At 44.0% G+C, this 72,089-nt stretch overlaps 1 protein-coding gene across 1 annotated transcript; it reads right to left on the minus strand.

Annotated features, from left to right (window-relative positions):
* Positions 1 to 29,229: 29,229 nt before the first annotated feature.
* LOC141020692 (uncharacterized) lies at positions 29,230 to 30,096 on the minus strand. Its single transcript, XM_073495621.1, has one exon. It carries the CDS (start codon positions 30,094 to 30,096, stop codon positions 29,230 to 29,232), a length of 867 nt encoding a protein of 288 aa, XP_073351722.1.
* Positions 30,097 to 72,089: the final 41,993 nt, after the last annotated feature.

Genomic DNA, 72,089 nt, shown 5'->3' on the forward strand with positions numbered 1-72,089 from the left:
GCTCCTTCTGGCATAGGCATGGAGTCTTCAGAGCAGAACCCAGCCGAGTCTCCCCTTCACCGGTAGGGTGGTCAAGCCGGAGGTCCTCAAATCCCTCCGTTATTTCATCCACCATCACCCTAGCATATCCTTCTGGAATCGGCCGGCAGTGTTAGGTTACGCCGGGTTCAGGAGGTAAAACAGAGCCAACAGCCGCCTTGACTTTGAAGTTCTGCCATTGCGTCATAAGGTGGCAATGTTGAGACTCCGTGATAGCATCCACGGGGTAGCTAGCTGGAGCCGTCAAGACATGCTCCGGCTGAAGCAGCTCGGTGGAAGCCACGCTGCTTCTCCGCTGAGATGGCGGGGTAGCTTCGGGGGTAGTTTCGGCATGTCGATTGTCGTCTCGTTCCTCTAGCGCTTGAACCCTTTCGTGCAGCTTCTGAATTTGGGTCTGCTCCACTTTTTCCTCCTCTCCTGGCTTTTGTAACCGTCTGCGTCCGGAAAACCAGCCTTCCACGGAACGGAGCCTGGCGTGCCTCATGTCCGTCCAGGGTGCTCAGGATTCCCGAGGGCCATTGTGAGCTCGTCGTTCTCACTGTCTGGAACGAACGTCCCTTGCTGCGCTGAATCAATATAGTGCTGAAGCCTCTTGACTGGTATTCTCAAAAGCTCGTCCGTCCAAACGCACTTCCCTGATACAGGGTCCAATTTTCCGCCAGCCCCGAAGAACCAAGTCCGGCAATGGTCCGGCCAGTTCATTGTCTGTGGTTCGATCCCTTTATCAAGCAGCTCATTCTCAGCCTTGGCCCACTTAGGCCAGGCTTTGAGGTAGCCACCTAACCCCGTGCGATGGTGAAGCTTCTTCTTCGCAGCATTCTTCTTGTTTGTCGCTGACATCTTCTTACTCTTTTCTGATGTCTTGTGGGCCACAAATGCGGGCCAGTGATCTCTGGTCTTCTCATACCAGCCGATGAATTCTGGTGTCTCTTCTTTGTCGACAAACGTTTTCAGCTCATTCTTCCACCTCCTGAATAGGTCTGCCATCTTCTTAAGAGCATGAGACTTGATTAATTGCTCTTTAACTGGCTTCTTCGGATCCTCCTCTGGCGGTAGGGTGAAATTTTCCTTCAGCTCAGTCCAAAGATCATCTTTCTGCATATCATTGACATAAGACACCTCAGGGTCTTCCTTCTTAGGCTTATACCATTGGTGGATGCTGATCGGGATCTTGTCCCTAACAAGAACCCCGCACTGAGCAGCAAATGCTTCCTTTGTCCGGATGGGTTCAATCAGTTGGCCGTCGCGCGTGATTTCTGTGATCTCAAACCTTTAATCCGAGCGCAACTTTCTCTTCGGGCCTCGCCTCTTTACCGAAGTTGTGCTCGATCCGGAGGGCTGGAAAAAAGAAGAAAGACGAGAGTTAATTAATATGTGTACATACCAAAACAATGAATGCATCAATTGGCTAGTCAGCACAGGCTTAACTAATATTTTTACCTGGCCGGACTCTGTTCGGTCACCGGAGCCGTCACCACGGGCTCCTTCTTGCACCAGCATTGGGTCACCGGAGCCCTCATAATCATGTCTTTCCTCCTCCACTTTTCGATCACCGTAGCCTACTTCTTCACCCTGTTCTTCCAGACCATCATTGTCATTAAGATACGACAAGACATCACCTCCAGCTAAGATTATGTCCCCCAACACCTCTTCTGCTTCCTCGTCTCGTCCGTGCTCCATTGTTTCGCCAAATATTACAACATGGAAATTATTACACAAACATGACAGCAGGTGGATATATTAGTGCAAACGTAGACCTAGCTTATTCCGGGTTTGGGGTGGCCTCGACAACGCTTCATGGGTAGGGGCGCGACGGGAGGGGGTAGGAGACCGACATCGTTTTTTTCTACGGTTTGGGTGTCCTCGAGAGTTTTGGTCGAGCGAGAGGGCCGGGGGGTGCTCCCGTGGTATAAGTTATCACGGTCGAGAGGGGGTATATATATCGACCACACATCATGTCGAAGTTATTTTGGAATGGAGTTCCCGATAAAATGTTGTCGGGGAGGAGGTATCGACCTGCCCTCATGTTGAAATTATCGGGGAGGGGGTATATCGACCCCCACCCCCCTCATCATGCATATATAGCTACCACATACATATATACAATGAAAAAATTACATATATACAACAAAAACATTAATACACATATGAACAAAAAAATACATATATGAACAAAAACATGTTGTGAACAAAAAAATTAATGTAATAAATCTAATAAGAAATTAATCTAATAAAAGACATGCTCTGAACTTACATATAGCCACATACATACAAATATACATTATATATATATGAACAAAAAATTAATCTAATACAAAATAAAAACAGAGCCGGACCGGCGCGTCGGCTCACAACGGGGGCGTCTGGCGATGGCGACGGCGGGGGAGGCGAGGGCGCCGGCACGCGGGGCAGGCCGAGGGAAGGGGCTCGGGCGCGGGGCAGGGGCCGGCGCGGCGACGGCGTGGTCGGGGAAAGGGGCGGCACGGCGATGGCGTCGTAGGCAGGGCGGTGCGGCGACGGCGTCGGAGGCAGGGGCAGCGCGGCGACGGCGTCGGAGGCAGGGCGATGACGGCGACGACGACAAGGAGCAGCACCGGGGCGTCGGGCACGAACTGACGGTGAAGTTGTGAAATTTCACAAGTCCAGCTTATATACAAAGAGCATTGGTACCGGTCGGTGGCACCAACCGGGACCAATGCTACCTTTAGTCGCGGTTGGTACCACCAACCGGGACCAAAGGCCTCTTTTCAGTAGCCCAAAGGGCGGGAAGTGGCGGCCTTTGGTCCCGGTTGGTGGCACCAACCGGGACTAAAGGGGGGGCATTGGTCCCGATTGGTGCCACCAACCGGGACGGAAAGCCTTGCACAGCGGCGTGGTGGTGGGAGTTTAGTCCCACCTCGCTAGCTGAGAGAGAGCCGCACCTGTTTATAAGGTGCGGTGCGCCTGAGCTGTCGAGCTCCTCTCTAAAGCAGGCTTACGGGCCTAACCTCCCTATACATGCCTGTGGGCCTACTGGGCCTTCTGCGGGCCTGAATCCTGGCCCATGGATGGGTTTCTAGTCGTATTCAGGCCGTGGTGGCCCAGTAGGTGGCATAATTTTGATTTTTTGCCTTTTTTTGTTTTTGTTTTTTCTTTATTTATTTTGTTTTGTTTCTAGTTTCAACAAAAAACTTATTTATTTTATTTTATTCTGTTTCTAATTACTTATTCATTTTACTTGTGATAATTCTTTTTGCTATTAAAGTTTCTAACAAAAAACGTTCTTTATGAAAATTCTTTTTGCTTTCAATGATTTTGAACAGAAAATACTTCGATAATTTTAGTTATCAATTTTATATAATTTTAGTTTCAATAATACTAGAGGTTGCTTATAATGTTTTGAACAGAAAATACTTTGATAATTCTAGTTTCATAAATTTTATTTATGTTATTAATGTTTATTTTATTTTGTTTCTACTTATATATTTTATTAAATTTTATATTATTTTGTTTGTAATTACTTATTTATTTTATTTGTTATTTTTCATGCACCATTTTTCATGCATTTACTGATTATTTTGAGGTATAAGACCCTAAAATTGAAAAGCATTTCAAATGAACTCTGAAAAGGTTGAAAGTTGGCATGGTATCATCATTTCAACCACATAGCATGTGCAAGAAAGTTCAGAGGGTTACGACAAACACTGGATGCACTTCGTGTACAAAACGGACAATGGTATCATACTCGTCTGTTACAAAGTTGGCATGGTATCATCATAATAGTTGCGGGAGAAAGTCTTCACTTTTTCTTCGCTTGTGTCATTTGCTTATTGCCCCGTAACCATGGATAATCTTCATCATTTATCAGGATGCTTGGGTCAGCCTTGACTTTGAATGGAGGAATTTCATGAAACTTTTCATAATCTTCAGACATGTCTGTCTTGCACTCCACTCCCACAATGTCCCTTTTTCCTGAAAGAACTATGTGGCGCTTTGGCTCATCGTATGATGTATTCGCTTCCTTATCATTTCTTTTTATCGGTCTGGTAGACATGTCCTTCACATAGATAACCTGTGCCACATCATTGGCTAGGACGAATGGTTCGTCAGTGTACCCAAGATTGTTCACATCCACTGTTGTCATTCCGTACTGTGGGTCTACCTGTACCCCGCCTCCTTACAGATTGACCCATTTGCACTTAAACAAAGGGACCTTAAAATCATGTCCGTAGTCAAGTTCCCATATGTCCATTATGTAACCATAATATGTGTCCTTTCCCCTCTCGGTTGCTGCTCAAAGCGGACACCGCTGTTTTGGTTGATGCTCTTTTGATCTTGGGCGATCGTGTAAAATGTATTCCCATTTATCTCGTATCCTTTGTAAGTAATTACAGTCGAAGATGGTCCCGTGGACAACGAGTACAACTCATCACAAATAGTGGTGTCACCTCTGAGACGTGTTTCAAACCAACTGCTGAAAGTCCTGATGTGTTCACATGTAATCCAGTCGTCACACTGCTCCGGGTGTTTGGAGCGCAGACTGTTCTTGTGTTCATCGACATACGGGGTCACCAAGGTAGAGTTCTGTAGAACTGTGTAGTGTGCTTGAGACCAAGAATGCCCGTCCCTGCATATTATTGAGTCCGCTCCTAGCGTGCCTTTTCCAGTCAGTCTCCCCTCATACCACGATTTAGGGAGACCTATCTTCTTAAGGCCAGGAATGAAGTCAACACAAAACCCAGTGACATCCTCTGTTTGATGGCCCATGGAGATGCTTCCTTCTGGCCTAGCACGGTTACGGACATATTTCTTTAGGACTCCCATGAACCTCTCAAAGGGGAACATATTGTGTAGAAATACGGGCCCAGAATGACAATCTCGTCGACTAGATGAACTAGGACGTGCGTCATGATATTGAAGAAGGATGGTGGGAACACTAGCTCGAAACTGACAAGACATTGCGCCACATCACTCCTTAGCCTTGGTATGATTTGTGGATCGATCACCTTCTGAGAGATTGCATTGAGGAATACACATAGCTTCACAATGGCTAATCGGACGTTTTCCAGTAGAAGCCCCCTCAATGCAACCGGAAGCAGTTGCGTCATAATCACGTGGCAGTCATGAGACTTTAGGTTCTGGAACTTTTTCCCTGGCATATTTATTATTCCCTTTAAATTCGACGAGAAGCCAGTTGGGACCTTCATACTGAGCAGGCATTCAAAGAAGATTTCTTTCTCTTCTTTCGTAAGAGCGTAGCTGGCAGGACCTTCATACTGCTTCGGAGGCATGCCGTCTTTTTCGTGCAAACGTTGCAGGTCCTCCCGTGCCTCAGGTGTATCTTTTGTCTTCCCATAGACGCCCAAGAAGCCTAGCAGGTTCACGCAAAGGTTCTTCGTCACGTGCATCACGTTGATTGAAGAGCGGACCTCTAGGTCTTTCCAGTAGGGTAGGTCCCAAAATATAGATTTCTTCTTCCACATGGGTGCGTGTCCCTCAGCGTCATTCGGAACAGCTAGTCCGCCGGGACCCTTTCCAAAGATTACGTGTAAATCATTGACCATAGCAAGTACGTGATCACCGGTACGCATGTCGGGCTTCTTCCGGTGATCTGCCTCGCCTTTGAAATGCTTGCCTTTCTTTCGACATTGATGGTTGGTCGGAAGAAATCGACGATGGCCCAGCTACACATTCTTCCTGCATTTGTCCAGGTATATACTCTCAGTGTCATCTAAACAGTGCGTGCATGCGTGGTATCCCTTGTTTGTCTGTCCTGAAAGGTTACTGAGAGCGGGCCAATCGTTGATGGTTACAAACAGCAATGCGTGCAGGTTAAATTCCTCCTGTTTGTGCTCATCCCACGTACGTACACCGTTTCCATTCCACAGCTGTAAAAGTTCTTCAACTAATGGCCCTAGGTACACATCAATGTCGTTGCCAGGTTGCTTAGGGCCTTGGATGAGAACTGGCATCATAATGAACTTCCGCTTCATGCACATCCAAGGAGGAAGGTTATACATACATAGAGTCACGGGCCAGGTGCTGTGATTGCTGCTCTGCTCCCCGAAAGGATCAATGCCATCCGCGCTTAAACCAAACCATACATTCCTTGGGTCACCTGCAAACTCAGCCCAGTACCTTCTCTCGATTTTTCTCCACTGCGACCCGTCAGCGGGTGCTCTCAACTTCCCGTCTTTCTTACGGTCCTCACTGTGCCATCGCATCAACTTGGCATGCTCTTCGTTTCTGAACAGACGTTTCGACCGTGGTATTATAGGAGCATACCACATCACCTTCGCAGGAACCCTCTTCCTGGGGGCTCGCCGTCAACATCACCAGGGTCATCTCGTCTGATCTTATATCGCAATGCACCACATACCGGGCATGCGTTAAGATCCTTGTACGCACCGCGGTAGAGGATGCAGTCATTAGGGCATGCACGTATCTTCTGCACCTCCAATCCTAGAGGGCATACGACCTTCTTTGCTGCGTATGTACTGTCGGGCAATTCGTTATCCTTTGGAAGCTTCTTCTTCAATATTTTCAATAGCTTCTCAAATCCTTTGTCAGGCACAGCATTCTCTGCCTTCCACTGCAACAATTCCAGTACGGTACCGAGCTTTGTGTTGCCATCTTCGCAATTGGGGTACAACCCTTTTTTGTGATCCTCTAACATGCGATCGAACTTCAGCTTCTCCTTTTGACTTTCGCATTGCGTCCTTGCATCGACAATGACCCGGCGGAGATCATCATGATCGGGCACTGGTTCCTCTTGATCTTCAGCAGCTTCCCCCGTTGCAGCATCATTGGGCACATCGTCTGGTTCCTCTTGATCTTCAACAGCTTCCCCCGTTGCAGCATCACCGTATTCAGGGGGCACATAGTTGTCATCGTCCTCTTCTTCTTCGCCGTCTTCCATCATAACCCCTATTTCTCTGTGCCTCGTCCAAACATTATAGTGTGGCATGAAACCCTTGTAAAGCAGGTGGGTGTGAAGGATTTTCCGGTCAGAGTAAGACTTCGTATTCCCACATGTAGGGCATGGACAACACATAAAACCATTCTGCTTGTTTGCCTCAGCCACTTCGAGAAAATCATGCACGCCCTTAATGTACTCGGAGGTGTGTCTGTCACCGTACATCCATTGCCGGTTCATCTGCGTGCATTATATATAATTAAGTGTGTCAAAAACCATTACAGAACATCATGAATAGATAATTAAGTGACCAAATTAATAGAAGTTCATCATCACATTAAAACCAAAGTACATACATAGTTCTCATCTAACAACATATAGCTCTCTAGAGCATCTAATTAATTAAACCATACATTGAAACTATGTAAAACATTTCAATGCGAAAACAAATGCGATCATAATCGCAACCAAGGTAACAATTGATCCAACGGCATAATGATACCAAGCCTGGGTATGAATGGCATATTTTGTAATCTTTCTAATCTTCAAGCGCATTGCATCCATCTTGATCTTGTGATCATCAACGACATCCGCAACATGCAACTCCAATATCATCTTCTCCTCCTCAATTTTTTTATTTTTTTCCTTCAAGAAATAGTTTTCTTCTTCAACTAAATTTAACCTCTCGACAATAGGGTCGGTTGGAATTTCCGGTTCACATACCTCCTAGATAAATAAAATCTATGTCACGTTGATCGGCATAATTTTCATAAACAATAAATGAACCAATAATAATAAAGATAATATATACCACATCCGAATCATAGACAGGACGAGGGCCGACGGGGGCGGATACCAAAACCATCGCACTATATAATAACAAGCAATACAATAGTAAGAAAATTAGACAAGTATCTATCTAAAGTAAGAATTTTTTTCTTTCAGAAAGAAGATAACAAGAGGCTCAGCACGGTGGTGCCGGCGACGAGATCGGCGCGGGCGATCGACGGCGGTGAAGACGGGAATGGGACGTGACGGGCCGCTAAACCTAGACAAATCTCGAGGAAAATGGAGCTTTGAGGTCGAGCTTCGAGAGGAGAAAGCTTAACTACTGTGGCTCGGGCATTTCATCGAACACCTCATGTGCATAGGAGGTGAGATAGAGCACCACAAAGCTCTCCCCTCGCAGGCCAGAGAAAAACAGAGCACGGGAGTGCTCTGCTCGCGGGCAAGGGGTATATATAGGCACCTCATTGGTCCCGGTTCGTGGCATGAACCGGGACTAAAGGGCAGCCTGTGGTCCCGGTTCAAGCCACCAACCGGGACCAATGGTTGTGGGCCAGGAGCGAGGCCCATTGGTCCCGGTTCGTCCCACCAACCGGGACCAAAGGGGCTAAACGAACCGGGACCAATGCCCCCACGAGGCCAGCAGGCCCCTGGCCTCACGAACTGGGACCAGTGCCACCATTGGTCCCGGTTCTGGACTGAACCGGGACTAATGGGCTGACCCGACCTGAACCAAAGCCCTCTTTTCTACTAGTGTACCCATGGTTTTTTAGAAGGTAAATATCAGCAGCATCACAAGTGGGCTTGCTCACTTAATCCAAAAGATCCGTCAAGTTACAAAGATAACAACAGTGAACCTGACATATCTGAAAGTAGATGACCCGATATACAACTTCAGTTTAGGTGTTATTTATCTTGCTCCGTGTTGACATATTTTCTTCTTCGAGATGCAAAGCATGCAGAATGTGACCCGTCACACACTAGAGATCATCGAGAGCTTCCGTCATTGGATAATGGCATCAAATATGCGGTTCCAGTCCTTTCACAGTGCAAGTGAACTGGAGAATTCTATCAAATGTAAGTCCCCTTTCAAGATTGCCATTGTCCTTTCTTCAGTGTACGTATGATATTACATGATTAAACATGCCAATTGTTTAACTTGATTTAGTTGTCGAGAGAACTTATTTTTTACATGTAAGTAACATGTCCTGTTTTTCCCCATTATTTAAGTGTGTGCCATGTTATCTTTGTTCATGATTCTGACTTTCAATTTTCAATATTCTCGGGATATACCTTATTATGATGATGTTCAGTGTTGCTCCTCTGGTGCCAACACCTCTTTGGATTGCTAGACGTTTATAGCTAATGGGACTACTTTTTTTGGTTCTTGGCTCGAGCTATCACTATAATCGAAATCTATTCACTCAACTAAATTTGTATGGTCACCAAAAAACAACGACAGGTCTACACTTTTCAGCAGTTTGCAATTTGTATTAGAGTCTGTATGCCTAAGACAATGGTTAGACAATGTTGTTTTAGTTAGGAAATGTAGAAATCGTGGTCATGACTTATGTAGATTGGACAGTCCCTTCGAACTGCACTCTTCGATCATTAGTGGACAATTTGACTATATGTTCCCTTATAGAAAATTGACTATATGTTTCATGAAAATGGTTATTTTGGCCCTATCAGATTAAACTAGGCCTTGTTTTGAAAGTACAGTTCATGCAGATGTTGCTGGTTTATTTATCGTACCAACTATCCTCTTTAGGCAGAGATGTGGCCTTCCTCATTCCTCAAGATATTTTTCCTTTGGTACCAAGATTTTTCTTCCCAGGTTGTGGAAAAATGGATCTAGCAATCCTTTACAAGTACATAGTCGACCCGAGCAATCCTGGTTCTTTCAACGATTCTAAACAATGCAATCTCTTCTTAGGCTGTGCAAATATGAGCCGGATGGAAGGAGAGCGACGATGACGTCCTTACTTCTTGAGCGATTAGGGACGTGATTTTCCGCTCCTGTTGCAACGCACGGGCATGTGTCCTAGTGTATACAAAATAGGAACATATATATTACATCATTTGACCCATGCATAACGGTTAAGTGTGTACACAAAATAGGAACATATATATTACATCATTTGACCAATAACAGTTTCTCAGCATCGACGTTTTTGTTTTTGAGTGAGATTCTTTCCCTTCTTGTTTGTTGAAGAATAATTGAGCCCTCATTGTGACTTTTCCTTTTCCATGGAGTACGATCTTTCTTAGGTAATACAGTATTGATTCTTATTTTGATGTATACTTCATCGTCATCGTCATATTCCCTCATTGGGTTGCCGTACTGGTCGTAGTCTTCCTCATTGGCGACTCCATCCATTTCAATGATGTTCCTTTTGCTTCTCCTCATGACAACACGACTGGGATTGCACGGGTTCGTTATGAAGAAGCATTGTGTCATGTGCTTAGCGGGTATCCATGGCTCGTTTTTTGCGATAGTGTTCACGGTAGCGCTCTTGGCATCGGGTATAGTCATGGCAGTGAAATACCAGTTTTCTCTTTCGAAATTCTTAGCCCATCTGACACGGAACATCGTCGCGTTGTGCAGTTCAGAGTAGTCAAGCTCCCAGATCTCCTCGACCCTTCCATAAAATCTCACAATTGCGTTGTTCTCGTTGCCGGTCATGCATTCCATCGTCACCCTTGAGTTTTGATCATCACTGTCCATATCTTTGGCCTCAGTGTAGAACGTGTATCCATTGATATCGTATGTCTATAGGTGACGAGGTTGGGCAAGGGGCCATGTGCTAAGGCGTATATGAGCAATCCGTCCTTAGAGCCCTCTTTGAACCAATGCAGGAAAGTGGAGTTGTGCTCTCTAGTAACTTCGACGTCCGTCCTGCATACCCCCCGGGTCACGATACTTATTTGCGATAGTTTCTTTGTGCATCGCCACGAACGGATCTACCTGGTCTAGGTGTTGTAGAACTACCAAGTTTTCTCTATCAAATTCGTCGCGTCGACCTGAGTAGGCCACATGCAGTTCCCTGCGACCGTTGGAGTGACCTTCTCCTTCGAGCCTCCCATCGTGCTTGTTAACAGGCAAACCAACACCAGGCGGCCGGTCTGCGCCATATAGAAAATTATCATAGAAAGAGATGCACTCTCGTGTCAGATAGCCCTGGACGATGCTTCCATCCGGATGGGACATGTTACAAATGAATCCTTTGATGATCCCATTCATCCTCTCAAACGACATCATGTTGTGCAGGAATGACGGCCCCAGGTCTATTACGTCATCCACAATATGGGCACACAGATGCACCATGACGTCAAAGAACGCGGGCGGGAAGTACATCTCAAGCTCATTTAGTAACACAACGATCTCTTCATGTAGCCTTCGGAGCTGCTTCAGACTGATTGACTTTCAAGAGATGACGTCGAAAAAGTTGCACAGACCAATAAGCGTGTCACGGACATGCTTGTCCATTATCCCTCTAAGGGCAACAGGTAGTATCTACGTCATCATCACATGAAAGTCATGGGACTTCATCCCGCTGAACCTTTTCTTCTTCGTGTCTAGATATCTGCTTATCTTGCCACAGTAATCAGAACTAACTTTGATTCCGTCAAGGCACTTGAAGAATTGATCGATCTCAGCCGGACTTAAGGTGAAGCAAGAAGGGGGGCAATAATCCTCTTCTTTAATTTTTTGCCCTTCTTCTCCCACGCCTCTGTCTCCGTCTCTGTCTCCTCTGACTTTTTACGGGGCGGCATGTGCAGATATTCCCTGATTTTCAAATCTTGCAAGTCTTTTCTTGCCTTCGGCCCATCCTTGGTCTTATCCGGCATGTTCATCAGTGTCGCAAGCAAGCTCTCAAGGACATTCTTACAGATATGCATTTGATCAAGGCAATGAGGCGTGTCGAGTTTGTGCCAGTACTCCAAGTCCCAGAAAACAAACCTCGTCTTCCATACCTTCAGCAGCAGCTCCGGCGCCTTTTTCATCGTCTTTCCCGGCGCGGGGCACTATCCCCAATTTTTCAACAGCTCATCGATTTCGGCGCCGCTCCGCTTACGTGGAGGTCCACAGGTCGTCCTTCTCGAGCCATCTTCGATGCCCCATGTAAACGATTTCCCAGATCCGGCATCTTTCCTTGACGTTAGCTGCTGAGATGTCGTATCATCCATGAACCGCGTGCATCCGCAATATCCATCGCACACCTGGCCTGCGACATATCCGTAACCGAGATAGTCATGCACCGTCGTGATCAACGAGGCTCTCATATAGAAATACTCGCCTTTGCTGGCTCCCATGTCTTGGCCGGTGTTTTCCATAACGTGTCTAACTCCTCTTGAGGTAGCCCCAGATACAGATTAATATTATTTCCCGGTTGTTTCGGCCCTTGAATCAGCATGCTCATGTGTATGTACTTCGACTTCATGCACAGCCAGGGGGGAGGTTGTACATCCATACAAACACGGGCCATGTGGTATGGTTGGTGTTCTGATTGCCAAACAGATTCATGCCATCGATACACGCGCCGAGCACGATGTTCCTTGCATCACATGCGAATACCGATATTCGCTGTTGAACGCTCTCCACTGGCTTCCATCCTTGATGTGTCTCAGCTTCGGATCATCTCCATCGCCGGGCTTCTTCCTCTCCGCGTGCCAGCTCATGAGCTTTGCTTCCTTGGGATCTTCGAAATACCGCTAGAGACGGGGAGTGATCGGTAAGTACCATACAACTTTCTGGGGAGATTTCTTCCCGGACTTCTTGTTTTTTCCGCGTGCTCCTTCCCATAAATTATGCAATCGTTGATTCGTACATGGTATCTAACATGCGGAAGATAAAGAGGGCACACGACTTCTTGGCCTAATCCACAAAGTAGGACATAGATTCCCCGCGGGAAGAACATCCTTTAGGTACTTGAGAAGCTCATCGAGGCTAGTGTCAGTCCATTTGTTTTTAGCCTTCGTTTTCAGGAGTTCTAGCCTGAAAGTCAAGCGGGTAACCTCGGGATTGCAACCATGATACAATGGAGTGTTCGAGTCTACCACCAGTTGCTACAGTTTGGCCTCCTCTCTAGAAGCAACTCTCTCAGTACTCGTCTCCTTGCGAAGCAGTGGTTGAACATGAGGGTCCCGCACAATTGAACTTAGTACCGACGAATTCTGCGGCGTCGAGTCCATGTTTTCTCCGCCGCCATGTCCAGCCCCTTCTCCGCCGCCATGTCCGGCCTCTTCCCCGCCGCCATGTCCGGCCCCTTCTCCGCCACCATTATCGATCATCTCTTCATCTTGCCCCGTGTCGTCATTGCCTGCCCCATGGGCGTCCTCAACATCATCATCCTCATCTTCAATTATGCAACGAGTATAGCCATCCATGAAACCAGTAATGAGCAGGTGCGCCATCAAAGTACCATTGTCATAGGGGTCGAGCCAAACTCGTCCTTTGCATCTTCGACACGGACATAAAACCTCTGTCAGGTTATTTTCTTTCATGTCCTGCACCGCCGACCGCAACAACCTGTCGACCACCGTTCCACTGATCATCATGAACGCATGCGCGGTAATAATAAACAAATTGATTATAAAAATGCATGCATGCATCAAAGTCATACAAAAATTCGGCATGACCTTCCCATAAAATAGGACCTATAGAGTTTGCCCGGAATTCGCCGAAACGGAAATAAATCGACATTTCGGCAAAACATAGGCAACTCACAAGCACAATTCGACGGCAACTCATGCCACACACACAATTTCCTTCATATCGCCCGATTATGTCATATCGCACACACATACTCATATTTCCATTCTTGCAAAAGCATACATTTTTAATCACCTATCTCAAGATCGAGCACGGTGATCATGATGTCGATAGGTGTGTGTCGCCACACACACCTACGGAATGATCAAAAGTGGACAAAGCTCTTCTTGACAAGGCTACATCTAGTTAGGGAGGTACATAGGTCACTTCACTAAATGCTAGATCTACCTAGCTAGCTAGTTTGGGAGGAGACAAGTTCAACTAGTGAGGGGGAAGGAAAAAGAGAAAGGAGCTAGAGATGCATTAATGGAGGGGGTGTAGTTAGCTAGGAGTAATAAAGAGAGAGAAAGATAGGTAGAAGAAGGAGAGTAATGGGGGGTGAGAAGTAGTGAGGAAGAAGCAAAGTGAGGGAGAGAGGAGGTGGGAGCTAGGGGAAAGTGAAGGAAGAGAGGAGGGGAGGGGAGGGGGGAGGGAAAAGGTGGTATGCCTACGGATTAGCAGTAGCGCTGGGTGTAAAACGCGCTGCTCCTAATAATATAGTAGTAGCGCGCTTCTGGCAGACGCGCTACTGCTAAGCGTGCCCCGCCATGTGGCCAGGTTCAAAATTAGCAGTAGCGACATGCAAAAAAAGCGCGCTACTACTATTACATTAGTAGTAGCACGGTTAGCGCGGGCATGCTACTGCTAAACCTAGCGTGGCGGGAACTGTTGGTCAATTTTAGTAGCATCGTAATTCTATCGAGCCGCGTTACTGCTGAGTTGATAGCAGTAACGCCCGTTTATTGCCCGCGCGCTACTGCTAATTAGCAGTAGCGCCCCTTCCTGTCCCGCACTGCTGCTACGATTCTGTACATAAAGTTTTCCCTAGTAGTGGTGAGTCAGAAGAAGTCCATAATATTACTGGTTAATTAGTGGTCTCAAAGAAGACACAATTTGGTTCGTATTCATTTGTGGTTTAAAAGCGGTCACAAATTAATGAATGTTTAATTATGGTTCCAAAGAAGACAATTTATAGTAGGATGGTCATGTGATTAAAAAGTGTTCTATGATTTTTTAGATATTGTTGTAATTAATAAATTTCATACATCACAAAATCATGTGAGCAAAAAGTGTGCGACACATTCTTAAAAAGATCATATAATTTCAGATTTACTTGATCATAAAATAATTAAAAGTTAAATTAATACCAGGAATGCAAACAAAAAAACAACGATTTGACAAATAGTGCAGCATGTTAGGGATAAAAAAATGTTTACATTTGAAGTTTATTCTTTCAACTGTAGTGGTTTAGGCATCCCAAATATTTATTACCTCAATATATGTATCCTTGGTGTTGGAATCCCGCCCACAGGATCAATCACATCAAATCACGATGAACACGCGCACGCAAAAGCTTTTGCCAAAGGCACGTGTCGTGCCTTGCTTTTTTCTTTTCTTCTCTTTTCACACGGTTACATTGTAAGTGCGCGTTTTCATCGTGATTTGATGTCATTGATCCTGTGGGTGGAATTCCAACAATTGGTATCTGAGCTAGGTCGATTTGAAGCGTACTTGCCCCGGGGTCACGACCTGACTAGCGCCTTGGGGCGGGCAATGAAGTCGCTGGGAGATGCAGCGACGAGGAGGATCAGGTGATTGTCGTTCGGCGGAGCGACAAGGAGGGAGACGACATTGATGTCGTCAGCAAGGAGGCGGATGGAGATCAATGATGGGAGAGGTGGTGCCGAGGTGCGGTGCCGAAAAGTCATCAAGATCATCGTCCGGAGAGTTCGAGTCAAGAGCCGTGCGTGTTTGCATGGCCAGTCGTCGTCACATCTGTGAGTCATCGTCATGTCCAAGGGCTCGTCCTGTGAGGAAGCATTGAAGATGAAGCCCAGGTCATATATGCGTCTCGACGAGAGGATCAAGTTCAACTATGCGGGGGCGGTAAACCAGTGAAGGTGAGTCTCTTCAATGAGGCCATGTCTCTACATGAGACTGGAGTGGGCGGTGTGGTCCACAGGGTGGTGTGTTCCACAAGGAGCCATCATGTATCTCGCTAGGGTGGATGTTGAAGTCTACCGGGTAGTGTATTCCACAGGTTGCTAGTGAGGCTGGGTAGTCCAAGGCATATTTGAGGTGGTCCGTAAATTCGCCAAGTTAAAATTGAGAAGAGATTGTTGCGATCAATGAAGCCTATCAATTTAACTTGTCGTGGTGCGAGGTGGAGGAGTCGACAAGGGGTGAATCGTCAACGAGTCAAGATCAGAGAAGCACGAAGACAAAGAATCAAGATTAGGGAGAGAATGTTAGAGTTATCTTGATTAGTCATCTGGTTTATGTAAAAGTTTGGGTCCTAAGCTAGCTAGTCGCGTGAGGAGAGCTAGTACTAGTTCTGGCTAGTTAGATTAGGTTTCCTGGTGTGCTAATAGTGCGTCAAGTAGTAGGAGTCCGGTTAGGACATGTATATGTGTCCAGCGTGTTTAGGTAGTATTTCCAATACGTGTAGGATTCGGTTTGTGTTTGAGTCGGTTATTAGCCTGGTCCGGTGTCTGGGTTGCTGCATATATATATGCACACCCTAGACGTACAATGTAACACATGTGAAAAAAGAAGAAAAGAAAAAAGCAAGGCACGACACATGCCTTTGGCAAAAGTTTTTGCGTGCGTGTGTTCATCGTGATTTGATGTGATTGATCATGTGGGCGGAATTTCAACACTTGGCTCATGGGTAAAGAGATGTATGCCAGGAGAAGGCAAGATTTGAAACACTAGAACTGATGCAAAATATCATGCTTCATCTCCAAACATTTTCCGTAGCAACACATTATGCTCGAAGGGCGCCTGGTCATCGTCGAACGAGACGTGGATGATCAACATAGCTCGTGAGTGGGAAGGGGTCCCTAGCCGGCGCCTCCTGTGCAACACAACCACGTAGTCGCAGATGCACAGGGAGGTCGGGAGATCGCTCGGCTTGAGGAGGGGGGCGATACGGAGGAAAACTCTGCCATAGCCGGCTTGCGTATCTATGACCTCCGCCACGGCCACGGTAGCAACACCATGGTCCTGGCACCTGCTCTCTCTCTCTCTCCAACGAAATGAAATGAGCTCTGCGGCTATCTCACATACACCATGGTGGTCTATCAGACAACATTTATTAGTATACCCGAAGGAGGGAAGGCACGCATGACGGCTGTACAGTGAAGGGATGTTGTTGAGGGCCTCCTACTAGAAACGGGATGTGGGCCAACTGTCTGTGACCGCTGAAAGAGTTGTGCAAAAACTAAAAGTGGCAAAAGTGAAATGTCAAAATCAGCATAAGAAAAATTGGCAAAATATAGAGTGCAAACAAAATTTTCCCTTCTAAATCTCACCTTCTCCTCCTCCTTCCTCCATTATCACTTACCTCCTCTCTCTCTCCTCTGCCGTCTCCTCTCTCTCTCTCTCTAAAGAAAGACCGGAGAGAAACACAAGAAGAGAGCGAGTAGAAAGGCAGACAGACAAACACCCGACCGAGAATTTTTTTACTTGATTGATGGGCAGTGGAATTTTTCACTTGTGGATCTGAAAGATACTAGATTTGTTCGTTCATTAGAGTAGTTGAATCTCTCCTCTCTCTTTATTTGCTCGAAAAGAAGAAGAATTTTCTCCTTGTTGCTTTGCTTCCGCGTTGCTTTTCCGCTGTGTGTTTTGTTGGTGGTTGTGGACAAGAGCCATGTACTCCCTAATTAATGAGTTCGAATACTTTTATATTTGCTCCCTAATTAATGTCGGTAAAGACGGCAAACAGCTCAAAGATAACTGTACTTTGATTTTTTTTACTGCATGAGGGCTTCATGTACTGACGTTCCCATGCTATCGTTGCGAGATGATGAGGTACTTCAGCTTATAAGATCAGAGCAAGATTTAGTAATATGAATATTAGCTAGATTACTAAGATGATAAGTTCATAGACCTCATTGCTGAAGAGGAGCAATTCATATATTAGAAAATATTCATGTAAATACAAAAGTGTTTCTCACATTTTTTCAAAGAAATTCATGTAATTTTAAAAGTGTTCGGTCAATTTTCATAATGTTTTTGTCATTAGAAAAAAACATTACTAGAAATTGATGTAATAAAGAAACAGTATGATACATGTATGGAAATTTTGATGTAAATGAAAAAAGTGTTGAATGCATTTTAAAACATGTTTGAGTTTTTAGAAAGTGAAATCAAGTAATAGATAGTCAATATGTTTTAGTAAGATGGTCATGTGATTAAAACGTGTTCAATTGTTTTTAAAATACTCTTGTAATTAAAAAAAATCAGGCATTACCAAATCATGTAATTAAAAAAAGTGTGTGACACATTCTTAGAAAAATCATATAATGTCAGATTTACTTGTTATGAAAAAAAAGTTAAAGGAGCACTAAAAAGGCAAAAATAAAATAAAATAACAATGTTAAGACGAATAGAGCAGCAAGTTAGGGATTCAAAATGTTCACATTTGAAGTTTATTCTTTCAACTATGGTTGTTTTGGAATCCCAAATATTTATTACCTCAATATATGTATCCTTGCAGGGCGTTATGGCGCCGCCCCGCCTGGGTTCTCCGTGCCTGAGTTCTCCTCCGCTGGCCTGCCTGGGTTCTCCGCGCCTGAGTTCTCCTCCACCGGCCCGCCTGGGTTCTCCTCCACGCCCCACCAGGGCAGCCGCGGCCAGGACCTGGTCGGCGGCCGCGGAAACTACAAGGGCAACGACGACCAAGGTGAGCACCAATTACTAAATCTCCATTCTCCTGCCAGTTAATGGCTATACCCATGACGCGTTTGGTTGAGACACTGGTAACGTATTCACGGTGGAGGGAGTTCGCCGACGTCATTGCCCACGTTGGAGAAGGGAGAAGACCGGCTGCCGGAGTTCTTGCCGACGGAGTCGACGGAAGAGATCTCTGGCGCTGCTGAATGCTGCTCATGGTGAAAAAATTATCTGACGAGCAGAGAATAGAGAGAGGGAATCGATAGCGGGCGAGATGTGTTATTCCATCTCAGGCCAATCGCCGCTCGGATGCGCCCTATTTGTATTACATGATTGCTTCTTGGTAACGGACATGTTTTCCTAAGGATTCACTAGCCACTCAGATTTCATGGTGTTATTATAAGGGCATATTGCATGCCCGTGGGTATTTAGCAACGAAAAAAATAGCACGCTATTTCACGGTTATAGCGCGGTTATAGCATATTCGGAAGGGAGGCGTTACGTTTTGGCAAAATCGGCCGCTACGGCGCTAATTGCGTAATTAGCGCGCTACACACGCTATAACGTTGTAGCGTTACACGTTTTAACGTGCAGACCATGCAAAATTTAAACAACCACAGCCCAGCAGGCCCAACAGGCCAAAACCAACCCACGACCACTACCTTTCTCACTCTTTTTATCTTGAAACTGTTTGAGACTTACAATTTTTATGTCCTAGATTTGGCCCTTATGCATATATTGCTTGCTCCTAGCAAAAATTTAGTTGCTTAAATACTTTATTTCTAGATATATTTGAATTTTTTTGAAAACGCTATTTCGAAATATAGCACGCTATTAGCACGCTATAACTTGTGTAGCATTTGGAGAAGGGCCTCGCTATATTTTGTAGCGCGCTATTTTTTTCGTTGGTATTTAGAGAGCTTGATCAGATCTTTAAGATTTGCTATAGTATCCCACTCTGATTCTGGGCCTCCACTCTCACCATGAGCTCCTGGTCCATCCCCACATCTGCTGCAGTTCTGTCTGGACCTCCCATGCTTTGATCTGATATGAACCTGTCTGCTAGTAATATTGCGGCAATTTCCCAGGGTGATGTTGCAATAGGACCTGATTTGGCTTCTGTCCACTTGTCTGCTGGAGATCTCCCAACGCCCAGCCTAGCCTAGCTGTGTTGTTGCAGCCCTAGATTAGCTCTCTCTAATTCACTGACGGACGGAGCACTAGTAGAAAAAGGGTCATCTGTCCAGGTTGGTAAGGGCCTTTTGTCCCGGTTGTTGAACCGGGACTAAAGGGTCGTTACTAATGCCCTAGCCCTTTAGTCCCGTTTCTTACACGAACCGAGACAGATGGGTCTCCACATGGCCGGTGCGGCGAGCCCAGGCAGGAGGGCCTTTGATCCCGGTTGGTGGCACTAACGTGACCAATAGGCATCCACGCATCAGCATTTCAGGGGGCTGGGGTTTTTGTTTTTTTGAAGGGGGGGGGGGGTGTGTGGGGGTTTTGGGGGGTTAATTTAGGTGTTTCATATATTGTGTTAGCTAGCTAATTAATAGAGAGAAGTGTCCTCTCTTATGTCCGTGCTTGGTCGACGCTACGCACTATATACGTATAGAGAGGACTAGACACGCTAGCTAGTAAGCAAATGAAGGAAACAGAAGATCGTCATGAACATATATATGCATACAGAGAGAAGTGATATCGACCACCTCTCCTTCTCCGAGAGATTGGTCGAACAACAAGTTCTCGTATATCTATCCGACACTACCGGCTACATGTATACAATGAATATCTCTTACAATATAATCTCCTAATTATATATGAACACAGGGTCCACACAGTATTCTCCGTTTTCAGCGATCACGTGGTCAAGGAAGAATGCCGCCAATTCCTCTTGAATAGCTCGCATACGATCTGGTGGTAGAAGTTCATCCCGCATCCGAAAGATCTAATTTGAAGAAGGGGTCAATACATATATATATGAATAAATGAAACTCAACACAAATGATGGTAATAAAATAAAATTGTGAATATTATTTCTTACGCACTTCATATTGTTCGTCAGAGTAGCCCCGCTCACAGGGCGTGTAGCGGATGGACTCGCAAATGTAGTATCCACATAAATCATTCCCTTGTTCCTGCCACAACCACTTAACAAGAAATAGGGGTCAATCAAACTGATAAGCAAGCATGCTAAATGGTATTGATGAAACTAGCGCTTGAATCACTAGGAGATGCGCGGAACATGCTACTATAGTACTTACTTTCGGGTGTCTAAATTGCAGCTTCTTCGGCAGTCCCGGAGCTTTTTTGGTGAATTTTCTCCAAACCCTGCCAGGCAAAGAAAACAATTACTTGATATCCGGAAATGAACAAAGTTGCTGATATGGTGGATAATGATCGATTTAACTTACTTCTCGAGCATTTGAGTCATGTCTGCATAGTCCTGGTGATCTTTTCGTCTCGAGTCTAAGACGGTTACTAGTCCCTGAAGCAGCTCAGTGAAAGCCACACTGCTTCTCCGCTGAGATGGCGGGGTAGCTTCAGGGGTAGTTTCGGCAGGTCGCTTGCTGCGACCTACGTCTCGTTCCTCTAGCGCTTGAACCCTTTCGTGCAGCTTCTGAATTTGGGTCTGCTCCACTTTTTTCCTCCTCTCCTGGCATTTGTAACCGCCTGCGTCCGGAAAGTCAGCCTTCCACGGAACAGAGCCCGGCGTGACAGAGTCCGTCCAGGGTGCTCAGGATTCCCGAGGGCCATTGTGAGCTCGTCGTTCTCTCTGTCTGGAACGAACGTCCCTTGCTGCGCTGCATCGATATAGTGCTAAAGCCTCTTTACTGGTATTCTCATTTGCTCGTCCGTCCAAACGCACTTCCCTGATACAGGGTCCAAGGTTCCGCCAGCCCCGAAGAACCAAGTCCGGCAACGGTCTGGCCAGTTCATTGTCTCTGGTTCAATCCCTTTATCAAGCAGATCATTCTCAGTCTTGGCCCACTTAGGCCGAGCTTTGAGGTAGCCACCTGACCCTGTGCCATGGTGAAGCTTCTTCTTCGCAGCATTTTTCTTGTTTGTCGCTGACAACTTCTTACTCTTTTCCGATGTCTTGTGGGCCACAAATGCGGGCTAGTGATCTCTGATCTTCTCATATTTGCCGATGAATTCTGGTGTCTCTTCTTTGTCGACAAACGTTTTCAGCTCATTCTTCCACCTCCTGAATAGGTCTGCCATCTTCTTAAGAGCATGAGACTTGATTAATTGCTCTTTAACTGGCTTCTCCGGATCCTCCTCTGGCGGCAGGGTGAAATTTTCCTTCAGCTCAGTCCAAAGATCATCTTTCTGCATATCATTGACATAAGACACCTCAGGGTCTTTCTTCTTAGGCTTATACCATTGGTGGTTGCTGATCGGGATCTTGTCCCTAACAAGAACCCTGCACTGAGCAGCAAATGCTTCCTTTGTCCGGATGGGTTCTATCGGTTGGCCGTCGCGCGCGATTGCTGTGATCTCAAATCTTTCATCCGAGCGCAACTTTCTCTTCGGGCCTCGTCTCTTTACCGAAGTTGTGCTCGATCCGGAGGGCTAGAAAAAAGAAGAAAGATGAGAGTTAATTAATATGTGTACATACCAAAACAACGAATGCATCAATTAGCTAGTCAGCACAGGCTTAACTAATATATTTACCTGGCCGGACTCTGTTCGGTCACCGGAGCCGTCACCATGGGCTCCTTCTTGCACCAGCATTGGGTCACCGGAGCCATCATAATCATGACTTTCCTCCTCCACTCTTCGATCACCGTAGCCTGCTTCTTCACCCTGTTCTTCCAGACCATCATTGTCGTTAAGATACGACAAGACATCACCTTCGGCTAAGATTATGTCCCCCAACACCTCTTCTGCTTCCTCGTCTCGTCTGTGCTCCATTATTTCTGCAAATATTACAACATGGCAATTATTACACAAACATGACAGCAGGTGGATATATTAGTGCAAACGTAGACCTAGCTTATTCCGGGTTTGGGGTGGCCTCGGCAACGCTTCAAGGGTTGGGGCGCGGCGGGAGGGGGTAGGAGACCGACATCGTTTTTTTCTAGGGTTTGGGTGTCCTCAAGAGTTTTGGTCGAGCGAGAGGGCGGGGGGGTGCTCCCATGGTATAAGTTATCATGGTCGAAGTTATCCGGGAGGGGGTTATATCGACAACGATGACATACATACATGCGAAAATAATGTTATCGGGGAGGGGGTAGGTCGAACCCCCCCCCCTCGTGTTGAAGTTATCGGGACACGGGGTATATCGACAACGACATATCCGATAAAAAATAAGAAGACGAAGAAGAAATAAAAAGAGGAGAAGAAGATATTAATAGAGGAGAAGATTGAAGAAAAAAAAGAAGCAAAAAAAGAGGAGAAGAAGAAAGGAATAGAGGAGAAGAAGAGAAAATAGAATATTCTATTTTATCTTCTTCTCCTCTTCTTTTTCTTCTTTTTTCTTCTTCTTATTTTCCTTTTTCCTCTCCTTCTTTTTCTTCTTCTTCATTATCTTCCTAGCTAGATATATAATACTTTTCTAAAAATGTAACTTTTGCATATATAAAACTTTTTCTTCTTCTTCCTTCTTCCTTCTCTTCCTTCTTTTCCTAAATATGTAAAACTTTTCTAAAAATGAAACTAACCTAAAATGTACCAAAATGTACTAAAAATCTAACTTTTATATGCACAGAGAACATACATACATATATACATTTTTATAAAAATGCAAAAACCAAATCATCATATATATGAACAAAAAAGCTAAAAAAGGACATATAATCAGATATACACACATACATTACTCACACACATACATATAATCTGGAAAAAACATCATAAATATGTGAAAAAACAGAGGAGAGGACAGGGGGGTTGCCGGCCTGACCAAGGAGAGGTGCGGCGTGGTCGGGGCAGGGGCAGAGGCACGGTGCCGACGTCGGTGTAGAGGGCGGCGACGGCTGCGTGGTCGGGGCAGGGGCGATGGCGTCGACGGGGCAGAGGGCGGCGACGGCGTCGACGGGGCGGGTCGGGGGCGCGGCAGAGGCACGGTGAGGGCGCGCGGCGTGGTCGGGGGGCAGGGGCGACGGCGGCGGGGTCGTGGTTGGGGCGATGGCGTCGACGGGGCAGAGGGCGGCGACGGCGTTAACGGGGCGGGTCGGGGGCGCGGCAAAGGCACGGCGAGGGCGCGCGGGGTGGTCGGGCGTCAGGGGCGACAGCGGCGTGGTCGGGGGTGCAGCAGAGGCACGGCGAGCTCGGGCAGCCTGGCGGCGTCGTCGGAGTGATCGAAGAATTGACGAAATTTTCACAAGTGTTGGCTTATATAGCAAACCCATTGGTACCAGTTGGTGGCACAAACCGGTACCAATGTCACCCTTTAGTCCCGGTTGGTGCCACCAACCGGGACCAAAGCCTCTTTTCAGCAGGCCTTTGGTCCCGGTTGGTGGCACCAACCGGGACTAAAGGGGTAGTCCCGGTTGGTGCCACCAACCGGGACCAAAGGGTGGCATTGGTCCCGGTTCGTGCCACCAACCGGGACCAATGGCCTTGCACAGCGGCGTGGTGGTGGGAGTTTAGTCCCACCTCGCTAGTTGAGAGCGTCCACTACCTATTTATAAGCACTGCTGCCTCCTCTCTCTCGACCTCCTCTGAACTGCAGGCCTATGAGCCTAATTTGACACTGCTTTGCCTGTGGGCCTGCTGGGCCTTCTGCGGGCCTGAATCCTGGCCCAACTAGCTGGGTTTCTAGTCGTATTCAGGCCGTGGTGGCCGAGGATGTGGCATTTTTTTTTCTAGTTTTTTTTGTTTTCATTGTTGCTTTATTTTTTTATTTTGTCTACTTATAACAAAATACTTACTATTGCTATTTTATTTATTTTATTAAGGTTTATTTATTTTATTAAGGTTTATTTATTTTGTTTTATTATAGTTTATTATATTATATTTTATTTTGTTTCTACTTATTTATTTTATTTATTCTATTTTGTTTCTACTTATTTATTTTATTTTGTTTCTACTTATTTATAAAAGTTTATTTTGTTTATACTTATTTATTTTATTTTCTTTTTTGCTTTTTGTATTTATTTTATGAAAATTCTTTTTGCTTTTAATGTTTTGAACAGAAAATACTTTGATAATTTTAGTTGCATAAATTCTATATAATTTTAGTTTCAATAATACTAGAGGTTTATACAAGCTTTTTAGTTGATTCCTTTAGTACTTGTTCTTTCTGCCCATTCTGACTTCATTTGTTAATTTTCATGCATTTATTGATTATTTTGAGTTATAAGACCCTGAAATTGAAAAGCATTTCAAATGAACTCTGAAAAGGTTGAAAGTTGGCATGGTATCATCATTTCATCCACATAGCATGTGCAAGAAAGTTGAGAGGGTTACGGCAAAAACTGGATGCACTTCGTGTACAAAACGGATAATGGTATCATAATCGTCTGTTACAAAGTTGGCATGGTATCATCATAATAGTTGCGGGAGAAAGTCTTCACTTTTTCTTCGCTTGTGTCATTTGCTTATTGCGCCGTAACCATGGATAATCTTCATCGTTTATCAGGATGCTTGGGTCAGCCTTGACTTTGAATGGAGGAATTTCATGAAACTTTTCATAATCTTCAGACATGTCTGTCTTGCCCTCCACTCCCACGATGTCCCTTTTTCCTGAAAGAACTATGTGGCGCTTTGGCTCATCATATGATGTATTCGCTTCCTTATCTTTTCTTTTTCTTGGTTTGGTAGACATGTCCTTCACATAGATAACCTGTGCCACATCATTGGCTAGGACGAACGGTTCGTCAGTGTACCCAAGATTTTTCAGATCCATTGTTGTCATTCCGTACTGTGGGTCTACCTGTACCCCGCCTCCTTACAGATTGACCCATTTGCACTTAAACAAAGGGACCTTAAAATCATGTCCGTAGTCAAGTTGCCATATGTCCACTATGAAACAATAATATGTGTCCTTTCCCCTCTCGGCTGCTGCATCAAAGCGGACACCGCTGTTCTGGTTGGTGCTCTTTTGATCTTGGGCGATCATGTAAAATGTATTCCCATTTATCTCGTATCCTTTGTAAGTCAATACAGTCAAAGATGGTCCCCTGGACAACGAGTACAGCTCATCACAAACAGTGTTGTCACCTCTGAGACGTGTTTCCAACCAACTGCTGAAAGTCCTGATGTGTTCAACTGTAATCCAGTCGTCGCACTGCTCCGGGTGTTTGGAGCACAAACTGTTCTTGTGTTCATCGACATACGGGGTCACCATGATAGAGTTCTGTAGAACTGTGTAGTGTGCTTGAGACCAAGAATGCTCGTCCCTGCATATTATTGAGTCCGATCCCAGCGTGCCTTTTCCAGTCAGTCTCCCTTCATACCGCGATTTAGGGAGACCTATTTTCTTAAGGCCAGGAATGAAGTCAACAAAAAACCCAATGACATCCTCTGTTTGATGGCCCATGGAGATGCTTCCTTCTGGCCTAGCGCGGTTATGGACATATTTCTTTAGGACTCCCACGAACCTCTTCAAGGGGAACATATTGTGTAGAAATACGGGCCCCAAAATGACAATCTCGTCGACTAGATGAACTAGGACGTGCGTCATGATATTGAAGAAGGATGGTGGGAACACCAGCTCGAAACTGACAAGACATTGCGCCACTTCACTCCTTAGCCATGGTATGATTTCTGGATCGATCACCTTCTGAGAGATTGCATTGAGGAATGCACATAGCTTCACAATGGCTAATCGGACATTTTCCGGTAGAAGCCCCATCAATGCAACCAGAAGCAGTTGCGTCATAATCACGTGGCAGTCATGAGACTTTAGGTTCTGGAACTTTTTCTCTGGCATATTCATTATTCCCTTTATATTCGATGAGAAGCCAGTCGGGACCTTCATACTGAGCAGGCATTCAAAGAAGATTTCTTTCTCTTCTTTCGTAAGAGCGTAGCAGGTAGGACCTTCATACTGCTTCGGAGGCATGCCGTCTTTTTCGTGCAAACGTTGCAGGTCCTCCCGTGCCTCAGGTGTATATTTTGTCTTCCCATACACGCCCAAGAAGCCTAGCAGGTTCATGCAAAGGTTCTTCATCACGTGCATCACGTCGATTGAAGAGCGGACCTCTAGGTCTTTCCAATAGGGTAGGTCCCAAAATATAGATTTCTTCTTCCACATGGGTGTGTGTCCCTCAGCGTCATTCGGAACAGCTAGTCCGCCGGGACCCTTTCCAAAGATTACTTGTAAATCATTGACCATAGCAAGTACGTGATCACCGGTACGCATGGCGGGCTTCTTCCGGTGATCTGCCTCGCCTTTGAAATGCTTGCCTTTCTTTCGACATTGATGGTTGGTCGGAAGAAATCAACGATGGCCCAGGTACACATTCTTCCTGCATTTGTCCAGGTATATACTTTCAGTGTCATCTAAACAGTGCGTGCATGCGTGGTATCCGTTGTTTGTCTGTCCTGAAAGGTTACTGAGAGCGGGCCAATCGTTGATGGTTACAAACAGTAACACGTGCAGGTTAAATTCCTCCTGTTTGTGCTCATCCCACGTACGTACACCGTGTCCATTCTATAGCTTTAAAAGTTCTTCAACTAATGGCCTTAGGTACACATCAATGTTGTTGCCGGGTTGCTTGGGGCCTTGGATGAGAACTGGCATCATAATGAACTTCCGATTCATGCACATCCAAGGAGGAAGGTTATACATACATAGAGTCACGGTCCAGGTGCTGTGATTGCTGCTCTACTCCCCGAAAGGATTAATGCCATCCGCGCTTAAACCAAACCATACGTTCCTTGGGTCACCTGCAAACTCAGCCCAGTACTTTCTCTCGATTTTTCTCCACTGCGACCCGTCAGCGGGTGCTCTCAACTTCCCGTCTTTGTTACGGTCCTGACTGTGCCATCGCATCAACTTGGCATGCTCTTCGTTTCTGAACAGACGTTCCAACCGTGGTATTATAGGACCATACCACATCACCTTCCCAGGAACCCTCTTCCAGGGGGGCTCGCCGTCAACATCACCAGGGTCATCTCGTCTGATCTTATACCGCAATGCACCGCATACCGGGCATGCGTTCAGATCCTTGTAAGCACCGCGGTAGAGGATGCAGTCATTAGGGCATGCATGTATCTTCTACACCTCCAATCCTAGAGGGCATACGACCTTCTTTGCTGCGTATGTACTGTCGGGCAATTCGTTATCCTTTGGAAGCTTCTTCTTCAATATTTTCAGTAGCTTCTCAAATCCTTTGTCAGGCACGGCATTCTCTGCCTTCCACTGCAGTAATTCCAGTATGGTACCGAGCTTTGTGTTGCCATCTTCGCAATTGGGGTACAACCCTTTTTTGTGATCCTCTAACATGCGATCGAACTTCAGCTTCTCCTTTTGACTTTCGCATTACATCCTTGCATCGACAATGACCCGGTGGAGATCATCATCATCGGGCACTGGTTCCTCTTGATCTTCAGCAGCTTCCCCCGTTGCAGCATCATTGGGCACATCGTCTGGTTCCTCTTGATCTTCAACAGCTTCCCCCGTTGCAGCATCACCGTATTCAGGGGGCACATAGTTGTCATCGTCCTCTTCTTCTTCGCCGTCTTCCATCATAACCTCTATTTCTCCGTGCCTCCTCCAAACATTATAGTCTGGCATGAAACCCTTGTAAAGCAGGTGGGTGTGAAGGATTTTCCGGTGAGAGTAAGACTTCGTATTCCCACATTTAGGGCATGGACAACACATAAAACCATTCTGCTTGTTTGCCTCAGCCACTTTGAGAAAATCATGCATGCCCTTAATGTACTCGGAGGTGTGTCTGTCACCGTACATCCATTGCCGGTTCATCTGTGTGCATTATATATAATTAAGTGTGTCCAAAACCATTACAGAACATCATGAATAGATAATCAAGTGACCAAATTAATAGAAGTTCATCATCACATTAAAACCAAAGTACATACATAGTTCTCATCTAACAACATATTACTCTCCAGAGCATCTAATTAATTAAACCATACATCTAAAGTAAGAATTTTTTTCTTTCAGAAAGAAGATAAGAACAAGAGGCTCACCACGGTGGTGCCGGCGACGAGATCGGCGCGGGCGATCGACGGCGGTGGGACGTGACGTGCCGCTAAACCTAGACAAATCTCGAGGAAAATGGAGCTTTGAGGTCGAGCTTCGAGAGGAGAAAGCTTAACTAGTGTGGCTCGGGCATTTCATCGAACACCTCATGTGCATAGGAGGTGAGCTAGCGCACCACAAAGCCCTCCCCTCGCCGGCCAGAGAAAAATAGAGCACTGGAGTGCTCTGCTCGCGGGCGAGGGGTATATATAGGCACCTCATTGGTCCCGGTTCGTGGCATGAACCGGGACTAAAGGGCAGCCTGTGTCCCGGTTCAAGCCACCAACCGGGACCAATGGTGGTGGGCCAGGAGCGAGGCCCATTGGTCCCGGTTCGTCCCACCAACCGGGACCTAAGGGGCCAGACGAACCGGGACCAATGGCCCCACGAGGCCCCGCAGGCCCCTGGCCTCACGAATCGGGACCATTGCCCCATGGGTCCCGGTTCTGGACTGAACCGGGACTAATGGGCTGACCCGGCCTGAACCAAAGCCCTCTTTTCTACTAGTGGAGGTAGACGAAGGCTAGCTGGACAGTTTTCTCGCGACCAACGCCCCGGCGCTCAAACGCCCTTTTTCTTTCAGCTCACAACAAACTCAAACAGAATACATCCGGCTTTGTAGCCCTGGAGAAGCAGCGCCCATGCTTTCTGCCTAGCTGCATGCGAGCGATCCGCTGGCCTCACGCACGACGCGGCCGGCCGCTGCTAATAGCCCAACACTACCACTACGCGCACACACACACTATTGCCACAAGCACACACACGCTACACACATATGCCACGCTGCCCGACGAACCCGACGAACCCGACGAGCCTGACGCCGTGGCTTATTCTAACACACACACCCTAAGCCACAGACTAGCAGAGGAGTCCGTCGTCGTCGACGTTGGCGTCAGCCAAGAGAGCCTGCTCCGCCGCCGGTCCTTTCCGGAGCTGCGGGCACTCGCGCCGGATGTGCGCGTGCTCCCCGCATTTGTAGCAGTGTCCACGACGCTTCCCTCTGTAGCCTGACGATGTGCTCGCCGTACCGTCGTTGTCGTGGTCGCCGAAGCCGCGTCCGCCTTGCCGTCGCTCCCGAGCCGCCCACTGTGCCGCTGTCATCATCAGCTGACCGTCCGCGCGCTCGCCGCCGGCCCGCACGCGTCGCCGCGTCCGCTCCTCGAACGCCTTGAGCCGCCCGAGCACCTCCTCGAACACCATCTCCTCCACGTTGCAGAATTGCTCGATTCCGGCCACCGCGGCGTACAGGCCGTCCGGCACAGTGTCGAGCAACTTCTTCACCATGGCGCTGTCGTCGATCGTCGACCCGAGCATCGCGTACCTCGCCATGCCACTGACCTTCCCGGCGTAGTCGTCCAGCTCCTCACCGTTGTCCATCCACAGGCGATCCAACTCACCGCGCAGCGTCCCGAGCCTCGCCGCCCGCACCCGATCGGCGCCGACGAAGCGCACTTCGAGGGAGTCCCATACCTCCTTCGCCGTGGTCTTCGTCGCCACCTGCATCAGCAAGTTCTTCGGCAGCGCGCCCAGCATCGCCACCCGCGACGTCTTGCTCTTCCCGGCGTCGACCTCCTTGCCCTCCGCCGGAGCCACCGCACTCCACCGCCCTTGGGCATCAAGGATAGCCTCCGCCTTGGTGGCCCAGGCGATGTAGTTCGTCGTCGTCAGCGGCGACAGCTGCAACGCCATCGCCCCGCCACCACCGCCGTGAGGAACGAGCGCCATGGCCGCCGGCAGGATCGCACCGAAGCTCTGATACCAAATGTTGTTGCAGCCCTAGACTAGCTCTCTCTGATTCACTCACGGACGGAGGTAGACGAAGGCTAGCTGGACAGTTTTCTGGCAACCAACGCCCCGGCGACCAACACCCCGGCGCTCAAACGCCCTTTTTTCTTTCAGCTCGCAAAAAACTCAAACATAATACATACGGCTTTGTAGCCCTGGAGGCGCAGCGCCCATGCTTCCTGCCTATCTGCATGCGAGTGATCCGCTGGCCTCACGCACGACGCGGCCGGCCGCTGCTAACAGCCCAACAACTACCACTACGCGCACGCACACACTACTGCCACAAGCACACACACGATACACACATATGCCACGCTGCTGCGTCCCGCCCGTCCCGCGCGCCACCGACGCGCCCGACGAACCCGACGAGCCCGACGCCGTGGATTATTCCAACAAGCTATAACATAAAGAATGTGGTGCCAGTTGTCTCCAAGTATGTATTGTAGCTGAATGTTGCTTCGATCATTCGGACATTATAACCATCTTATATCCTCTTCCGATGTAGGGTTGCTACTTCTACAGCCAAGCTAGCAAGCAGACTGCAAGTAAAGCCAAAGGACAACCTGACGTTGCTGTTGTCAGTTCGAAAGGTATTCTATTTCTTGTAAAATCATCAGAGTAGAAAAGACAGAGCAAGGACTGATGACCTGTTGCCACTGAAGAAGTGATTACTGTGGATGATGCTGAAGAGTGTGTTCAAATGGACGTTGATGCTCCTACTCCAAGGAGAAATCCAGTGGATATGGACACTGGTCATGACATGGTACCAAAATTTCTGAAAATTCAGTCGGATGCAAGTGTCCGAGCGCTGACCGATATTGTACAAGCCAGTCCAAGTGCATTGGCGGTTACGACGCCCCGACCTGCAACGCCTTCCACTATTCCTTATGTATTGTATCCGTTGGCCAGCACTATAGAGGATGGGGTTAGTACCAGCAAAGAGGCCATGATTCAAGCCGAGCTAAAGAACCCAAGGCTGAAGGATTCACTCAATTCAAGTGAGGCTCTGAGAGCTCATCCCCAAGAAAGTACCACCGTAAGTGCCGACCATTTTCATTCGGACGTTCAACTTTTTGACTTGTCATCCGAGTAGCGCCTGATATGTTTTCTTCGAGTGGGGCACGTTCAGTGCACATACTAGGTGTTGCCTCCGAGACTCTCATTGATTGCTGACAATCAATTACAGTCTATACGATTAGTTTATTTCCTTCTTCATAAATCTAGAACCAATATCTTAAATTCATGACTCCGGCTGATTGTTGACAATCAGTTAGAGTCTACATTACTAGATTATTCTTTGTCTTTGAAATTTTGGTCAATCCCTTTGAATCCATAGTTTCTCTCGATCACTATATTACTAACTGCTATCTCATGTCTTTTGAGTAGAAATACTGTGAACTGGAATCCAAGCATCTGGCATTGCAGGAAGAAGTAGAAATTCTCCGTGCGGAACTGGAGAAAGAGAAAAAGAAGAACGAGAAGTAGGAGAAGGAGAAAGCTATCACGGGAAGTAAACTTTTCATACCAGGCACCCCCATGCCGGGACACAACGACCAAGATGAGCACACGATCTTCTCATCACGATGGTGACTAGTGAGTGTCACTCCTCGTGATCTTCTCTATGCACTAGTAGAAAACAGGGTTTTGGTCCAGGCTTGGCCAGCCCATTAGTCGCAGTTCAGTCACGAACCAGGACCCATGGGGGCATAGGTCCCAATTCGTGAGGCCAGGTGGCCGGCCGGGCCTCGTGGGGCATTAGTCTCGGTTCGTCTGGCCCCTTTGGTCCCGGTTCCAGACACGAACCGGGACCAATGGGCCTTGCTCCTGGCCCACAAGCATTGGTCCCGGTTCCTGGCTGCACCGGGACCAAGGGGGGGGGGGGCTTTAGTCCCGTTTCCAGCCACGAACCGGGACCAATGAGATGCCTATATATACGCCCTCACCAGCGAGTAGAGCACTCCACTGCTCTGTTTTTCTGGCCGGCGAGGGGAGTGCTTTGTGGTGCTCTAGCTCACCTCCTATGCACATGAGGTGTTCGATGAAATGCCCGAGCCGTACTTAAGCTTTCTCCTCTCGAAGCTCCTTGTCCAAGGTCCATTTTCCTCGAGATTTGTCTAGGTATGGTGGTCTGTCCTGTCCCGTCCCCGTCCTCATTGCCGTCGATCGCCCGCGCCGATCTCGTCGCCGGCACCACCGTGGTGAGCCTCTTGATCTTATATTCTTTCTAAAAGAAAATAGTTCTTATGTGTATGATTTAGATAGATACTTGTGTAATTTCTTACTTTTAGTATTGTTTGTTATTATATAGTGCGATGGTTTTGGTATCCGCCTCCGTCGGCCCTTGTCCTGTCTATGAGTCGGATGTGGTATATATTATCTTTTATATAACTATTCGGTTCACTTATTGTTTATGACAATTATGCCGACCAACGTGACATAGTTTTTTTATCTGGGAGGTATGTGAACCGGAAATTCCAACCGACCCTATTGTCGAGAGGTTAAATTTAGTTAAAAAAGAAAACAATTACTTGAAGGAAAAATTAAAAAAAATTGAGGAGGAGAAGATGATATTGAAATTGCATGTTGCGGATGTCGTCGATGATCATAAGATCAAGATGGATGCAATGCGCTTGAAGATTAGAAAGATTAGAAAATATGCCATTCATACCGAGGCTTGGTATCATTATGCCGTTGGATCAATTGTTACCTTGGTTGCGATTTTGATCGCATTTGTTGTTGCATTGAAATGTTTTACATAGTTTCAAAGTATGGTTTAATTAGATGCTCTAGAGAGCTATATGTTGTTCAATGAGAACTATGTATGTACTTTGGTTTTAAATTGATGATGAACTTCTATTAATTTGGTCACTTATCTATTCATGATGTTCTGTAATGGTTTTTGACACACTTAATTATATATAATGCACGCAGATGAACCAGCAATGGATGTACGGTAACAGACACACCTCCGAGTACATTGAGGCTCTGCATAATTTTCTCGCAGTGGCTAAGGCAAACAAGCAGAACGATTTTATGTGTTGTCCATGCCCTAGCTATCGGAATACGAGGTCTTACTCTAACTCGAAAACCCTTCACACCTACCTGCTTTATAAGGGTTTCATGCCACACTATAACGTTTGGACCAAGCACGGAGAAATAGGGGTTATCATGGAAGACAACGAAGAAAAAGAGGATGATGACAACTATGTGCCCCCTGAATACGGTGATGCTGCAACAGGGGAAGCTGAAGATCAAGAGGAACCTGACGATGTGCCCGATGATGATCTCTGACGGGTCATTGTTGATGCAAAGAGACATTGCGAATGTGAAAAGGAGAAGCTGAAGTTCGATAGCATGTTAGAGGATCACAAAAAATGGTTGTACCCCAATTGCGAAGATGGCAACACAATGCTCAGTACCATACTGGAATTGCTGCAGTGAAAGACAGAGAATGGTGTGCCTGACAAAGGATTTGAGAAGTTACTAAAAATATTGAAGAAGAACTTCCAAAGGATAACGAATTGCCTGACAGTACGTACGCAGCAAAGAAGGTTGTATGCCCTCTAGGATTGGAGGTGCAGAAGATACATGCATGCCCTAATGACTGCATCCTCTACCGCGGTGCGTACAAGGATTTGAACGCATGCCCGGTATGCAGTGCATTGTTGTATAAGACCAGACAAGATGACCCTGGTGATGTTGACGGCGAGCGCACTAGGAAGTGGGTTCCTGCCAAGTTGATGTGGTATGCTCCTATAATACCACGGTTGAAATGTCTGTTCAGAAACAAAGAGCATGCCAAGTTGATGCGATGGCATAGAGAGGACTGTAAGAAAGATGAGAAGTTGAGAGCACCCGCTGACGGGTCGTAGTGGAAAAAAATCGAGAGAAAGTACTGGGAGGAGTTTGTAGGTGACGCAAGGAACGTATGGTTTGGTTTAAGCGCGGATGGCATTAATCCTTTTGGGGAGCAGAGCAGCAATTACAGCACGTTGCCCGTGACTCTATGTATCTATAACCTTCCTCCTTGGCTGTGCAGGAAGCGGAAGTTCATTATGATGCCAGTTCTCATCCAAGGCCCTAAGCAACCCGACATCGACATTGATGTGTACCTAAGGCCATTAGTTGAAGAACTTTTTCAGCTATGGAATGGAAACGGTGTACGTGTGTGGGATGAGCACAAACAGGAGGAATTTGACATGCATGCGTTGCTGTTTGTAACCGTAAATGATTGGCCTGCTCTTAGTAACCTTTCAGGATAGACAAACAAGGGATACCACGCATGCACGCACTGTTTAGATGACACCGAAAGTATATACCTGGACAAATGCAGGAAGAATGTGTACCTGGGGCATCGTTGATATCTTCCGACCAACCATCAATGTCGAAAGAAAGGCAAGCATTTCAAAGTCGAGGCAGATCACCGGAAGAAGCCCGCCATGCGTACCGGTGATCACGTACTTGCTATGGTCAATGATTTACATGTAATCTTTGGAAAGGGTCCCGGCGGACTATCTGTTCCGAATGACGCTGAGGGACGCTCACCCATGTGGAAGAAGAAATCTATATTTTGGGACCTACCCTACTGGAAAGACCTAGAGGTCCGCTCTTCAATCGACGTGATGCACGTGACGAAGAACCTTTGCGTGAACCTGCTAGGCTTCTTGGGCGTGTATGGGAAGACAAAAGATACACCAGAGGCACGGGAGGACCTGCAACATTTGCACGAAAAAGACGGCATGCCTCCAAAGCAGTATGATGGTCCTGCCAGCTACGCCCTTTCCAAAGAAGAGAAGGAAATCCTCTTTGAATGCCTGCTCATTATGAAGGTCCCGTCTGGCTTCTCGTCGAATATAAAGGGAATAATAAATATGCCAGAGAAAAAGTTCCAGAACCTAAAGTCTCATGACTGCCACGTGATTATGACGCAACTGCTTCCGGTTGCATTGAGGGGGCTTCTACCGGAAAATGTTCGCTTAGCCATTGTGAAGCTATGTGCATTCCTCAATGCAATCTCTCAGAAGGTGATCGATCCAGAAATCCTACCAAGGTTAAGGAGTGATGTGGCGCAATGTCTTGTCAGTTTCGAGCTGGTGTTCCCACCATCCTTCTTCAATATCACGACGCACGTCCTAGTTCATCTAGTCGAGGAGATTGTCGTTCTGGGCCCTCTATTTCTACACAATATGTTCCCCTTTGAGAGGTTCATGGGAGTCCTAAAGAAATATGTCCGTAACCGCGCTAGGCCAGAAGAAAGCATCTCCATCTGCCATCAAACAGAGGATGTCATTGGGTTTTGTATTGACTTCATTCCTGACCTTAAGAAGATTGGTCTCCCTCAATCGCTGTATGAGGAGAGACTGACTGGAAAAGGCACGCTAGGAGGGGACTCAATAATATGTAGGGACGAGCATTCTTGGTCTCAAGCACACTACACAGTTCTACAGAACTCTATCTTGGTGACCGCGTATGTCGATGAACACAAGAACATTCTGCGCTCCAAACACCCGGAGCTGTGTGATGATTGGATTACATGTGAACACATCAATTCTTTCGCCAGTTGGTTGGAAACACGTCTCAGAGGTGACAACACTGGTTCTGATGAGTTGTACTATTTGTCCAGGGGACCATCTTCGACTGTATTGACTTACAAAGGGTACGAGATAAATGGGAATACATTTTACACGGTCGCCCAAGATCAAAAGAGCACCAATCAAAACAGCGGTGTCCGCTTTGGTGCAGCAACCAAGAGGGGAAATGACACCTATTATGGTTACATAGTGGACATATGGGAACTTGACTACGGACATGATTTTAAGGTCCCTTTGTTTTAGTGCAAATGGGTCAATCTGTCAGGAGGCGTGATAACCCACAAGTATATGGGATCAATTGTAGCCTCTTTCGATAATTAAGAGTGTCGAACCCAACGAGGCACTACTAGGAAAAGGCCTGCTAGTGGCGCACCTGTTTTAGCCATAATGGCGCACTACAGGTGTGCCACTAGCATCACGCCACTAGTAATTAATACTAATGGCGCACCCATCCCTGGTGCGCCATTAGTATACCAGATACTAATGAGGTGCGCCATTAGTATACCAGATACTAATGGCACACCAGGGAGTGCGCCATTAGTATATCACACGGTGCGCCATTAGTATACCAGATACTAATGGCGCACCACATAGAAGTGCGCCATTATTAATAATTTTTCTCAAAAAAAATTCAGAATTTTTTTTTCAATTTTTTTTTGTTTTTTCTTAATCTCGGGTCAATATGCTTAATCTCAAATCAGATCGCACTCCGTGGTCAAACTTCCCGAAAGGTCACCCATCCTCACACTACTCCAGCCCAAGCATGCTTAACTTCAGAGTTCTATCCAACCCCAGCACCAGCTCACTTAACACGCACTTGTTGATATATCTAGCATATCAATCCTATTAAACCTTGTTGATGTCTAGGACTTTGTTCATGTTCATGAGTGTGATGAAATTTTGAAAAAATATTTCAAACTTTCGTTCATATTACGTATCGTATTTTGAATATTTTTTCAAAAAAAATTCGAAACTAATTTTTTTTTCTGTTACTAGTGGCGCACCTAGCAAATGGTGCGCCACTACAAAGTTTGAATTTTTTTCCATTTTCCCCTCTAGATCTTAAAAGCTCCGTATCTTTTATTCTGTTAGGTTTTTGGGGATCCTAAAAATCTTCAATAGGGTTCCCCAGGTTGAATTCGGATGTAACTTTTCGAGTAGATGATTTTTTATTAAAAAACTTTTTAATCCGAGTTCGTATGCAAAAGTTATGCCCATTTTACAAATTCTAGAGAGATTTTGCAAATAAAATCAAAATTCATATTTGTAAATTTTCCCAACAAGTAGACCACATATCACATGGGAAACTTATTTTCTTTTATTTTTTTGACATTTCCGTCATTTTCTTTTATTTTTTTTAAACGTAAAGGCGGTCCGGGGGTGCATTCGGTGGAATTTTTGGTCAAAGTTAGTAATGGCGCACCATGGGTGTGGTGCGCCATTACTAGTTTAGTAATGGCGCACCACACCCACGGTGCGCCATTACTAACTTTGAAAAAAATTATTAGTAGTGGCGCACCGAGGGTGTGGTGCGCCATTATTAGTTAAAACTAGTAATGGCGCACTATCCCTGGTGCACCATTACTAGTTTTGAAAAAAAATATAAAAAATTTGTTAGTAGTGGCGCACCGAGGTTGTGGTGCGCCATTACTAGTTTAACTAGTAATGGCACACTATCCCCTGGTGCGCCATTACTAGTTTAAAAAAATTGTTAGTAGTGGCGCACCGTGGATGTGGTGCGCCATTAGTATTTGGAGTTTAATGTCGTACATACACATGGTGCGCCATTAGTATATAGCAGTGGCGCACCACATGTGTGGTGCGCCATTAATGTCCATATTATCTATAGCCATTTTCATAGTAGTGAGGAGCTAAAGGTAGAACAAATATTCCCTCAAGTTCTATCGACCATCAATACAACTCTACGCATGCTTGATGTTCGCTTTACCTAGAACAAGTATGAAACTAGAAGTACTTTGTAGGTGTTGTTGGATAGGTTTGCAAGAATATAAAGAGCACGTAAATAAAAACTATGGGCTGTTTTAAGTAAAGAAGCAATAAAGTTAGTATAGCGAGTGTGGAATAGTGGTGGTAGGAGTTGCGAAATTGTCCCCAATCAATTGACTACTTTACTAGACCGATAGCAAGTTTTATGTGGGAGGGGCCACTGCTAGCATGTCATCCCTGACATGGAATTCTATGCACTTATGATTGGAACTATTAGCAAGCATCCGCAACTACTAACGTTCATTAAGATAAAACCCAACCATAGCATTAAGATATATTGGTCCCCCTTCAATCCCGTATACATCAATTTCTATGCTAGGTTGAAGCTTCTGTCACTCTTGCCCTCCAATACATAGTCCTATCAACATACAACTAACCCTATGGTGTGATCCATGCGCGCGCTCATATGATGGGCACCAAAGGACAACAACATAACCACAAGCAAATTAAACCAATCATAGAATTCATCAATTACCGATAGGACAACGAAAATCTACTTAGACATCATAGGATGGCAACACATCATTGGATAATAATATGAAGCATAAAGCACCATGTTCAAGTAGAGGGTACAGCGGGTTGCAGGAGAGTGGACCGTGTAGATAGATGGGGGAAGGTGATGAAGATGTTGGTGAAGATGACGGAGGTGTTGGTGTAGATTGCGGTGATGATGATGGCCCCGGCGGCGTTCCGGCGCCACCGGAAGAGAGGGGGAGAGATCCCCCCTTCTTCTTCTTCCTTGACCTTCTCCCTAGATGGGAGAAGGGTTTCCCCTCTGGTCCATGGCCTCCATGGCGGCGGAGGGGCGAGAGCCCCTCCGAGATTGGATCTGTCTCTGTCTCTCTCTGTTTCTGCGTTCAAGATTCTGGCCTTTCACCGTTTCTTATATTCCCGGAGATCCGTAACTCCGATTGGGCTGAAATTTTAACACAATTTGTATCCGGATATTGGCTTTATTGCGGCGAAAGAAGGGCACCAACCGCCTTACGGAGTAGCCACGAGGGCGCAGGGTGCGCCCTACCCCCTGGGGTGCGCCCCTCACCCTCGTGGGCCCCTCGAGCATCGTATCGCGTTGATTCTTTTTCCCAAAAATCACATATATTCCAAAAAAATCTCCAGAAGTTTTTATCGCGTTTGGACTCCGTTTGATACGGATTTTCTATCAAACAAAAAACATGCAACAAAGGTGGCACTGGGCACTAGATCAATATGTTAGTCCCAAAAATAGTATAAAAAGTTGCCAAAAGTATGTAAAAGTTGTAGAATATTGGCATGGAACAATCAAAAATTATAGATACGACGGAGATGTATCAGCATGCCCAAGCTTAATCCCTGCTTGTCCTCGAGCAGGTAAATGATAAAAAAAAGATAATTTTTGATGTGGAATGCTACCTAGCATAATCCTGATCATATAATCTAATCATGGCATGAATATTAAGACACGATTGATTCAAAGCAATAGTCTATCATTTAACATTGAAACAATAATACATCAAGCATACCAACCAAGCAATTATGTCTTCTCAAAATAACATAGCCAAAGAAAGCTCATCCCTACAAAATCGTATAGTTTGCCTATGCTTCATCTTCGTCACACAAAATGCTCCCATCATGCACAACCACGATGACAAGCCAAGCAATTGTTTCATACTTTAGTATTTTCAAACTTTTTCAACCTTCACACAATATATGAGCGCGAGCCATGGATATACCACTATAGGTGGAATACAATATGATGATGGAGGTTGTGTGGAGAAGACAAAAAAGGGAGGAAGTCTTACATCGACGCGGCTAATCAATGGGCTATGGAGATGCCCATCAATTGATGTCAATTCGAGGAGTAGGGATTTCCATGCAATGGATGCACTAGAGCTATAAGTGTATGAAAGCTCAAACTGAAACTAAGTGGGTGTGCATCCAACTTGCTTGCTCGACACTACTAGGAAAAGGCTAATTAGTGGCGCACCTATTTTTGCCATTAATGGCGCACTATAGGTGTGCCACTATTATCACGCCATTAGTAACAAATAGTAATGGCGCACCTTTTTCAAAAAAGAAATCAGAAATTTTTTTCAAATCTTTTTTTCGTTTTTTTCTTAATCTCGGGTCACAATGGCTTAATCTCGGGTCAATATGCTTAATCTCAAGTCAAATCGCACTTCATGGTCAAACTTCCCAGAAGGTCACCCATCCTCAAACTACTCCAGCCCGAGCACACTTAACTTCGCAGTTCTATCCAACCCCAGCACCAGCTCACTTCACAGGCACTTGTTGATATATTTATCATATCAATCCTATTAAACCTTGTTGATGTCTAGGACTTTGTTCATGTTCATGAGTGTGATGAAATTTTGAAAAAATATTTGAAATTTCTCGGTCATATTACGTATCATGTTTTGAACATTATTTCCAAAAAAAATTCGAAACCAATTTTTTTCTGGTACTAGTGGCGCACCTAGCAAATGGTGTGCCACTACTAAGTTTGAATTTTTTTTCCATTCCCCCCTCTAGATCTTATTTTTTCCATTTCCCCCCTCTAGATCTTAAGTTTGAATTCGGATGTAACTTTTCGAGTAGATGATTTTTATATAAAAAACTTTTTAATCCGAGTTCGTATGCGAAAGTTATGCCCATTTTACTAAATTCCAGAGAGATTTTGCAAATAAAGTCGAAATTCATATTTGTAAATTTTCCCAACATCTAGACCACATATCACATGGGAAACTTATTTTCTTTTATTTTTTTACATTTCCATAATTTTCTTTTATTTTTTCTAAAACTGAAAAGGCGGTCTGGGGGGGTGTGTGTGCAAAGAAAGTTAGTAATGGCGCACCACCTAACAATGCGCCATTAGTAACCCTGGTTACTAATGGCGCACCTGTTACGTGATGCACCATTACTAGTTTTTGCAAAAAAAATAAAAAAATTGTTAGTAGTGGCGCACCGTGGTTGTGGTGCGCCATTACTAGTTTGAACTAGTAATGGCGCACTATACACTGGTGCGCCATTACTAGTTTTTTTTTAAAGTAAAAAAAAGTTAGTAGTGGCGCACAGAGTGTGTGGTGCGCCATTACTAGTTAAAACTAGTAATGGCGCACTTTGCCCTGATGCGCCATTACTAGTTTCGAAAAATAAAAAAAATTGTTAGTAGTGGCGCACCGTGGGTGTGGTGCGCCATTAGTGATATTGACATTAATGGCATACCTACACATGGTACGCCACTGCTATATAGCAGTGGCGCACCACATATGTGGTGCGCCATTAATGTCCACATTAGCTATAGCCATTTTCCTAGTAGTGTGAAGACCTAGGGCATTTGAGAAAGCCCATTGTTTGGAATATACAAGCCCATTGTTGGAGGCCCGTTGTTGGAATATATAATCTATAAGTATATAAAAGTGATAACTCAAGAGACTCTCTATATGAAGAACATGGTGCTACCCTGAAGCACAAGTATGGTAAAAGGATAGTAACATTGTCTCTTCTCTCTTTTCTCTCTCTTTTTTCTCTCTTTTTTTGTAGGCTTCTTTGGCCTCTTTCTTTTTTGGGGGGATAACCTCACATGGGACAATGTTTTAATAATGATGATCATCACACTTTTATTTACTTACAACTCAATATTACAACTCGATACTAGAACAAAGATATGACTCTATATGAATGCCTCCGGCGGTGTACCGGGATGTGCAATGATCTAGCGTAGCAATGAAATCAAAAAACGGACAAGCCAGGAAAACATCATGCTAGCTATCTTGCGATCATGCGAAGCAATATGACAATAAATGCTCAAGTCATGTATATGATGATGATGGAAGTTGCATGGCAATATATCTCGGAATGGCTATGGAAATGCCACGATAGGTGGGTATGGTGGCTGTTTTGAGGAAGATATAAGGAGGCTTTTGTGTGATAGAGCGTATCGTATCACGGGGTTTGGATGCACCGGCGAAGTTTGCACCAACTCTCGAGGTGAGAAAGGGCAATGCACGGTACCGAAGAGGCTAGCAATGATGGAAGGGTGAGAGTGTGTATAATCCATGGACTCAACATTAGTCATAAAGAACTCACATACTTATTGCAAAAATCTACAAGTCATCAAAACCAAGCACTACACGCATGCTCCTAGGGGGATAGATTGGTAGGAAAAGACCATCGCTCGTCCCCGACCGCCACTCATAAGGAAGATAATCGAAGAAACACCTCATGCTTCAAATTTGTTACACAACAGTTACCATACGTGCATGCTACGGGACTTGCAAACCTCCACACAAGTATTTCTCAAATTTACAATTACCCACTATCATGAATCTAATATCACCATCTTTATATCGCAAAACTATTGCAAGGAATCAAACATATCATATTCAGTGATCTACAAGTTTTATGTAGGATTTTATGACTAACCATGTGAATGACCAATTCCTATCATCTCTCTAAATAGATATAAGTGAAGCAAGAGAGTTTAATTCGTTCTACAAAAGATATGCCCACGCTCTAACAAATATAATTGAAGCAAAAGAGCATTCTAGAAATGGCGGTTTTCTATGTGAAGAGAAACAGGCAATCCAAACTTCAAATGATATAAGTGAAGCACATGAAGCATTCTATAAAGCCATACTCAAAGAATATAAGTGAAGTGCAATGAGCATTCTATAAATCAACCAAGGACTATCTCATGCCAGCATGCTGCATAAAAGAAAAGTGAAAACTAAATGCAAAAGACGCTCCGAGATTTGCACATATCGCATGAACGAAGCGAATCCGAAAACATACCGATAATTGTTGAAGAAAGATGGGATGCCTTCCGGGGCATCCCCAAGCTTAGACGCTTGAGTCTCCTTAATATTTACTTGGGGTGCCTTGGGCATCCCCAGGCTTGAGCTCTTGCCTCTCCTCCTTATCCTCATATCGAAACATCCTCGATCTTCGAACACTTCATCCACACAAAACTCAACAGAAAGCTCGGTAAGATCCGTTAGTATAATAAAGCAAATCACTACTCTATGTACTGTTGCAAACCAATTCATATTTTGTTTTTGCATTGTAGCTACTGTAATATAACTTTTCCATGGCTTAATCCACTGATAGAAATTCATCAAAACAAGCAAACTATGCATCTAAAACAGAATCTGTCTTAAGCAGGACAGTCTGTAATAATCTGAACATTCACCATACCTCTGGTACTCCAAAAATTCTGAAATAATTGGGAAAGATAAGCAATTTTTGTAGAAAGACAGTGCAGGAAGTTTCAGAACCGTTTGACGTTCCAGTAAAAAATGTAAAATCGCGCACTACAGCCAAAGTTTCTGTTCTGCACCGCACAAACCAACAAGCAATGTAAACATCCTAAAGGCAAATCTTGGCACATTATTTTTATAATACAATGCAATTGTACAAGAGGATAATTATTTTTGTTGAAAATTTTCTGTAATCAAGATTCACAAAGTTTCCGTGAGTATGAACAAAGTTCAAGGAGCTGCCCCACTTCAACAATGCTTGTCTCTCTCACTTTCACTTTCCTTTTTGAAAAGATTTGGGTTCCCCTCTTTAATTTTTTTGTTTTTAAACTTTATAAAAGCACTCAAAAGAAATAAATGACTCTCTAAAACTTCCGGGTTGTCTCCCCGGCAGCGCTTTCTTTAAAGCCATAAAGCTAGGCATATAGTGCTCAAGCAATGGATCCACCCGGATCCCAACGTATATCAAAGCCAATTTTAATTAACAATGATTTGTAATTTAGTAGTGAGCACAAAGTAACATATATCAGGTAATGACGAAGTCTAACTCTCTTCCTATGCATCGGCATATCATAAAAGAACAATTCATGCACACAAAATAAAGGCCAATGCATAATATAAATAGTTTCTTGCAATTTTATCTTATTGGAAACATGGAGAGGCAGAGATGTAGTTCCTCTCTCATAATAATTGCAAGTAGGAGCAGCAAGCACATGCATATTATATCTATCAAAATCATCATGTGTAGTAGTGAAACGTAACCCATAAATATAATCCTTAATAAGGGCAAACTTCTCCGATATAGTGTAGTTGGGAGAATTCAAAAAGATAATAGGACTATCATGCATGGGTGCAATAGCCACAATTTCATGTTTAACATAAGGAACTATAGCAAGTTCATCTCCATAAGCATAATTCATGTTGGCATCTAGGCCACAAGCATAGCAAGCATTCATCCTTCGGTAAGCACGAAGGGAAATTGAACAATGTATGAGTTGAAGAGTTACTCTCATTAGAAGGTGGGCACGGGTGATCAATCCGCTCTTCCTCCTTTTGTTCTTCGCTCTCCTCCTCATCTTTTTCATACAATGAGCTCACAATGTCATTAATTTCTTCTTCCATAGACTCCAGCAAAATATTAGTCTCTTCTTGGACAGCGGAGACTCTCTCAATAAAATCATCAATATCAGAATTGAATTCATAATTCTCATAGCAATATTTAAGTATAGCAAAAATTTAAAGTCTATAAATTGAATCATCAAAATCTTCAAACTCTTTAAACAAAGATTCAATTTCATAAGCACCCATAAAAGCAACGAACTCTTCTATTTGTTCCACATCATAGTAATCATATATACCATTAGCATAAGAAGCTAAGGTTTCATTATCATTAAATTCACATGAAAAGGGAAGGTGTGGAGCCTTCATCCTAGAGCAACAAGTGTAATCATATCTCAAGCATAGTTGCCGAGCATACCAATGCAACATATAAATTTGATCCCATAATAGTTTCCCTTTTTGAGTCAAGCGATAATCCCTAAAGTATTCATGTTGATCCAACGTGTCTCCCATTACAAAGTTGAATGGGGTTTTCTCAGTATTATCAAAGTAGTACATAATATCTTTCACATAATGAGCATCGAGGGTTTTAGGAGGTTCCCCATCTCCATGAGTAGCAAGTACGCCTAATTTTTTTGGTATTTCGTGTTCCATATCCATAACTAAAGATAGAGAGCAACTTGGAACAGCAAATAAAAACTACTTAGTGATAAAGCAAACAAGCACACACGAGAATATTCACCCCACGCTATAACTCCCCGGCAACGGCGCCAAAAAAAGGTCTTGATAACCCACAAGTATAGGGGATCAATTGTAGCCTCTTTCGATAAGTAAGAGTGTCGAACCCAACGAGGAGCTAAAGGTAGAACAAATATTCCCTCAAGTTCTATCGACCACCGATACAACTCTACGCACACTTAACGTTCGCTTTACCTAGAACAAGTATGAAACTAGAAGTACTTTGTAGGTGTTGTTGGATAAGTTTGCAAGATAATAAAGAGCGGGTAAATAAAAACTAGGGGCTGTTTAGATAAAGAAATAACTAAGTTATTTTTAATAGACAGCTTTTTGTCACGAGAAAGTTATTTGTCCCTAGGCAATGGATAACTAGACCGGTAATCATTATTGCAATTTTATTTGAGGGAGAGGCATAAGCTAACATACTTTATCTTCTTGGATCATATGCACTTATGATTGGAACTCTAGCAAGCATCCGCAACTAGAGATCATTAAGGTAAAACCCAACCATAGCATTAAAGCATCAGGTCCTCTTTATCCCATACGCAACAACCCCCTTACTCGGGTTTATGCTTTTGTCACTCAAGAAACCCACTATAAGCGAATCATGAACGTATTGCAACACCCTACAACGGGAATCCCTCACGCTTGCGCGACATAGAGAGCACCATAGGACAGCACCAATAATAAAACAAGCAACTCAAACCAATCATGATCATCAATTAACCCATAGGACAAAACGGATCTACTCAAACATCATAGGATAGCCATACATCATTGGGAAATAACATATAGCGTTGAGCACCATGTTTGAGTATTGATTACAGCGGGTAAAAGAGGGGTTACTGAAGGAAATATGCCCTAGAGGCAATAATAAAGTTATTATTTATTTCCTCATATCATGTTAAATGTTTATTATTCATGCTAGAATTGTATTAACCGGAAACATAATACATGTGTGAATACATAGACAAACATAGTGTCACTAGTATGCCTCTAGCTACTTGACTAGCTCGTTGATCAAAGATGGTTGAGTTTCCTAGCCATGGACATGAGTTGTCATTTGATTAACGGGGTCATATCATTAGGAGAATGATGTGATTGACTTGACCCATTTCGTTAGCTTAGCACTTGATCGTTTAGTTTATTGCTATTGCTTTCTTCATGACTTAAATATGTTCCTATGAATATGAGATTATGCAACTCCCAAATACCGGAGGAACACTTTGTGTGCTACCAAACGTCACAACGTAACTGGGTGATTATAAAGGTGCTCTACATGTGTCTCCGATTGTGTTTATAGAGTTGGCATAGATCGAGATTAGGATTTGTCACTCCGATTGTCGGAGAGGTATCTCTGGGCCCTCTCGGTAATGCACATCACTATAAGCCTTGCAAGCAATGTGACTAGTGAGTTAGTTGTAGGATGATGCATTACGGAACGAGTAAAGAGACTTGCCGGTAATGAGATTGAGCTAGGTATTGAGATACCGACGATCGAATCTCGAGCAAGTAACATACCAATGACAAAGGGAACAACGTATGTTGTTATGCAGTTTGACCGATAAAGATCTTCGTAGAATATGTAGGAACCAATATGAGCATCAAGGTTCCGCTATTGGTTATTGACCGGTGACATGTCTCGGTCATGTCTACATAGTTCTCGAACCCGTAGGGTCCGCACGCTTAAAGTTCTGTGACGATCGGTATTATGAGTTTTTGTGTTTTGATGTACCGAAGGTAGTTCGGAGTCCCAGATATGATCACAGACATGACGAGGAGTCTTGAAATGGTCGAGATGTAAAGATCGATATATTGGACGACTATGTTCGGACACCGGAAATGTTTTCGGAAGTTTCGGACATGTACCGGAGTACCGGGGGGTTACCGGAACCCCCTGGGGAGTATAATGGGCCAATTGGGCCTTAGTGGAGAAGAGGAGGGGCAGCCAGGGCAGGCCGCGCGCGCCCTCCCCCTCTAGTCCGAATTGGGCAAGGGGGGAGGCGCCCCCCTTGCCTTCCTCCTCTCTCCTTCCCTTCCCCCTTCTCCTACTCCTACTAGGAAAGAAGGAGTCCTACTCCCGGTGCGAGTAGGACTCCCCCCTTGGCGCGCCCTCCTCCTTGGCCGGCCGCCTCCCCCTAGCTCCTTTATATACGGGGGCAGGGGGCACCCCAAGACACAACAATTGATCATTGATCTCTTAGCAGTGTGCGGTGCCCCCTCCACCATAATCCACCTCGGTCATATCGTAGCGGTGCTTAGGCGAAGCCCTGCGTCGGTAACTTCATCAACACCTTCATCACACCGTCGTGCTGACGAAGCTCTTCCCCGAAGCTCTACTGGATCGTGAGTTCGTGGGACGTCACCAAGCTGAACGTGTGCTGAACGCGGAGGTGCCATACGTTCGGTACTGAGGATCGGTCGATCGTGAAGACGTACGACTACATAACCCGCGTTGTCATAACGCTTCCGCTTACAGTCTACGAGGGTACGTAGACGACACTCTCCCCTCTCGTTGCTATGCATCACCATGATCTTGCGTGTGCGTAGGAAAGTTTTTGAAATTACCACGTTCCCCAACAGTGGCATCCGAGCTAGGTTTATGCGCAAATGTTATATGCACGAGTAGAACACAAGTGAGTTGTGGGCGATACAAGTCATACTGCTTACCAGCATGTCATACTTTGGTTCTACCGACGTGCTTTGCACACAGGTGGCTGGCGGGTGTCAGTTTCTCCAACTTTAGTTGAACCGAGTGTGACTACGCCCGGTCCTTGAGAAGGTTAAAACAGCACTAACTTGACGAACTATCGTTGTGGTTTTGATGCGTAGGTAAGAATGGTTCTTGCTAAGCCCGTAGCAGCCACGTAAAACTTGCAACAACAAAGGAGAGGACGTCTAACTTGTTTTTGCAGGGCATGTTGTGATGTGATATGGTCAAGACATGATGCTATATTTTATTGTATGAGATGATCATGTTTTGTAACAGAGTTATCGGCAACTAGCAGGAGCCATATGGTTGTCGCTTTATTGTATGCAATGCAATCGCCCTGTAATTGCTTTACCTTATCACTAAGCGGTAGCGATAGTCGTAGAAGCAATAGTTGGCGAGACGACAACGATGCTACGATGTCGATCAAGGTGTCACGCCGGTGACGATGGTGATCATGATGGTGCTTTGGAGATGGAGATCAAAGGCACAAGAGGATGATGGCCATATCATATCACTTATATTGATTGCATGCGATGTTTATCCTTTATGCATCTTATTCTGCTTTGATTGACTGTAGCATTATAAGATGATCTCTCACCAAATTTCAAGGTACAAGTGTTCTCCCTGAGTATGCACTGTTGCCAAAGTTCGTCGTGCCGAGACACCACGTGATGATCGGGTGTGATAAGCTCTACGTTCACATACAACGGGTGCAAGCCAGTTTTGCACACGCAGAAATACTCGGGTTAAACTTGACGAGCCTAGCATATACAGATATGGCGTCGGAACACTGAGACCGAAAGGTCGAACGTGAATCATATAGTAGATATGATCAACATAGTGATGTTCACCATTGAAAACTACTCCATTTCAGGTGATGATCGGTTATGGTTTAGTTGATTTGGATCGCGTGATCACTTGGATGATAAGAGAGATGTCTATCTAAGTGGGAGTTCTTAAGTAATATGATTAATTGAACTTAAATTTGTCATGAACTTAGTACCTGATAGTATTTTGCTTGTCTATGTTGTTGTAGATAGATGGCCCGTGATGTTGTTCCGTTGAATTTTAATGCGTTCGTTGAGAAAGCAAAGATGAAAGATGATGCTAGGAATTACACGGACTGGGTCCGTAACTTGAGGATTATCCTCATTGCTGCACAGAAGAATTACGTCCTGGAAGCGTCGCTGAGTGTCGGGCCTGCTACAGATGCAACTGACGACATTAAGAACGTCTGGCAGAGCAAAGCTGATGACCACTCGATAGTTCAGTGTGCCATTCTTTATGGCTTAGAACCGGGACTTCAACGATGTTTTGAACGTCATGGAGCATATGAGATGTTCCAGGAGTTGAAGTTCATATTTCAAGCAAATGCCTGGATTGAGAGATATGAAGTCTCCAATAAGTTCTACAGCTGCAAGATGGAGGAGAATAGTTCTGTCAGTGAACATATACTCAAAATGTCTGGGTATAATAACCACTTGATTCAACTGGGAGTTAATCTTCCGGATGATAGTGTCATTGACAGAATTCTTCAATCGCTGCCACCAATCTACAAGAGCTTCGTGATGAACTATAATATGCAAGAGATGGATAAGATAATTCCCGAGTTCTTCGCAATGCTAAAGGTTGCGAAGGTAGAAATAAAGAAGGAGCATCAAGTGTTGATGGTCAACAAGACCACCAGTTTCAAGAAAAAGGGTAAAGGGAAGAAGAAGGGGAACTTTAAGAAGAACAGCAAACAAGTTGCTGCTCAGGAGAAGAAACCTAAGTCTGGGCCTAAGCCTGAGACTGAGTGCTTCTACTGCAAGCAGACTGGTCATTGGAAGCGGAACTGCCCCAAGTATTTGGCGGATAAGAAGGATGGAAAGATGAACAAAGGTATATGTGATATACATGTTATTGATGTGTACCTTACTAAAGCTCGTAGTAGCACCTGGGTATTTTATACTGGTTCTGTTGCTAATATTTGCAACTCAAAACAGGGACTACGGATTGAGAGAAGATTAGCTAAGGACGAGGTGACGATGCGCGTGGGAAATGGTTCCAAAGTTAGTGTGATCGCCGTCGGCACGCTACCTCTACATCTACCTTCGGGATTAGTTTTAGACCTGAATAATTGTTATTTGGTGCCAGCGTTGAGCATGAACATTATATCTGGATCTTGTTGGATGCGAAACGGTTATTCATTTAAATCTGAGAATAATGGTTGTTCTATTTATATGAGTAATATCTTTTATGGTCATGCACCCTTGAAGAGTGGTCCATTTTTGTTGAATCTCGATAGTAGTGATACACATATTCATAAAGTTGAAGCCAAAAGATGCAGAGTTGATAATGATAGTGCAACTTATTTGTGGCACTGCCGTTTGGGTCATATTGGTGTAGAGCGCATGAAGAAACTCCATACTGATGGACTTTTGGAATCACTTGATTATGAATCACTTGGTACTTGCGAACCATGCCTCATGGGCAAGATGACTGAAACGCCGTTCTCTGGAACAATGGAGCGAGCAACAGATTTGTTGGAAATCATACATACTGATGTATGTCGTCGAATGAATATTGAGGCTCGCGGCGGGTGTCGTTATTTTCTCACCTTCACAGATGATTTGAGCAGATATGGGCATATCTACTTAATGAAAAATAAGTCTGAAACATTTGAAAAGTTCAAAGAATTTCAGAGTGAAGTTGAAAATCATCGTAACAAGAAAATAAAGTTTCTATGATCTGATCATGGAGGAGAATATTTGAGTTACGAGTTTGGTCTTCATTTGAAAGAATGCGGAATAGTTTCGCAACTCATGCCACCCAGAACACCACAGCGCAATGGTGTGTCCGAACGTCGTAATCGTACTTTACTAGATATGGTGCGATCTATGATGTCGCTTACTGATTTGCCGCTATCGTTTTGGGGTTATGCTTTAGAGACGGCTGCATTCACGTTAAATAGGGTACCATCAAAATCCGTTGAGATGACGCCTTATGAACTGTGGTTTGGCAAGAAACCAAAGTTGTCGTTTCTTAAAGTTTGGGGCTGCGATGCTTATGTGAAAAAGCTTCAACCTGATAAGCTCGAACCCAAATCGGAGAAATGTGTCTTCATAGGATACCCAAAGGAAACTGTTGGCACTAGTAGAAAACAGGGCTTTGGTCACAGGGCAGTTTTCACATTAGTCCCGGTTCAATCACGAACCGGGACTAATGTGAGCATTTATCCCGGTTCGTGCGGCTAAAGCATTAGTCACGGTTCACCTGGGCCCTTTAGTCCCGGTTCGTGCCACGAACCGGGACTAAAGGGTGCGATGCCCATTAGTCCCGGTTGGTGGCACCAAACCTTGAGTGCCGGTTGGTGCCACCAACCGCTACTAATGGGCTTTGAGGCATTAGTACCGGTTCATGGCACGAACCGGGACTAAAGGTCCCATTTTCAAACTCCCCCCCCCCCCCCCCCCCCCCCGTGGACAGCCTTTTTAGTTTTAGAAAAAAACAAAAGAAAATGATGGAAATGTCAAAAAAATAAAATAAAATAAGTTTCCCATGTGATATGTGGTCTAGTTGTTGGGAAAATTTAGAAATATGAATTTCGACTTTATTTGCAAAATCTCTCTGGAATTTGTAAAATGGGCATAACTTTTGCATACGAACTCGGATTAAAAAGTTTTTTATATGAAAAATCATCTACTCGAAAAGTTACATAAGAATTTAACCGGGGGAACCCCGTTAAACATTTCAAAATCCTCAAAAACCAAACAGAAAAAAAAGTTACGGGGCTTTTAAGATCTAGAGTGGAAAAAATCGAAAAAATTTCAAACTTACTAGTGGCGCACCATTTGGTAGGTGCGCCACTAGTCACAGAAAAAAATATAGTTTCAATTTTTTTAGGAAAAAATGTGGTCAAATCTGGTCAAACAGTGGTCAAACAATGGTCAAACTAATTATTCTAGAATATTAGTGTTACTAAATAATTATTTCAGTTATTTTGAATTTTGGTCAAATCTGGTCAAACTATGGTCAAACAATGGTCAAACTAATTATTCAAGAAATATTAGTGTTACTAAATAATTATTGTTTTTTAAAACAATAGTTTCAAACTCAAACAGTGAAATGTGTCACTTCATGCTCAAGCAAAATTCCTGAAGGTTAATAGGATTGACATCTTACTATTGTGAGGAAAACAACAAGTGCAGACTTGGAAACGAGGGAGAATAGAACCCGGAAGTTAAGCGTGCTCAGGCTGGGGGAGTGGGAGGATGGGTGACCGTTCGGGAAGTTAGATGATTTGGAATGATGAGGGGTGATTAGAGGATAAATTGAGCAGTGATGAGGGGTGGTGATTAGAGACTAGAGGTTAAAATAATTCAGAAATTTGAAAATCAAAAAAAAATTGAAATTTTTTTTTTTTAAAAAAATCATAAAATTTCCTTTAGTCCCGGTTGGTGTTACCAACCGGGACTAAAGGTGGAGCTCCACGTGGCCGCACCCTTTAGTCCCGGTTCGGGTAAGAACCGGGACTAAAGGGGAGAGGCATTAGTAACGACCCTTTAGTCCCTGTTCGAAAACCGGGACTAAAGGGCCTTACCAACCGGGACAAAAGCCCCTTTTTCTACTAGTGTGGGTACACCTTCTATCATAGATCCGAAGGCAAAACATTCGTTGCTAAGAATGGATCATTTCTAGAGAAAAGTTTCTCTCGAAAGAAGTGAGTGGGAGGAAAGTAGAACTTGATGAGGTAACTGTACCTGCTCCCTTATTGGAAAGTAGTTCATCACAGAAACCGGTTCCTGTGACACCTACACCAATTAGTGAGGAAGCTAATGATATTGATCATGAAACTTCAGATCAAGTTACTACCTGATGACCCACAAGTATAGGGGATCTATCGTAGTCCTTTCGATAAGTAAAAGTGTCGAACCCAACAAGGAGCAGAAGGAAATGATAAGCGGTTTTCAGCAAGGTATTCTGTGCAAGCACTGAAATTATCGGTAACAGATAGTTTTGTGATAAGGTAATTTGTAACGGGTAACAAGTAACAAGTGTAAATAAAGTGCAGCAAGATGGCCCAATCCTTTTTGTAGCAAAGGACAAGCCTGGACAAACTCTTATATAGAGAAAAGCGCTCCCGAGGACACATGGGGATTATCATCAAGCTAGTTTTCATCACGTTCATATGACGCGCATTCTGTACTTTGATAATTTGATATGTGGGTGGACCGGTGCTTGGGTGTTGTCCTTACTTGGACAAGCATCCCACTTATGATTAACTCCTATTGCAAGCATCCGCAACTACAAAAGAAGTATTAAGGTAAACCTAACCATAGCGTGTAACATATGGATCCAAATCATCCCCTTACGAAGCAACACATAAACTAGGGTTTAAGCTTCTGTCACTCTAGCAACCCATCATCTACTTATTACTTCCCAATGCCATCCTCTAGGCCCAAACAATGGTGAAGTGTCATGTAGTCGACGTTCACATGACACCACTAGAGGAGAGACAACATACATCTCATCAAAATATCGAACGAATACCAAATTCACATGACTACTAATAGCAAGACTTCTCCCATGTCCTTAGGAACAAACATAACTACTCGCAAATCATATTCATGTTCATAATCAGAGGGGTATTAATATGCATAATGGATCTGAACATATGATCTTCTACCAAATAAACCAACTAGCATCAACTACAAGGAGTAATCAACACTACTAGCAACCCACAGGTACCAATCTGAGGCTTTGGGACAAAGATTGGATACAGGAGATGAACTAGGGTTTGAGAGGAGATGGTGCTGGTGAAGATGTTGATGGAGATTGGCCCCCTCCCAATGAAAGGAGCGTTGGTGATGATGATGGCGATGATGTCCCCCTCCCAGAGGGAAGTTTCCCCATCAGAACAGCTCCGCCGGAGCCCTAGATTGGTTCCGCCAAGGTTCCGCCTTGTGGCGGCGGAGTTTCGTCCCGTAAGCTTGCTTATTGTTTTTTCTCGGACAAAAGACTTCATATAGTAGAAGATGGGCACCAGAGGGCCACCAGGGGGCCCACGAGGCAGGGGGCGCGCCCAGGGGGTAGGGCGCGCCCCCCACCCTCGTGGCCAGGGTGTGGGCCCCCTCTGGTATTTTCTTCACTCAGTATTTTTTATTATTTCCAAAAATAACTTACGTGGAGTTTCAGGACTTTTGGAGTTGTGCAAAATAGGTCTCTAATATTTGCTCCTTTTCCAGCCCAGAATTCCAGCTGTCGGCATTCTCCCTTTTTATGTAAACCTTGTAAAATAAGAGAGAATAGGCATAAGTATTGTGACTTAATGTGTAATAATAGCCCATAATGCGATAAATATCGATATAAAAGCATGATGCAAAATGGAAGTATCAACTCCCCCAAGCTTAGACCTCGCTTGTCCTCAAGCGGAAGCCGATAACGATAAATATGTCCACATGCTTAGAGATAGAGGTGTCGATAAAATAAAATACGGACATGAGGGCATCATGATCATTCTAATAACAGAAACATATATAGATATTGTCATATGATTTCTTATGCTCAAGTAATAATCTATTCACAATGTCAAGTATGAATCAGAAACTTCATTGAGAACCAGCAAACTATAATCTCAGTCATTGAAGCAATTGCAATTTATCATAACATCGGAAAGAGTCTATGTAAGAGCTTTTCAGCAAGTCCACATACTCAACTATCATTTAGTCTTTCACAATTGCTAACACTCACGCAATACTTGTGGTTACGGAGTTTTAATCGGACACAGAGAAAGATAGGGGCTTATAGTTTCGCCTCCCAACCTTTTACCTCAAGGGTAATGTCAACAATAATAGTTCATGCTAACTTACATCCAATTGGATATATATATCAGGATCTTTCCAACACAATGTGCTTGCCGAAGGATAAAATGTAAAAAGGAAAGGTGAAGATCACCTTGACTCTTGCATAAGGGTAAGAGATAAAGTAAAAGATAGGCCCTTCGCAGAGGGAAGCAGAGGTTGTCATGCGCTTTCATGGTTGGATGCACGAAATCTTAATGTAAAAGAACATCACTTTATATTGCCACTTGGTATGTGGACCTTCATTATGCAGTCCGTCGCTTTTATTTCTTCCACATCACAAGATCGTATAAAGCTTATTTTCTCCACACTAATAAATCATACATATTTAGAGAGCAATTTTTATTGCTTGCACCGATGACAACTTACTTGAAGGATCTTACTCAATCCATAGGTAGACATGGTGGACTCTTATGGCAAAACTGGGTTTAAGGATATTGGAAGCACAAGTAGTATCTCTACTTGGTGCAAAGAATTGGCTAGCATGTGGGAGAAAGGCAAGCTCAACATGTTGGATGATCCATGACAATATACTTTATTTCAGATATAAGAAAACATAACCCATTACGTTGTCTTCCTTGTCCAACAACAACTCTTTAGCATGTCATATTTTAATGAGTGCTCACAATCATAAAAGATGTCCAAGATAGTATATTTATATGTGAAACCTCTCTTTCTTTATTACTTCCTATTAATTGCAACGATGACTCTCTATGTGAAGTCATCACTCTCCATAAGATCAATATGTTCTCTTTATTTTTGTTTATTCTTTCTCTTTCTTTTATTCCCTCAAGATCATGGCAAAATAATCAAGCCCTTGACTCAACACTAATCTTTATTATATATAGCTCACAGACTCGATTACATAGAAGGATCATAAAGCAAAACTCAAAACTAGATCATACTAAAACTTTATTCTACTAGATCAAGATATTACTAAAAGGATCGAACTAAGGAAAATGGTAAAGATAGGAGTGTGAAGGTGATACGATACCGGGGCACCTCCCCCAAGCTTGGCAGTTGCCAAGGGGAGTGCCCATACCCATGTGATTATATCTCCTTCTTCGGTGGTGGTGATGGGGATAATTGTGCCTTCAGCTTCTTCATATTATAATTGAGAAGAGCAATTTCCTCCTTTAAATCATCAACCTCTGACTCCAGCTTCAAGATCATGTCACATAAATCTCCTTTTCTTTTCTTCCGAAAACGAGACGGAATAGATCGATTGTTAGATAGTTTAGCCCTCTTAGGGAGACTAGACTTCTTGAACTTCACGTGCATATCCCCAGGTTGAGGTAGAGGGACATCCTCCTCCTCCGAGCTTGAATCGTTGATCCTCATTAGATGAGCGTCCTCCTCCTCGTCCGTAGTTCGACCATACGGAGATAGATCCCCGTAGGTATTTGGGTCAGCAATGAGGTGTGAGACATAGCTCTCTCCATCGGAGTCCTGAGATGACATCTTGCTCCAAATCTGCTACAGAAACAGCTCGAAACGAAAATAGAGGATATTTGCGTGATACGAGAGTCAAAACCTTCGGGAGATTATATAATGAATTTTTACCGACCAAAAGAAGTATCGTGCAAGAAAACGGAGTCCGGAGAGCGCACGAGGTGCCCACGAGGCAGGGGGGCGCACCCAGGGGGGTAGGTTGTGCCTCCCACCCTCGTGGAAGCCTCGTGTCCTTCCCGAACTAATTCTTATTTTCCTATTTTCTTAAATATTCTAAAACGGAGAAAAATTGCCATTAGAACTATTTTGGAGTCAGTTTACTTACCGTACCACATACCTATTCCTTTTCGGAGTATGAAACATTCTGGAAAGTGTCTCTTATGTATTCCTCCGGTGTTACGGTTTCAATAATATTGGTTTCAGCATTTATGGGATTACCTGAGATATAATGTTTGATTCTTTGACCGTTCACCACCTTCGAATTCATGCCTTTGAAATTGTTGATTTTTATGGCACCAGAATGATAGACCTCCTCGATAATGTAAGGACCTTCCCATTTAGAGAGAAGTTTTCCTGCAAAAAATCTTAAATGAGAGTTGAACAGCAAAACATAATCACCTACATTTAACTCACGCTTTTGTATCCTTTTGTTATGCCATCTTTTGACTTTTTCTTTAAACAACTTGGCATTCTCATAGGCTTGGGTTCTCCATTCATCAAGTGAGCTTATGTCAAATAGCCTCTTCTCACCGGCAAGTTTGAAATCATAGTTGAGCTCTTGAATGGCCAAATATGCCTTATGTTCTAGTTCGAGAGGTAAGTGACATGCTTTTCCATAAACCGTTTTATATGGAGATATACCCGTAGGATTTTTGTATGCAGTTCTATAGGCCCATAATGCATCATCGAGTTTCTTGGACCAATTCTTTCTAGATCTATTAACAGTCTTTTGCAAAATTAATTTGAGCTTTCTATTGTTCAATTCTACTTGACCACTAGACTATGGGTGATAAGGGGATGCAATTCTATGATTAACATCATACCTAGCAAGCATTTTACGAAAAGCACCATGAATAAAATGTGAACCACCATCAGTCATTAAATATCTAGGGACTCCAAACCTCGGAAAAATAACTTCTTTAAGCATCTTAATAGAAGTGTTATGATCAGCACTACTAGTTGGAATAGCTTCTACCCACTTCGTAACGTAATCAACAGCAACTAAAATATGTGTATACCCATTAGAGGAAGGAAACGGTCCCATATAATCAAAGCCCCAAACATCAAATGGTTCAATAACAAGCGAATAATTCATAGGCATTTCTTGATGTCTACTAATATTAACAATTCTTTGACATTCATCACAAGACAAGACAAACTTACGGGCATCCTTGAAGAGAGTAGGCCAATAAAAACCGGATTGCAATACCTTATGTGTAGTTCTATCTCCAGTGTGGTGTCCTCCGTAAGCTTCGGAGTGACACTTGCGTAGAATCTGTTCCTGTTCATGCTCAGGTACACAACGTCTAATAACACCATCTACTCCTTCTTTATAAAGATGTGGGTCATCCCAGAAGTAATGTCTTAAATCATAGAAAAAATTTTCATTTTGCTGGTATGTGAAACTAGGTGGTATATATTTAGCAACAATGTAATTAGCATAATCAGCATACCATGGAGCAGTACGAGAAGCATTTATGACATTTAATTGTTCATCAGGAAAGCTATCATCAATAGGTAGTGGGTCATCAAGAACATTCTCTAACCTAGACAAGTTGTCTGCAACGGGGTTCTCAGCTCCCTTTCTATCAATAATATGCAAATCAAAATCTTGTAGCAAAAGAACCCATCTAATAAGTCTAGGCTTAGCATCTTTCTTTTCCATAAGGTATTTAATAGCAGCATGATCAGTGTGAATAGTTACTTTAGATTCAACAATATAAGGTCTGAACTTATCACAAACAAAAACAACTGCTAAAAATTCTTTTTTTAGTAGTAGCATAATTTCTCTTGGCATTGTCTAGAGTTTTACTAGCATATTGAATAACATTTAATTTCTTATCAACTCTTTGCCCTAGAACAGCACCTACAACATAATCACTAGCATCACACATAATTTCAAAGGGTAAATTCCAATCTGGTGGCTGAACAATAGGTGCAGAGATTAATGCTTTCTTAAGTATTTCAAATGCTTCTACACAATCATCATCAAAGACAAAAGGAATATCTTTTTGTAATAGATTAGTCAGAGGCCGAGAAATTTTTGAGAAGTCCTTAATGAACATCCTATAAAAACCGGCATGACCAAGGAAACTTCTTATACCTTTGATGTCCTTGGGACATGGCATATTTTCAATAGCATCAACTTTAGCTTTATCAACTTCAATGCCTCTTTCAGAAATTTTATGTCCCAAGACAATACCTTCATTAACCATAAAGTGGCACTTCTCCCAATTCAAGACAAGGTTAGTGTCTTCACATCTCTGCAAAACTCGATCAAGGTTGCTCAAGCAATCATCAAAAGAGGACCCATAAACTGAGAAATCATCCATGAAACTCTCACAAATCTTTTCGCAAAAGTCAGAGAATATAGCCATCATGCATGTTTGAAAGGTAGCAGGTGCATTACATAAACCAAAAGGCATACGTCTATAAGCAAAAGTACCGAAAGGGCAAGTAAAAGTGGTCTTTGCTTGATCATCAGCTGACACAGGTATTTGAGAGAAACCAGAGTAACCATCTAGAAAGCAAAAATGTGTATGTTTGGATAATATTTCTAGCATTTGGTCAATGGAAGGCTAAGGGTAATGATCTTCTTTAGTAGCTTTATTTAATTTGCGGAAATCAATTACCATCCTATAACCTGTAATAATTCTTTGCGGGATCAATTCATCTTTATCATTAGGAACGACAGTAATACCTCCCTTCTTAGGGACACAATGGACATGACTTACCCACTTACTATCAGCAACGGGATAAATTATACCTACCTCAAGGAGCTTTAATATTTCCTTTCTTACCACTTCTTTCATCTTAGGATTCAGCTGTCGTTGGTGATCAATAACTGGTTTGGCGTCTTTCTCCAGTTTTTTTTTGTTGACATAGAGTGGGACTAATGCCTTTAAGATCATCAAGAGTATATCCAATAGCAGCACGGTGCTTCTTCATAGTTTCCAATAATTTCTCTTCTTCATGCTCTGAAAGGTTAGCACAAATAATAACATGATATATCTTCTTTTCATCAAGATAAGCATTTTTAAGAGTATCAGGTAACGGTTTAAGCTCAAACACGGGATCACCCTTGGGTGGAGGAGGATCCCCTAGGTTTTCAACAGGCAAGTTGTGTTTCAGAATAGGTCCCTGTTTAAAGAATACTTCATCTATTTCCCTTCTTTCATTCATAAACATATCATTCTCATGGTCTAGCAAATATTATTCTAAAGGATCACTAGGAGGCACGGCAATAGAAGCAATACCAATAATTTCATCCTTACTAGGCAATTCCTCATCACGAGGTTGTCTACGAAATTTAGAAAAAATTAAACTCATGAGACATATCACCCAAACCAATAGTAACAACATCCTTTTCGCAGTCTATCTTAGCATTAACAGTATTCAAGAAGGGTCTACCAAATATAATGGGACAAAAGCTATCTTGTGGGGAACAAAGAACAAGAAAATCAGCAGGATATTTAGCTTTCCCACACAAGACCTCAACATCTCTAACAATCCCAATAGGTGAAATAGTATCTCTATTAGCAAGCTTAATGGTAACATCGATATCTTCTATCTCAGCTGGTGCAATATCATGCATAATTTCTTTGTATAAGGAAATAGGTATTGCACTAGCACAAGCACCCATATCACACAAGCCATGATAACAATGATATCCTATTTTAACAGAAATAACAGGCATGCCTACAACAGGTCTATGTTTATCTTTAGCACCAGGCTTAGCAATTCTAGCAGTTTCCTCACAGAAATAAATAACATGCCCATTGATATTATCAGCCAAGAGATCTTTAACAATAGCAATATCAGGTTCAACTTTAATTAACTTGCTCAGGAGGTGTATAAGTTCTAATATTACTTTTATGAACCACGGTTAAAGCTTTAGCATGATCATTTATCCTAACAGGAAAAGGTGGTTTCTCAACATAAGAAGTAGGAACAATAGGATCATTATAAGTGTTAGTCTTTTCTTCAACTTTAATAGGTTCAACTACCTTTACTTCTATGGGAGGATGATATTTAAACCCCTTCTCCTTAGGGAGATCAACATGAGTAGCAAAAGATTCACAAAAAGAAGCTACTATCTCAGAGTCAAGTCCATATTTAGTGCTAAATTAACGGAAAACATCAGTATCCATAAAAGATTTAACACAATGAAACTTAGGTGTTATACCTGACTCCTTACCTTCGTCGAGATCCCAATCTTCAGAGTTGCGTTTAATTCTTTCCAATAAATTCCATTTGAATTCAATAGTCTTCATCATAAAGGAACCAGTACAAGAAGTATCGAGCATGGAGCGATTGTTGTCAGAAAGCCGAGCATAAAAATTTTGAATTATCATTTCTCTTGAGAGCTCATGATTGGGGCATGAATATAACATTGTCTTAAGCCTCCCCCAAACTTGAGCGATGCTTTCTCCTTCGCGAGGCCAAAAATTATATAGATAATTACAATCACGATGAACAAGATGCATAGGATAAAACTTCTGATGAAATTCCAATTTCAATCGCTTGTAGTCCCATGATCCCATATCATCACATAGCCTATACCATGTCAATGCTTCTCCCTTCAAAGATAAAGGGAAGACCTTCTTCTTGATAACATCATCGGGCAAACCTGCAAGCTTAAATAATCCACAAACTTCATCCACATAGATTAGGTGTAAATCGGGATGCAATGTTCCATCTCCTGCAAAAGGATTAGCTAGCAGTTTCTCCATCATACCCGAAGGAATTTCAAAGTAAACATTTTCAGTAGGTTCAGTAGGTTGAGGAGCAACTATTTGCTCTACTGGTCGGGGTGAAGATACCCCGAACAAGCCCCTCAAAGGATTACTTTCCATAGTAACAAGTCACAGTAAATTTCAGCACACTATATAAATTTTTCCTAACCAAATTCCACCTACCAAAGGCGCTTCACTCCCCGGCAACGGCGCCAGAAAAGAGTCTTGATGACCCACAAGTATAGGGGATCTATCGTAGTCCTTTCGATAAGTAAAAGTGTCGAACCCAACGAGGAGCAGAAGGAAATGATAAGCGGTTTTCAGCAAGGTATTCTGTGCAAGCACTGAAATTATCGGTAACAGATAGTTTTGTGATAAGGTAATTTGTAACGGGTAACAAGTAACAAGTGTAAATAAAGTGCAGCAAGATGGCCCAATCCTTTTTGTAGCAAAGGACAAGCCTGGACAAACTCTTATATAGATAAAAGCGCTCCCGGGGACACATGGGAATTATCATCAAGCTAGTTTTCATCACGTTCATATGATTCACGTTCGGTACTTTCATAATTTGATATGTGGATGGACCGGTGCTTGGTTGCTGTCCTTACTTGGACAAGCATCCCAATTATGATTAAATCCTATTGCAAGCATCCGCAACTACAAAATAAGTATTAAGGTAAACCTAACCATAGCATGATACATATGGATCCAAATCAGCCCCTTACGAAGCAACGCATAAACTAGGGTTTAAGCATATGTCACTCTAGCAACCCATCATCTACTTATTACTTCCCAATGCCTTCCTCTAGGCCCAAACAATGGTGAAGTGTCATGTAGTCGACGTTCACATGACACCACTAGAGGAGAGACAACATACATCTCATCAAAATATCGAACGAATACCAAATTCACATGACTACTAATAGCAAGACTTCTCCCATGTCCTCAGGAACAAACGTTACTACTCACAAATCATATTCATGTTCATAGTCAGAGGGGTATTAATATGCATAATGCATCTGAACATATGATCTTCCACCAAATAAACCAACTAGGATCAACTACAAGGAGTAATCAACACTACTAGCAACCCACGGGTACCAATCTGAGGCTTTGGGACAAAGGTTGGGTACAGGAGATGAACTAGGGTTTGAGAGGAGATGGTGCTGCTGAAGATGTTGATGGAGATTGGCCCCCTCCCGATGAGAGGAGCGTTGGTGATGACGATGGCGATGATTTTCCCCCTCCCGGAGGGATGTATCCCTGGCAAAACAGCTCCGCCGGAGCCCTAGATTGGTTCTGCCAAGGTTCCGCCTCGTGGCGGTGGAGTTTCGTCCCGTAAGCTTGCTTATTATTTTTTCTCGGACGAAAGACTTCATATAGCATAAGATGGGCACCGGAGGGCCACCAAGGGGGCCACGAGGCAGGGGGCACACCCAGGGGGTAGGGCGCGCCCCCACCCTCGTGGCCAGGGTGTGGGCCCCCTCTGGTATTTTCCTCACGCAGTATTTTTTATTATTTCCAAAAGTAACTTCCGTGGAGTTTCAGGACTTTTGGAGTTGTGCAAAATAGGTCTCTAATATTTGATCCTTTTCCAGTCCAGAATTCCAGCTGCTGGCATTCTCCCTCTTTATGTAAACCTTGTAAAATAAGAGAGAATAGGCATAAGTATTGTGACTTGATGTGTAATAACAGCCCATAATGCGATAAATATCGATATAAAAGCATGATGCAAAATGGACGTATCACTACCGAACCTCGTAGGTCGACCAGAGTAAGATCCGCACCAGAGTGGTACGGTAATCCTGTTCTGGAAGTCATGTTACTTGACCATGGCGAACCTACGAACTATGAAGAAGCGATGGTGAGCCTAGATTCCGCAAAATGGCTTGAGGCCATGAAATCTGAGATGGGATCCATGTATGAGAACAAAGTGTGGACTTTGGTTGACTTGCCCGATGATCGGCAAGCCATAGTGAATAAATGGATCTTCAAGAAGAAGACTGACGCTGACGGTAATGTTACTGTCTACAAAGCTCGACTTGTTGCGAAAGGTTTTTGACAAGTTCAAGGGGTTGACTACGATGAGACTTTCTCACCCGTAGCGATGCTTAAGTCTGTCCGAATCATGTTAGCAATTGCCGCATTTTATGATTATGAAATTTGGCAAATGGATCTCAAAACTGCATTCCTGAATGGATTTCTGGAAGAAGAGTTGTATATGATGCAACCAGAAGGTTTTGTCGATCCAAAGGGTGCTAACAAAGTGTGCAAGCTCCAGCGATCCATTTATGGACTAGTGCAAGCCTCTCGGAGTTGGAATAAACGTTTTGATAGTGTGATCAAAGCATATGGTTTTATACACACTTTTGGAGAAGCCTGTATTTACAAGAAAGTGAGTGGGAGCTCTGTAGCATTTCTAATATTATATGTGGATGACATATTGTTGATTGGAAATGATATAGAATTTATGGATAGCATAAAAGGATACTTGAATAAGAGTTTTTCAATGAAAGACCTCGGTGAAGCTGCTTATATATTAGGCATCAAGATCTATAGAGATAGATCAAGACGCTTAATTGGACTTTCACAAAGCACATACCTTGATAAAGTTTTGAAAAAGTTCAAAATGGATCAAGCAAAGAAGGGGTTCTTGCCTATGTTACAAGGTGTGAAGTTGAGTCAGACTCAATGCCCGACCACTGCTGAAGATAGAGAGAAAACGAAAAGTGTTCCCTATGCTTCAGCCATAGGTTCTATCATGTATGCAATGCTATGTACCAGACCTGATGTGTGCCTTGCTATTAGCTTACCAGGGAGGTACCAAAGTAATCCAGGAGTGGATCACTGGACAGTGGTCAAGAACATCGTGAAATACCTAAAAAGGACTAAGGATATGTTTCCCGTTTATGGAGGTGACAAAGAGCTCGTCGTAAATGGTTACGTCGATGCAAGCTTTGACACTGATCCGGACGATTCTAAATCGCAAACCGGATACGTGTTTTTATTGAACGGTGGAGCTGTCAGTTGCTGCAGTTCTAAACAATGCATCGTGGCGGGATCTAAGTGTGAAGCGGAGTACATAGCTGCTTCGGAAGTAGCAAATGAGGGAGTCTGGATGAAGGAGTTCATACCGATCTAGGTGTCATACCTAGTGCATCGGGTCCAATGAAAATCTTTTGTGACAATACTGGTGCAATTGCCTTGGCAAAGGAATCCAGATTTCACAAGAGGACCAAGCACATCAAGAGACGCTTCAATTCCATCGGGGATCAAGTCCAGGTGGGAGACATAGAGATTTGCAAGATACATACGGATCTGAATGTTGCAGACCCGTTGATTAAGCCTCTTCCACGAGCAAAACATGGTCAACACCAAGACTCCATGGGTGTTAGAATCATTACTGTATAATCTAGATTATTGACTCTAGTGCAAGTGGGAGACTGAAGGAAATATGCCCTAGAGGCAATAATAAGGTTATTATTTATTTCCTCATATCATGTTAAATGTTTATTATTCATGCTAGAATTGTATTAACCGGAAACATAATACATGTGTGAATACATAGACAAACATAGTGTCACTAGTATGCCTCTACTTGACTAGCTCGTTGATCAAAGATGGTTGAGTTTCCTAGCCATGCATATGAGTTGTCATTTGATTAACGGGGTCACATCATTAGGAGAATGATGTGATTGACTTGACCCATTTCGTTAGCTTAGCACTTGATCGTTTAGTTTACTGCAATTGCTTTCTTCATGACATATACATGTTCCTATGACTATGAGATTATGCAACTCCCGAATACTGTAGGAACTGGGTGATTATAAAGGTGCTCTACAGGTGTCTCCGATGGTGTTTGTAGAGTTGGAATAGATCGAGATTAGGATTTGTCACTCCGATTGTCGGAGAGGTATCTCTGGGCCCTCTCGGTAATGCACATCACTATAAGCCTTGCAAGCATTGTGAATAATGAGTCAGTTGCGGGATGATGCATTACGGTACAAGTAAAGAGACTTGCCGGTAATGGGATTGAGCTAGGTATTGAGATACCTATGATCGAATCTCGAGCAAGTAACATACCGATGACAAAGGGAACAACGTATGTTGCTATGTGGTTTGACCGATAAAGATCTTCGTAGAATATGTAGTAACCAATATGAGCATCCAGGTTCCTCTATTGGTTATTGACCAGAGACATGTCTCGGTCATGCCTACATAGTTCTCGAACCCGTAGGGTCCGCACGCATAAAGTTCTGTGACGATCGGTATTATGAGTTTTTGTGTTTTGATGTACCGAAGGTAGCTCGGAGTCCCGGATATGATCACGGACATGACGAGGAGTCTGGAAGTGGTCGAGACGTAAAGATCGATATATTGGAAGACTATGTTCGGACACCGGAAATGTTTCGGGAAGTTTCGGACATATACCGGAGTACTGGGGGTTTACCGGAACCCCCTGGGGAGTTTAATGGGCCTATTGGGCCCTACTGGAGAAGACGAGGGGCAGCCAGGGCAGGCCGTGTGCCCCCTCCCCCTCTAGTCCGAATTGGACAAGGAGGGGGGCGGCGCCCCCCTTTCCTTCCTCCTCTCTCCTTCCCTTCCGCCTTCTCCTACTCCTACTAGGAAAGAAGGAGTCCTACTCCCGGTGGGAGTAGGACTCCCCCCTTGGCGTGCCCTCCTCCTTGGCCGACCACCTCCCACCTAACACCTTTATATACGGGGGCAGGGGGGCACCCCAAGACACAACAATTGATCATTTATCTCTTAGCCGTGTGCGGTGCCCCCCTCCACCATAATCCACCTCGGTCATATCGTAGCGGTGCTTAGGCGAAGCCCTGCGTCGGTAACTTCATCAACACCGTCATCACGCCGTCGTGCTGACGAAGCTCTTCCCCGAAGTTCTACTGGATCGTGAGTTCGCGGGACGTCACCAAGCTGAACGTTTGCTGAACGCAGAGGTGTCGTATGTTCGGTATTGAGGATCGGTCGATCGTGAAGTCGTACGACTACATCAACCGCTTTGTCATAACGCTTCTGCTTACGGTCTACGAGGGTACGTAGACGACACTCTCCCCTCTCGTTGCTATGCATCACCATGATCTTGCGTGTGCGTAGCAATTTTTTTGAAATTACTACGTTCCCCAACAGTTACACCGCTGCATAGAGGGGGAAGAGTTGGTGATGAGGGAGGTGAAGTTGTTGGTGTAGATTGCGGTGATGATGATGGCCCCGGCGGCATTCCGGTGCCACCGGAAGAGAGGGGGAGAGGGCCCCCCTTATTCTTCTTCTTCCTTGACCTTCTCCCTAGATGGGAGAAGGGTTTCCCGTCTGGTCCTTGGTCTCCATGGCATGGGAGGGGCGAGAGCCACTCTGAGATTGGATCTGTCTCTCTGTCTCTCTGTTTCTGCGCTCCCAAATCTGGCCTTTCACCGTTTCTTATATTCCCGGAGATCTGTAACTTCGATTGGATTGAAATTTGAACACGGTTTTTCTTTGGATATTAGCTTTCTTGCAGCAAAAGAAGGGCAGCAACCGCCTTACGGGGTCTCCACGAGGGTCAGGGGCGCGCCTGCCCCCCTGGGGCGTGCCCCCTGCCTCGTGGCCCCCTTGGGCATCGTCTCGCGTTCATTCCGCTTCCCAAAATTCACATATATTCCAAAAAAATCTCCGTCAGTTTTTATCCCGTTTGGACTCCGTTTGATATGGATTTTCTACGAAACAAAAAACATGCAACAAACAGGAACTGGCACTGGGCACTGGATCAATATGTTAGTCCCAAAAATAGTATAAAAAGTTGACAAAAGTATGTAAAAGTTGTAGAATATTGGCATGGAACAATAAAAAATTATAGATACGATGGAGATGTATCAAGGTGGGGTACAGGTAGACCCACAGTACGGAATGAAAACAGTGGATCTGAACAATCTTGCGTACAGAGACGAGACATTCGTCCTAGGCAATGATGTGGCGCAGGTTTTCTATGTGAAGGACATGTCTACTAAACCGAGAAAAGGAACGATAAGGAAGCAAATACATCATACGATGAGCCAAAGCGCCACATAGTTCTTTCAGGAAAAAGAGACATCGTGGGATTGGAGGGCAAGACAGACATGTCTGAAGATTATGAGAAGTTTTATTAAATTCCTCCCATCAAAGTCAAGGCTGACCCAAGCACCCTGTTAAACGTTGAAGATTATCCATGGTTACGGCGCAATAAGCAAAGGACACAAGAGAAGAAAAAGTGAAGACTTTCTCTCCACAACTATTATGATGATGCCTTTGATCTAGAAATACCACTGCAGCTACATGTGACGAAATGAAATGCCTTTTGTAACAGATGAGTTTTCATCCGAAACCATGATACTTCGAAAGAGATTGTACATTTTGTACACGAAGTGATCCAGTATTTGCCGTAACCCTCTCAACTACATGCTATGTGGGTGAAATGATGATACCATGCCAACTTTCAACCTTTTCAGAGTTCATTTGTAGTGCTTTTAAATTTAAGGGTCATATAGCTCAAAAAATCAGTAAATGCATGAAAAATAACAAATGAAGTCAGAAAGGGTTGAAAATTGATGATTTGGCTTTGAATGGTGCATTTTGAACACAAAAAGTCTGGAGTTCAAATAAGTTCAAAAAATGAAATCCCTTTGTAATAGATGAGTTTTCGTCCGAAACCCTGATACTTCGAAAGAGATTGTCCATTATGTACACGAAGTGCATCCAGTTTTTGCCGTAACCCTGTCAACTTTTTAGCACATGCTATGTGGGTGAAATGATGATACCATGCCAACTTTCAACCTTTTCAGAGTTCATTCTTAGTGCTCTTCAATTTCAGGGTCATATATCTCAATAAAATCAGTACATGCATGAAAAATAACAAATGAAGTCAGAAAGGGTTGAAAATTGATGATGTGGCTTTGAATGGTGTATTTTGAACGCACAAAAAGTCTGGAGTTCAAATAAGTTCAAAAAAATGAAATCCCTTTGTAACTGATGAGTTTTCATCCGAAACCCTGATACTTCAAAAGAGATTGTCCATTTTGTACACGAAGTGCATCCATTTTTTGCCATAACCTCTCAACTTTTTAGAACATGCTATGTGGGTGAAATGATGATACCATGCCAACTTTCAACCTTTTCAGAGTTCATTGGTAGTGCTTTTCAATTTCAGGGTCATATAGCTCAAAAATATCAGTACATGCATGAAAAATAACAAATGAAGTCAGAAAGGGTTGAAAATTGATGATGTGGCTTTGAATGGTGCATTTTGAACACAAAAAAAGTCTGGAGTTCAAATAAGTTCAAAAAAAATGAAATCCCTTTGTAACAGATGAGTTTTTGTCCGAAACCCTGATACTTCGAAAGAGATTGTCCATTTTGTACACAAAGTGTATCCAGTTTTTACCGTAAACCTCTCAACTTTTTAGCACATGCTTTGTGGGTGAAATGATGATACCATGCCAACTTTCAACCTTTTCACAGTTCATTTAAAGTGCTTTTCAATTTCAGAGACATTTAGCTCAAAGAATGAACTAGAATTTTTTTATGAAACTCTAATAGCAAAAATAATGAACACAAAATAATCAATTAAAATATTCTGTTATGATCAACTAAAACAAAACTATAATACTCTTCAATAGCAAAAAGAATCAACTAAAAGCTTTTATAAAACTCTAATAACAAAAGTAATCAACTAAAAAGAATTTACAAACCTCTAGTATTTTTTAAACTAATTTTTTATAAAATTTATGCAACTTAAAGCATCAAACTATTTTTTGTTCAAAACATTAATAGCAAAAAGAATTTTCATAAAGAATTTTCTGTTAGAAACTTTAGTAGCAAACTAAAATAACTAAATCTGTTTTTGATTAAAAGAGACATTTAAAATAACCTAAAATTTACCTAAAGCAAAATGAATCACTCAAAAACTCTAAAAATTTAAGTAAAGCATAAAAACAAAAAAGTACAGAAAAAATTCCGCCTACAAGGCCACCACGGCCTGCATCTAGAAACCCAACTAGCCTGTTGGGCCAGGATGCAGGCCCGTAGCGGGCCCAGTAGGCCCACAGGCATAGAAGTGTTAGATTAGGCCCGTAGGCTTGCAGTTCAGAGGAGTTCGAGAGGGATGAGGCAGCGGAGCTGATAAACCGGTGTGGGGCTCTCTCAACTAGCGAGGTGCGACTAAACGCCCACCACGCCGCTGTGCAAGGCAATTGGTCCCGGTTCGTGGCAAGAACCGGGACCAATGCCCACCTTTTTTGGTCCCGGTTCGTGGCACCAACCAGGACCAATGCCCCCCTTTGGTCCCGGTTCGTGCCACCAACTGGGACCAAAGGGTTGTGCTTCCTGCCCTTTCGCCTGGCCAAAAGAGACCTTTGGTCCCGGTTGGTGGCACGAACCGGGACCAAAGGGGGGTATTGGTCCCGGTTGGCGCCACCAGCCGGGACTAAAGCCTTTGCTATAGAAGCCAAGACTTAGCAGTTTCTCCTTATTCTCTCCCCCGACAACGAAACACACTCGACGCCGCCAGGCTGCTGCCCTCGACGTCGACGCCTTGCCCTCGTCGGGCCTCCTCGCCATCGTTGCCCATCATCCGGCCGCCGTCGTCCCGTCGCCGAGCTGCCCCGACGTCGTCCCCGCTCCCACTATGAGCCGCCGCGCCGTTCCTCTCCTCTTCCCCCTGCCCTGCGCTGCCGCCGCGCGCCGCCCCTGCCCTTCGCTGCCGTCGCGCGCCGCCACCCCTGCCCTGCGCTGCCGCCGCACGCCGCCCCTGCCCTGCGCTGCCGCCGCGTGCCGCCCCTGCAAATTTGACAAAAAAATTCATAAAAGTTAGAATTTTTTATGTGTATGTATGGTATATGCATATATGTATGTGTATATATGTGTGTGTATGTATATATGTGTGTATATGTTCATAGCATTTTTTCATATATGTATTTTTTGTCAATTTATCTATATGTTCATATATATGTGCATATTTAGAAAAAAATTGTGTATGCATAGGAAAATTGTGTATGATCAAAGTTATTTATGTATATGTGTTCATATTTAGAAGAAACAGAAGGAGAGGAAAAAGGAAAATAAGAAGAGGAAGAAGGAGAAGAAGAAGGAGAAGAAGAGGAGCTGTTTGGCGTTCCAATCCAGTTCCAACAATGCATTTCTCGGACCGAGAAAGCGGAACGAAGAGGAGAGGAAGAAGAGGAGAAATAAATAAGAAGAGGAAAAAGAAGAAAAAAAAAAGAGGAGAAGAAGAAGGAATAGAGGAGAAGAAGAAAAAAAGAATAAAAAAAGAGGAGAAGAAGAAGAAATAGAATAATATACCCCCTCCCCGATAACTTCGACATGAGGGGGGGTCGATATACCCCCTCCCCGATAACATTTTTTCCATGTATGTATGTCGTCGTTGTCGATATACCCCCTCCCCGATAACTTCGACATGAGGGGGGGGTCGATATACCCCCTCCCCGGTAACATTTTTTCTAAGTTACTAAGGTAAAATGTTTCTATCATGCATAGAACGATTTTAGACCACGGGAGCACCCCCGCTCTCGCTCGACAACTCTCGAGGACACCCAAAACCTAGAAAAAACTGTTGTCGATCTCCTACCCCCCTCCCGCCCCTACCCAACAAACTCTCTCAAGATTTATAAGAGATTTATAAGGAATGCCCCCATTATGGTATGAAGCTCTCCAAAATTATTTTGGAACGGAGCCCTGATAGGATAATTCGCTTTTTGGTACGAAGTTCAGCAAAGGCCTTCCAAATAGCAATATTCAAAAGACCCTTCCTGAACTTTGTACCAAAAAGCGAATTATCCTATGAGGTCTCCGTTCCAAAATAACTTTGGAGAGCTTCATACCATCATGCGCATGTTACTTCCGGCTAATGATGAAGCCATGGTTTTGTTGAATCCTTTGACACTAGACAATGTGACATATAGAAGGGTAGATTGTTGGGCAACGTAGTAATTTTAAAAAAATCCTACGCACACGCAAGATCATGGTGATGCATAGCAACAAGAGGGGAGAGTGTTGTCCATGTACCCTCATAGACCGAAAGCGGAAGCGATAGCACAACGCGGTTCATGTAGTCGTACGTCTTCACGATCCGACCGATCAAGTACCAAACGCATCGCACCACCGAGTTCAGCACACGTTCAGCCCGATGACGTCCCTCGAACTCCGATCCAGCCGAGTGTTGTGGGAGAGTTTCGTCAGCACGACGGCGTGGTGACGATGATGATGTTATACAGACGCAGGGCTTCGCCTAAGCACCGCTATAGTATTATCGAGGTGGACTATGGTGGAGGGGGGCACCGCACACGGCTAAAAGATCAAACGATCAATTGTTATGTCACTAGGGTGCCCCCCTGCCCCCGTATATAAAAAGCTAGGGGGGTGCGGCCGGCCAGGAAGGGGCGCGCCAGGAGGAGTCCTACTCCCACCGGGAGTAGGACTCCTTCCCTTTTCCTTGTTGGATTAGGAGAAGAGGGGAAAGAGGTGGAGGAGAAGAAGGAAAGGGGGAGGCGCCGCCCCCCTCTCCTTGTCCTATTCGGACTAGGGGGGAGGGGCGCACGGCCCTTGCACTGGCTGCCTCTCTTCTTCTCCACTAAGGCCGACTATGGCCCATTAACCCCCGGGGGGTTCCGCTAACCCCTCCGGTACTCCGGTAAAATCCCGATTTCACCCGGAACACTTCCGGTATCTAAATATAGGCTTCCAATATATTAATCTTCATGTCTCAACCATTTCGAGGCTCCTTGTCATGTCCGTGATCACATCAGGGACTCCGAACAACCTTCGGTACATCAAAACATATAAACTAATAGTATAACTGTCATCGAAACGTTAAGCCTGCGGACCCTACGGGTTCGAGAACTATGTAGACATGACCGAGACACGTCTACGGTCAATAACCAATAGCGGAACCTGGATGCTCATATTGGCTCCCACATATTCTACGAAGATCTTCATCGGTCAGACCGCATAACAACATACGTTGTTCCCTTTGTCATCGGTATGTTACTTGCCCGAGATTCGATCTTCGGTATCTCAATACCTAGTTCAATCTTGTTACCGGCAAGTCTCTTTACTCGTTCTGTAATACATCATCCCGCAACTAACTCATTAGTTGCAATGCTTGCAAGGCTTAAGTGATCTGCATTACCGAGTGGGCCCAGAGATACCTCTCCGACAATCGGAGTGACAAATCCTAATCTCAAAATACGCCAACCCAACAAGTACCTTCGGAGACACCTGTAGAGCACCTTTATAATCACCCAGTTACGTTGTGACGTTTGGTAGCACACAAAGTGTTCCTCCGGTAAACG

Source organism: Aegilops tauschii, chromosome 3, assembly GCF_002575655.3.
Source record: "Aegilops tauschii subsp. strangulata cultivar AL8/78 chromosome 3, Aet v6.0, whole genome shotgun sequence".
Classification (NCBI taxonomy): domain Eukaryota; kingdom Viridiplantae; phylum Streptophyta; class Magnoliopsida; order Poales; family Poaceae; genus Aegilops; species Aegilops tauschii.

Excerpts from the sequence above, each read along its gene's own strand:
- LOC141020692 (XM_073495621.1), bottom strand. The coding sequence starts at position 30,096 with ATGGCGCTCGTTCCTCACGGCGGTGGTGGCGGGGCGATGGCGTTGCAG.